Source organism: Helianthus annuus, chromosome 14 (assembly GCF_002127325.2).
Source record: "Helianthus annuus cultivar XRQ/B chromosome 14, HanXRQr2.0-SUNRISE, whole genome shotgun sequence".
Lineage (NCBI taxonomy): Eukaryota > Viridiplantae > Streptophyta > Magnoliopsida > Asterales > Asteraceae > Helianthus > Helianthus annuus.
The window spans coordinates 42,634,912-42,707,000 of NC_035446.2; the positions used below are offsets into that span (position 1 = coordinate 42,634,912).

Genomic DNA, 72,089 nt, shown 5'->3' on the forward strand with positions numbered 1-72,089 from the left:
CCGTTGGACGATGGAGCTAAATTTCTCTATAAATACCACACACACACACACACAAGACTCATACACAAACCAACATCACTCTCTCTCCCTCTTGCCCCCTCCCTCTCGGCCGAACATACCCACCACCATCCATCCATTTTCGAGTTCGTGTCTTGCCATTCCAAGCATATACTAGTGTCGGGTGTCACACCCCGGCCGCGTATAACATGCAACCGCGGCGGAAACGCCGGGGAGTGTTGTTGACAGAATTAATTGTTATACAACCATGGAAATTAAAGTTACATTTTATTTATTGACAAGAGTGTTCCATGGTTTCAAAACAGGAAAATACAAAGTTTATAACATGATTAAACTAGTCTAGCTTCGTTTTTAGTCTCTAAGGCACAGGTCCGCCCTAGTGTCATGATCATCATCCTATGGAATAGCTCCTGAAAACACATGTGAAAGTAGGTACGTCAGCATAAAAATGCCTGTGAGATACATAGTTTTTGTGAAAATGGGATTCATGACTTGAGCTTAAAGAAATGTTTAATAACAGTCAGTCATGAACCTTGTAATTTGTTTTGCTTTGCTTTGTAAACCATTTGAAAAACGATAACATCAAACGATATGTATAGATAAGTGCAAGGTTAAACGAATAACCAAGTAAAATGAGTTGAATAAGATAAGTTGTTTGTGAAAATAATGTCTTGTGAAGAATATGTTATTTATGTAGAATGTAATGTGTCTAAACTGAAATGACTTAGATAACGCCACGATATGTAACATTATACAAACATTTATATATAGGAAGTACCAGCGGCGTATCCACCATGTTTGTATCATATTACATACGCCACGTTACTTAAATCATTTACCCAAACCAATCCACCATGTAAATTGTTCATGTGTAAACCAAATGTCAAGTGTTATTGTAAACCATGTCAAATGTTTATGTTCAAATGTAAACCACCAAATGTGTATGTCAATGTCGACGTGTTTATGTTCAATGTAAATCATGTAATGTGCATCCCAAAATGTATCATGTATGGTAAGCGAAATGTATCAACTTAAACCATATGCACAAAACAAGTCGTTGAAGTAAAACGTGGTTTAAATCAGCGTTATGTTCTGCGGGAAATGCATGCTCTATTGATATTAACATTTATGTGGTATTGTAAACTATGCATACATCCAAGCCTTGAGACTGCGGTGATAAACCCTTAAACAAATTAAAGGTTTATCTAAGTTATGTATATCGAATTCGGTCATTCATTCCAGTCCTATCAAACCCAGGACTTCAGGAATGGGAGTTGTCAATTCCTATGGTACCACTACCTACTAACGAACGGCGTAGCTAATGTTAATGAATGTATTGTCCCATGTTAAACAAACCAAATGTCATAACAAAATGAAGGCATGTGATGTAAACAATTGTACTAAGTATGCTAAGTAAACATACGAAGTAGAAATGTTCATGTAAATCAATGTGCCCATATGCTGAGTAAACATATGCAGCAGAAATGTTCATGTAAATCAATGTGTCCATATGCTGAGTAAACGTATGCAACAGAAATGTTCATGTAAATCAATGTGTCCATATGCTGAGTAAACATATGCAACAGAAATGTTCATGTAAATCAATGTGTCCATATGCTGAGTAAACATATGCAACAGAAATGTAATGTAAATCAATGTACTAAGTACGCACACAATGGGCATACATAGCATAAAATGTAATGAAATCATGTACTATAATGTACTAATGAGCATAGCAGATATACAATGTGAAAACATGGAAAGCATGAAAGTAACAGATAGGCACATGTGTTTCACCCCAAAACAGTTTGGAAAACAGTAAAAGAGGGGTTCTATGTACTCACCTGAGATTGCTTTGTTGTTCTTGTGAAATAACCAGGTAATGCGAGAGGTCACGGAATATCAACGGCACCTAATAGGTAGCTATGTTAATATACCGGACCAAATCGGAAGATCGGATAGTACGCGGGTTCGTAAACCAAACGAGTATGGAGACTCGTGTAATATGGTTCAACAAAGCCTACATACTAAAATGAAACTTAACCTAAGTGCTTACGGTCCATCACGACCCGTTGAGGTAGCTTATGCCACCCTAACGCGTCATTCGCGTAGAACGCGTATGGAACGCCTAACATCGTGGCCACAAGGTATAACCTCGGAAGGTTATAGCTATGGTCACCTAATGTGTTTGGTCGGATCCTAAAGATCGACCAAATGGGTCGGGTTCGAAAGTATAAGCGATGGTTTAGATCACTTACCTTACGACCCTATATAAGCACTATACTAAACGTGACGAGCTAAGCATGTTAGAACATGCTTAACTAAGTTTAGAAAACAGGTTTGACATCAAAACAAACGGCTTTGATGCCCACGAGTAGTTTGGTTACAAAACACGCAAGAATGCGCATTTTGGCCGAAACTACGACTCGTCACTAAGCCTAGATAACGGGGTAATCAGTAGGTATGGTCACTACGGACCATGACCATCGTGATCACGCTCACGTTATGAAGTTCCATGAACTTCGCATCGACCATAAGCTGGTCAATGCAGAAAGTCAACTAAACGTTGACTTTCGGACTCGAAAAGCGAATAAAAGAGCGAAAGAAGACTTACGGAGGGTCCCCGAGTGCAAATCAAGACCAAACAGCTCAGGTATGAAACAATGGTTTCAACTTAGAGCTTTAGGATCTGATTTTGTGATTTTTACACTAAAGGGGGGGGGTATTTATAGGAAAAGTGGAACCGTTAGGATCGTTTTATCGAATATCGAGCCTTGATCACGTGCGTACATGTGTCCAGTGGATAAGTTCAGTGAACTTGACTCTTGGCTCTTCATTGGGTGAAAAGGCATCGCCCTTTGATCGAACGAAAGGCCAGATTCTGCATTAAATGCAAAATCTTTCTGTCAGACATCCCCACGCGGCCCGCCTCACATTTGGGCAAAACTCACGCGGGCCGCCTGGCCCTCTCTGATCTGCACCACTTGCAGAATTTACACATTTGGTCCCTGTTGCGTGTTTAAGCTATTTCCAGCCCTTTTAAGACCTGTAAAGCCATCTTTAAGGCCCTAAAATGATGCCTAAACATTGTGGACATGAAACATGCCCAAAAATATGTCGGATGTCGGTTCGTTTGGCCGTGCGATCGCGATGTTCGCTTAATTACGACGGAATGCGCATAAGCGTGAAAGACGATCCAAATGACGCGACGAATGGATTTTTCTCATGCCAAACACTAAGGCATAATATAAGGATGCTTACATAAATTTTTGGATGTCCGGATGTATTCAGAACGTAAGTTATGCGCGAAAGTGCAAACTTATGCATTTTTTGACACTTTTAGTCCCTGAATGGTCCAAAAGTTTGTTTTAGCATACCAAACCCCTCAAAGCCTATTTCTAAGCTATGTAAAGGATATTTATGGTATGTTTAACTTATGGACATGTTCCGGAATGTCCGTTACAGTTCAAATTGGCATACTTTCGCAGTTTGTCAAGTTTAGTCCCTGTAAGCGAATTAACTTGTTTTTGCTATCCAAAGCCTTCAAAACTTATTTCTAAGTTATGTAAAGGTTATTTAAGGTACGTTGAGTATATGTTGATGTTCCGGAGTATTTGTCGCATTAAACTGAGTACGTTTACGCACTAGTTAACGTATAACTCTCCAGAAAGCGATGTAGAGTTTGAAATTGAACAAAAGTCAAAACACGAAAAATGTAAAACACAATGAAACAAACATTGGGATCAAATAACATTATTTTATTGATAATTGAACTGTTCACAATGATTACAGGCACAGATGTTACAGTCTCCCCTACTTGTGGAAATTTCGTCCCGAAATTTATTTAGAGGAAACTCGTGAAAACAGATGCGGATATTTTGCCTTCATTTGATCTTCACGTTCCCAAGTAAACTCGGGTCCACGCTTAGATTCCCAACGAACCTTGACCAAAGGAATGCGCTTGCGTTTGAGCCACTTGACTTCACGTTCCATGATTTCTACCGGTTTCTCAACAAATTTCAGTGTTTTATCAACACGAATTTCATCAAGCGGTATGTGGAGGTTCTCATCGGCTAAACACCTCTTGAGATTGGATACGTGAAAGGTTGGATGAACATTTCCAAGTTCAGGAGGTAACTCAAGTCTGTAGGCCACCTTACCGATTCTTTCGACGATCTTGAATGGTCCAACGTATCTAGGTGCAAGTTTTCCTTTCTTTCCGAATCTGATCACACCTTTCCAAGGTGAGACCTTAAGTAATACACGATCACCGACTTGAAAATCCAAGGGCTTGCGTTTTAAGTCCGCGTAGTTCTTCTGACGGCTTCTAGCTGTCTGAAGGTTATCACGAACTTTCTTTACCTTATCTGTTGTCTCTAAAATGAGGGCAGGTCCAGTAAGCTGAGCCTCGCCAATCTCATTCCAGCAGACTGGTGAACGACATTTTCGACCATAGAGAGCCTCGAAAGGAGCCATGTTGATGCTGGAGTGATAACTGTTGTTGTAGGAGAATTCAATCAATGGAAGATGTGAATCCCAACTACCACCAAAATCGATCACACAAGCTCTAAGCATATCCTCCAGTGTCTGGATTGTTCTTTCAGATTGACCATCCGTTTGCGGATGATAAGCTGTGCTCAGATTAAGTTGGGACCCCATAGCAGATTGCATGGTTCTCCAAAAGTGAGAAGTGAAACGAGCATCTCTGTCAGAAATGATGTTCAAAGGAACACCATGTCGTGCTACAATTTCATCCACGTAGATTTGAGCAAGTTTGTCAGCCGAAAAATCCTCACGGATTGGCAAGAAATGCGCTGATTTGGTAAGACGATCAACGACTACCCAGATGGCATCGTGACCTTTCTTTGTGCGCGGAAGTTTAGTAATGAGATCCATAGTAATGTTTTCCCATTTCCAAACTGGGATCTCTGGTTGTTCCAATAAGCCAGAAGGACGCTGATGTTCAGCCTTAACCTTAAGACAAGTAAGGCATTTGGATACGTATAAGGCAATGTCTTTCTTCATACCAGGCCACCAATACTGAATACGAAGATCCTTATACATCTTATCTAAGCCAGGATGAATAGAATAACGAGACTTATGGGCTTCATCCATAAGCAAGGTACGAAGATCATCTTGGCTTGGGACCCACAAACGGTCCATGAAATAATATGATCCATTGTCCTTCAGCTCTAAAGCAGGAGTTATGTGATAAGGAAATTCCTTATCCATTAAACCTTGTGAAACACAAGCTTGTTGAGCCTGAGAAATACGTGCTTGGATGTCGGTTTGAATAACAGATTGGACACGTACACAATGAAGCTTAGTACGTTCCTTGCGACTTAATGCATCGGCTACGACATTCGCCTTACCAGGATGGTAGCGAATCTCGCAGTCGTAGTCGTTTAGAAGTTCAACCCAACGTCTTTGCCTCATGTTGAGTTCTTTCTGGTTGAAGATGTGTTGAAGACTCTTGTGGTCAGTGAAAATCACACATTTTGTACCGTACAAATAGTGTCTCCAAATCTTAAGAGCGAAGACAACTGCACCCAACTCAAGATCATGAGTGGTGTAGTTCTTCTCATGTATCTTCAACTGCCTTGATTCGTATGCTATGACTTTGTTTCTTTGCATCAGGACGCAGCCAAGTCCTAATTTAGGTGCGTCGCAATAAACGACGAAATCATCATTGCCCTCAGGCAATGTTAGGACAGGCGCGTCGCAAAGCTTTTGTTTCAAAGTCTGAAACGCTTCCTCTTGTTCGACTCCCCAATCAAATGGCTTGTTCTTCTGAGTTAGAGCAGTTAAAGGGACTGCAATCTTTGAGAAATTTTCTATGAAGCGGCGGTAATAACCCGCTAGACCAAGAAAAGAACGAACTTCAGTAGGGGTAGTAGGTGTATCCCAATCCTTAATCGCACTGATCTTGGAGGGATCTACATGAATACCTTGTTCGTTGACAATATGTCCTAAGAATTGAACCTCTTTAAGCCAGAATTCACACTTGGAGAATTTGTTGAAAAGTTGTTCTTTCTTTAGGAGTTCCAATGTAAGACGAAGATGTTGCTCATGATCAGCTCGCGTCTTAGAATATATCAAAATGTCGTCAATGAAAACGATGATGAACTTATCTAAATAAGGCTTGCAGACCCTATTCATTAAGTCCATGAAAACAGCAGGAGCATTAGTCAAACCGAATGGCATGACTGTGAACTCATAATGTCCATAACGAGTATGGAACGCTGTCTTGGGAATGTCTTCTTCATGTACACGAAGCTGATGATATCCAGATCGTAGATCAATCTTTGAAAAGTAAGATGCGCCTTGTAATTGATCGAAGAGATCATCAATGCGAGGTAGGGGATATCGATTTTTGATGGTAAGCTTGTTAAGCTCACGATAATCGATACACATTCTAAAAGATCCATCCTTCTTCTTTACAAAGAGAACGGGAGCACCCCAGGGTGAAAAGCTAGGACGGATAAAACCTTTGTCGGAGAGTTCCTGCAGCTGTTTAGATAATTCTTGCATCTCTGACGGTGCAAGACGGTATGGAGCTCTGGCAACGGGATTTGCACCAGGTACGAGATCAATACGGAACTCGACTTGGCGTGCTGGAGGTAGACCAGGTAAGTCTCCAGGGAATACTTCGGAATAATCCCGAACGACAGGAATATCTGAAATAGACTTACCCTTGCCCTTATCTGCTGTAACATGTGCTAAAAAGGCTACATAGTGCTTTCGCAGATACTTCCGTGCTTTAAAACAGGACATGAGTTTGAGACCACCAGCAGGCTTCTCACCACGAACCTGCAGGATCTCGCCTGTTGACAGCGGTACACGAACAATCTTCTCAGAACAAACTATCTCTGCGCGATGCTTGGATAACCAATCCATTCCCACAATAACGTCGAAGCTTCCAAGTTGCATTGGCGTGAGGTCAATAGGAAAAATATGGTCGTTAAGGTTCAACTGGCAGTTGCGTAGAACAGAATTAAGAACAATGGGTTCACCACTGGCAACCTCTACTGTCAAAGGTTTACCTAGTTTCGTTCTAGACACGCGAAGCATTGTCTCAAAAGACAATGACACAAAGCTCTTGTCGGCACCCGAATCAAAAAGAACAGATGCTGGCTGATTATTAATAAAGAACGTACCGTTCACCACCTCGTTGTCTGCTTGTGCTTCTTGTGTATTCATGTTGAAGACTCGACCTCGAGCCGGTGCCGGATTCTGGTTTGCATTCTGGTTCTGGTTGACTAGTCTTGGGCACCGATTTCTGTAGTGGGTCAGATCCCCACAATTATAACATGCACCTGGTGGGTAGTTTGGTCGTGCAGCCTGACCCTGTTGCTGAGTAACGTGTTGAGCAGGGTTCTGGACTGCGTGATTCTGAGCAAACCGACAAACATCGGCAAGATGACCCGATTTCCCACAGTTAGTACAAAAACGGCACTGATATTGTGGCTGGTGGTGACTGTTGCATCGATTGCACAAAGGTGCACTTCCTGAATAGGGTTTCTTGGCTGGAGACTGTGCGGCTTGGTTGGGAGCTGCCTGGTTAGCTTGGGCAGTCACAGCAAAATTTTGGGAAGCCTTACGCTTCCTTGACCCCCTTGAGGAACCAGAGTCCTTTCCCTTCTTGTTTTGACCTTTCTTGCTATCTTCCTTGTCAGCCGACTGTTTCTTGCCCTTGTCGCACTTCCTGTGTAGTTTATTCTTTCGGATCTGCGACTCAGTCAACGTCGCCGATAACTCGATTGCCTGACGGAGTGTGGTAGGGTTGCTACCAGTAAGGATATCTTGTACTAAGTCAGGTAGGCCGTCGATGTATCTTTCGATGGCCTTATCGAGTGGGGTAACCATAGTCGGGCAAAGAAGACTCAACTCTTCAAACCTATCAGTGTAAGCCCTGTGCTCACCACTATCTTGCCTCAAAACATCAAATTCCTTCTCCAACGCTCGTTGTTCATGATGAGGACAAAACTCCCTCATCATAAGAGCTCTCAGTTGAGCCCATGTCTGAGCTAGAGCAACTTCTGCACCTTGATCTCTCATAACCCCATTCCACCATGTAAGAGCCCTCTTCTGAAACACGCTCGAAGAAAACTCGACCTTGCGATTATCCGGACACTGCACATGGCGAAAAGTGTTCTCGATGCTCTCGAACCACTGAAGAAGCCCAGTTGCTCCTTCAGAACCACTAAACTTGAGTGGCTTAGCCTGGTTAAAATCCTTGTATTTGCATGTACCATTGTTGTTGTTGGCCTGGTTCCATTGAGCAAAGAGATTCGGAAATTGAGCAGCCATCTGCTGCGCAATAATCTCCGCCAGCTCGGCAGTAGCTATCTGGTTGTCGCGTCGAGGAGGCATTCTAGAAGAGAAAAACATGAAATGAAACGAGTGAGATGATTGGATGAAGAGAATGAGATGAAGCAAAAGCAATCAAAAGCAAAGATGGCGGTTATGCATCGCAAAGTAAATAAGCGACGTGAAATGTCTAGTCAGAGTAAATGGGTCAGGATTAGTGTATCGCGAAGACATGCTCGCCTATAAGTGAACACTCACCCCAAGAGTTCCCAGGTAAGAGTGACTGGTCCGATTATGTGGATTTGTACGAACACTCTAGCCTTAGACAGAAAACCCAGGGTACAGGCATTCACTCTTCCAGTTCGCACGTGTTCACACTATTAACCCAAAACTTTGACGGGATTTTTGAAATCCAAAGAGGTTCAAAACCATATAACAGAGGGTTCAAAACCTTATAACAGAGGGTTCAAAACCTAGTAATCAATCATCCTAGAACAGATGATTAATTTTCAAAGCGGATTCGGAACCGAAGTTCCCGTTGTGGTTATCACTTAAGGATAGGTGATGTGCATGTTTTAAACTCTAAACACAAGATAACTTGTGTTAGGGTCCTAGAAAGTTATAGTCTAGGTCAAAGCATTACTAATAACCTAATTCCCTATAACCAATGGCTCTGATACCAACTCTTCTGTCACACCCCGGCCGCGTATAACATGCAACCGCGGCGGAAACGCCGGGGAGTGTTGTGGACAGAATTAAATTGTTTCATGACCATGGCATACAAGTTGTATTTTATTTATAAACAAAGGTGTTACATTGTCTTGGAAAGAGAGTACGGATATTCAAAACATAATTAAGCTAGTTCAAACTTCATTTTTTTTTAAGGCACAGGTCCGCCCTAGTGTCATGATCATCATCCTATGGAATAGCTCCTGAAAACATATGTGAAAGTAGGTACGTCAGCATAAAAATGCCTGTGAGATACATAGTTTTTGTGAAAATGGGATTCATGACTTGAGCTTAAAGAAATGTTTAATAACAGTCAGTCATGAACCTTGTAATTTGTTTTGCTTTGCTTTGTAAACCATTTGAAAAACGATAACATCAAACGATATGTATAGATAAGTGCAAGGTTAAACGAATAACCAAGTAAAATGAGTTGAATAAGATAAGTTGTTTGTGAAAATAATGTCTTGTGAAGAATATGTTATTTATGTAGAATGTAATGTGTCTAAACTGAAATGACTTAGATAACGCCACGATATGTAACATTATACAAACATTTATATATAGGAAGTACCAGCGGCGTATCCACCATGTTTGTATCATATTACATACGCCACGTTACTTAAATCATTTACCCAAACCAATCCACCATGTAAATTGTTCATGTGTAAACCAAATGTCAAGTGTTATTGTAAACCATGTCAAATGTTTATGTTCAAATGTAAACCACCAAATGTGTATGTCAATGTCGACGTGTTTATGTTCAATGTAAATCATGTAATGTGCATCCCAAAATGTATCATGTATGGTAAGCGAAATGTATCAACTTAAACCATATGCACAAAACAAGTCGTTGAAGTAAAACGTGGTTTAAATCAGCGTTATGTTCTGCGGGAAATGCATGCTCTATTGATATTAACATTTATGTGGTATTGTAAACTATGCATACATCCAAGCCTTGAGACTGCGGCGATAAACCCTTAAACAAATTAAAGGTTTATTTAAGTTATGTATATCGAATTCGGTCATTCCTTCCAGTCCTATCAAACCCAGGACTTCAGGAATGGGAGTTGTCAATTCCTATGGTACCACTACCTACTAACGAACGGCGTAGCTAATGTTAATGAATGTATTGTCCCATGTTAAACAAACCAAATGTCATAACAAAATGAAGGCATGTGATGTAAACAATTGTACTAAGTATGCTAAGTAAACATACGAAGTAGAAATGTTCATGTAAATCAATGTGCCCATATGCTGAGTAAACATATGCAGCAGAAATGTTCATGTAAATCAATGTGTCCATATGCTGAGTAAACGTATGCAACAGAAATGTTCATGTAAATCAATGTGTCCATATGCTGAGTAAACATATGCAACAGAAATGTTCATGTAAATCAATGTGTCCATATGCTGAGTAAACATATGCAACAGAAATGTAATGTAAATCAATGTACTAAGTACGCACACAATGGGCATACATAGCATAAAATGTAATGAAATCATGTACTATAATGTACTAATGAGCATAGCAGATATACAATGTGAAAACATGGAAAGCATGAAAGTAACAGATAGGCACATGTGTTTCACCCCAAAACAGTTTGGAAAACAGTAAAAGAGGGGTTCTATGTACTCACCTGAGATTGCTTTGTTGTTCTTGTGAAATAACCAGGTAATGCGAGAGGTCACGGAATATCAACGGCACCTAATAGGTAGCTATGTTAATATACCGGACCAAATCGGAAGATCGGATAGTACGCGGGTTCGTAAACCAAACGAGTATGGAGACTCGTGTAATATGGTTCAACAAAGCCTACATACTAAAATGAAACTTAACCTAAGTGCTTACGGTCCATCACGACCCGTTGAGGTAGCTTATGCCACCCTAACGCGTCATTCGCGTAGAACGCATATGGAACGCCTAACATCGTGACCACAAGGTATAACCTCGGAAGGTTATAGCTATGGTCACCTAATGTGTTTGGTCGGATCCTAAAGATCGACCAAATGGGTCGGGTTCGAAAGTATAAGCGATGGTTTAGATCACTTACCTTACGACCCTATATAAGCACTATACTAAACGTGACGAGCTAAGCATGTTAGAACATGCTTAACTAAGTTTAGAAAACAGGTTTGACATCAAAACAAACGGCTTTGATGCCCACGAGTAGTTTGGTTACAAAACACGCAAGAATGCGCATTTTGGCCGAAACTACGACTCGTCACTAAGCCTAGATAACGGGGTAATCAGTAGGTATGGTCACTACGGACCATGACCATCGTGATCACGCTCACGTTATGAAGTTCCATGAACTTCGCATCGACCATAAGCTGGTCAATGCAGAAAGTCAACTAAACGTTGACTTTTTTACTCGAAAAGCGAATAAAAGAGCGAAAGAAGACTTACGGAGGGTCCCCGAGTGCAAATCAAGACCAAACAGCTCAGGTATGAAACAATGGTTTTAACTTAGAGCTTTAGGATCTGATTTTGTGATTTTTACACTAAAGGGGGGGTATTTATAGGAAAAGTGGAACCGTTAGGATCGTTTTATCGAATATCGAGCCTTGATCACGTGCGTACATGTGTCCAGTGGATAAGTTCAGTGAACTTGACTCTTGGCTCTTCATTGGGTGAAAAGGCATCGCCCTTTGATCGAACGAAAGGCCAGATTCTGCATTAAATGCAAAATCTTTCTGTCAGACATCCCCACGCGGCCCGCCTCACATTTGGGCAAAACTCACGCGGGCCGCCTGGCCCTCTCTGATCTGCACCACTTGCAGAATTTACACATTTGGTCCCTGTTGCGTGTTTAAGCTATTTCCAGCCCTTTTAAGACCTGTAAAGCCATCTTTAAGGCCCTAAAATGATGCCTAAACATTGTGGACATGAAACATGCCCAAAAATATGTCGGATGTCGGTTCGTTTGGCCGTGCGATCGCGATGTTCGCTTAATTACGACGGAATGCGCATAAGCGTGAAAGACGATCCAAATGACGCGACGAATGGATTTTTCTCATGCCAAACACTAAGGCATAATATAAGGATGCTTACATAAATTTTTGGATGTCCGGATGTATTCAGAACGTAAGTTATGCGCGAAAGTGCAAACTTATGCATTTTTTGACACTTTTAGTCCCTGAATGGTCCAAAAGTTTGTTTTAGCATACCAAACCCCTCAAAGCCTATTTCTAAGCTATGTAAAGGATATTTATGGTATGTTTAACTTATGGACATGTTCCGTAATGTCCGTTACAGTTCAAATTGGCATACTTTCGCAGTTTGTCAAGTTTAGTCCCTGTAAGCGAATTAACTTGTTTTTGCTATCCAAAGCCTTCAAAACTTATTTCTAAGTTATGTAAAGGTTATTTAAGGTACGTTGAGTATATGTTGATGTTTCGGAGTATTTGTCGCATTAAACTGAGTACGTTTACGCACTAGTTAACGTATAACTCTCCAGAAAGCGATGTAGAGTTTGAAATTGAACAAAAGTCAAAACACGAAAAATGTAAAACACAATGAAACAAACATTGGGATCAAATAACATTATTTTATTGATAATTGAACTATTCACAATGATTACAGGCATAGATGTTACATCGGGGATCACGCATAAGGAAGCCGGAAGCAAACGGAAGTTGGAGGACCACGTGCATTTGCTTTTATCCACGTCATTTCCGACTAGATTCTTCCCTAGCCCCGAGCTAGAGGTATAACATTTAAAACTTGTTCTTGAACATATCTAAAGTGGTTAAAAGGATTTTTAACGGTTAAAAGTCGGTAACCCACCTTTTGAATCTAAAAAGTCTACTAATACATGAAAATCGTTGGATAAAAGGTCATGTCTTGTGTAAATGTCGTAGTATTTGAATATGTTGATTGTTGAGGCCCGATCTACGATGTGGTGGCTCTTATCATCGTTTAACCCGACTTTGTTAAGATTCCGAATCTTGACATACACTTGTTTCTTTTGTACAAGGGTTAAAAGGTGAAACTCCACCACACGGGAAACATGAACTTGTGTAAAAGTGTTTTGACATGAAAAATAGTGTTTAAAACGAGCCGATCTACGTATGTACAAGTGGTACATTCGTAGAACCAAGTGTCGAGAAAATCATGTTTTTATATAAGTTGGATAACATGTTTACAAAGGTGATTTTTATAAACTACAAGTGTATGAACACTTGTGAAACGAAAGACCCGACAAAATAACAATTTTTATAAAAATTGTCGGGAAGTTGTAAAGGATGATTTGTTCTAAAAACGGGGTTTTTACAAGACTAAACTATTATATATATAGATCCACTAAATATAACGAGATCTACACAATAGTTTTAGAAAAACTACAAGTTCATGCAATATTGTGATTTTACATACTAGTCTACGAGTTTAATGTGTTGAAACTAGTTTGAAGTATCGGAAATTGATTTGGTTGATTTGAAGAATTGTTGAAATGATTTTGTAAAAGAAAATGATACGCTTGAAAGCGTGGCCACCTCCAGTTACAGGGGAAACTCTGGCGAAATTTTCTAAAAATCTAACACTTAGAATTATTTACAAGTGTTAAACTATTTTGAGATGTTTTCAAACTATATTTCGCCATGACTTTATTTATTAAATAATCGGAGGTGGGATTTTCACAAAAACTAAACGTGATAAATATTTATTCGATAAATATATTTTTCACAACACTGTTTATTGTGAAAATGTATAAATATTATTTTTAGAGTAAAAATAATATTTACTAACTTTGTCGAACCCAAAATGATACCAACGCCTACACGACAAACATATAAGTTACAACGGTAATTACTATTACCACTTAATCGCCAAAACGTAACTTACGCCTTATACGGAAATATTCATAAATGTGGATATTGTCAACGTATTATTTTGGAAAGTATTATGTAAAAAGAAAATATATTATTTTTGAGAAAAATAATTATATTTTGGAATGAGAAATAAAATATATTAAGTGAGACTTAATATTATAAACACGCATGTATTAATTCCCCCATCCTTGGGAAGGAGATTTACTACCAAGTATATACACGGAACGGTTGTCTAACCGTTTCCCGAAAAATTAAACTATAAAGCTAAAGCACGGCCATCCGTCTAATAGAATTAGCACATGTAGGTCGTTGCGCAGCAGTTGGATATTTGGATTACTTGGTATTGTGACGCACTCATTGTGAGTTCATGTCCCCCTTTTCTCTTAACTGTTTTCAGTTTTATAAAATGCGGGGGTGAAATACATGTTACTATGATTATGAATACTTGATACATGGTATGGTTAGCGTAAGGAGGTTTGTTACTCAGATCATGTGAGTGGGTAGGCACAACTTGAGGCCATTAATCCTCGTAGTAGGACCGAGGGACAGGAGCGGTAGATCTATCTGGGTGTAGCGAGCCCAGCCCCAGGTCCAGCATAACGGACCTCGGGGTGACTTAGTGCCCGACGCATAAATCCGCTAGGTTTGAGTCATCCCTACTTGCACTTCACACATATCAATGGCCTTGCAAACCATTGGTGATCTCTTTTTCCTTATTTGCTACATACCAGGTTTTTGATAAAGATAAAGGTTTGTTTACGCACTTTCGCATGAACTCGCTCAACATTATTGTTGATTTTTCAACTTACATGTATTTCAGGGAATTAACGATCTGGCGCGGTATGGCTTGTTTTCCGCTGCATTAGGCCCGAGGTCATCCAGGGTTCGAGGCTTGTGACTCTTTCCTGGACAAGTCACAGTCCTTGAATCATGTTTATGTTAAGTTTGCATTTGTAATGTTTAGACAAGTTATGGTTGTTGGGTGTTAACCCGTTAAGACAATGTTTCATATTTTTGTTATCAATGGATGATCTTGCATATTTTTAATTCATATTGCTTGTTATGATTAAGCTATGGTATTAAGAAGTCACACCAAATTAACCACGCTTCCGCAAAGCCAGGGTGTGACAGCTTGGTATCAGAGCTCTGATCATAGCGAACTAGGATTCCTTCTCGAGTCTAGACTATGATCACTAGGGCTCTCACGAAAACATTTTTCTGCATACCACTTAAGTCCAGATCCAAAACGTTTTTATAAACAAATGTTGAGCATATTTTATTTTGTATTTTTAGGCTCAGTCTGGGAGGCTGAGGCTCGGTCTGGGAGACTGAGGCTCGGTCTGGGAGGCCGAGGCTCGATCTAATGGATCGAGGTAGTTGGCTAGTGGGACTAGGGAGTCAGTCTGGGAGGCTGGGAGAATTTGCTAGTGGGACTAGGGAGTCAGTCTGGGAGGCTGGGAAAGTTGGCTAGTGGGACTAGGAAGGACAGTCTGGGAGGCTGGGAGGCTAGTGGGACTAGGTGGATTATGTGATTATTATTTGGTAGCTTATGTGATTACCTGATTTACTGATTATTTGTGCATACTTGTGATTGTGTTACAGACACATGGATACATCAGGCACCGGAGACTCAGATACCACTAGACCTCTACCCATAGTGTCGGATGACATTGTGTCATCGGAGCGTGAGGTGCATACCTCAGACTACACGAGCACGGATGATGATGACTTCCAGCCGTTCGCTCTACCCGACGGCATTGATGAGCATACTGATGACTCCTTGCCCTTCGCTTTACCCGAGGGTGCCTATGAGCCTATTGATGGCGATCCTGCTGAGTATCTTCCCCTTGTTGTGATTCCAGCTCCGATTCCTCTTGCTTCTTATCCAGCACACGAGCTATTACTAGACGCCGAGGCTGACGGCGACATTGATCTCTACGAGGACGAGCCTTTTGAGGACGAGGATCCTGATGCAGCCCCTTTACCCGCTGGCGGTCTCTTGATGATTGCTGATGCCCTAGCTGGAGACTCGCCCGTCCACTCACCGGTCCCAGACTCCTTTGAGTCTGTGGCTTCTGCTCCGTCTCACGAGGTGAGCATTCAGCATTTTGTTCATGACTCGGACCCTGATCAGGCATCTTCTGCCGCCCCCATTCCGAGCCTTGTATTTGAGCACGACGTTATTGAGGACTCCGATCCCGTTTTTCCTCCAGGATTTGATCCTGACCGCGACATTGAGTATATTCCTATGGACCATCATATGGAGGACCCTATTGATCCCGTCGATCCTATCGATCCCTTTGATCCAGAGTTTGATTTTGACATGGCTTTTGATGACCCGGAGCCTGCCGTAGCCCCAGAGCAGGCAGCTGCTTTCGATCCTGTGCATGAGCATGACTTGGTACATGCTGACGTTCCTATTGAGCCCGTTTTGGCTGACCCGCCTGTTGGCAATCTTCCTGTTGATGATGTCCCATTGTTAGTTGCTGATCATGCTGTTGATCCTTTTGTTGACCCACCTTTGATTGCTGACGTCCCTGTTGACCATCATATTGATCATGTTGATCCTGTCATTGCTCCTTTTGATCCTGTACCCATTGAGCCTGAGCACGCTCTATTTGCAGAGCATATGGATCCACCTGATGAGGAGGCTCAGCACGGTTGGATACCGGCTGACGAGGATGTTCCACCGCTTCCACCACACCACACTGATGCACATCATACTGACTTTTCATTTCAGATCCCACCGTTTGTACCTCCAGCAGGGCCTGGAGAGGGCTCTTCAGCCCACCCCTTTGGGCACATACTAATGCCTATGCCCTTCGTACCTCAGATGACACCTGTTCCATCTTCTGTTCATGTAGCACCATTCGATCCCACCAGCATGCCACTGCTTTGGTCATCTTCCTCACCGATGCCACCCACTGATCCATATCATCCATTCCATATGGGACATACCATTGAGGACGTCTTGATGTCCTTTGTCCATCAGCATGATTCCCATACGCAGCGACTCCAGGAGCTCGAGAGAGCTCAGCTATCTTTTGGTCCATATCTTGGTCAGACATCTTCATCTTTTCAGCCTTTTCGATCATTACCTCCTGACTTTGCTGCCCGACTTTCGACTATGGAGCAGCAGATTGCATCTGTTATTCGCACTCAGCAGGCGATGGAGGAGGACTGGCTTCATTTACGCCGCTTGCTCTACACTCACTTTCCCCCTCCTCCACCCCCATCCGCTTAGAGCTCATCGGTGCCATAGTGGTAGACGATGGTGAGACGACCGCGATTGTGACTGCACAGCCTTTTGGAGACCATCTGACGATACTGATTTTTGTTGATATTGGTTGATGTACTGGATGTATGTGACACTGATGTGATATTGTTTTTGACAGGGGTGATGTAGCCCCTATTTGATTTGTGATTGTATGATACAGTGACGTACTGATACCCTTACCACATTATGGTCTCGATATATATAACAATCGCCGTATTCTCACCATATCTGATTCACTTGATTGCTTATTTATGTTTTGGGACATGGGATGTTGTATGTATGATATTTGCAACATGGGATGTTGGGACATGGGATGTTGTATGTATGATATTTGCAACATGGGATGTTGGGACATGGGATGTTGTATGTATGATATTTGCAACATGGGATGTTGGGACATGGGATGTTGGGACATGGGATGTTGTGTGTGATATATTGATAACATGAGATGTTATATGCTATTACTATTACTATATACGTATGTTTATTATGGCCTAATCGACGTACGCATCTTTAGAAGATGGCACCGAGACGTCAACCGCAGCCGATGCCCACTACTCCTGAAGAACTACAGCAAGTTATTGCTGCCGCCATTGCTCAATATGCTGCCTCGCAAGGAGGACCAAGCGGAAGTAGCTCGAACATCAACGGCAACCAAAATCCTCCTCATGGTAACCCTAAGTCATTAAGACATACCATGGCCTAAATGGATTCCTTTAGCAGATGCTAATGCCGTTCCTATGATGTAATGTATGTGCAGGGTGCACCTACAAACAATTCCTGGACTGTAAGCCCATAAACTTCGACGGCACAGGTGGTGCTGTTGCTTTCGTCCGCTGGGCAGAGAAGACCGAGTCCGTACTTCGCATGAGCAAGTGCGCTGTGGATCAGCAAGTCACTTACATCTCAGGGCTATTTGTGGATGGAGCCCTATCCTGGTGGAATCTACAGGTCCAGACCCTTGGCGAAGCCGCAGCTTACGCACTGACCTGGACTGAGTTGAAAGAGCTTATGCGCAAGAAGTACTGTTCTCGTGCTGAAATCCAGAGGTTAGAGAGCGAATTCTGGCACCTAAAGATGGAAGGTTCCAAGATAGCTGAGTATGTTCAGAGGTTCCACGATTTGTCGCACGTAGTACCCTACATGGTTACACCGGAGTTCAAGAGGATTGAACGCTTCATCTGGGGATTGGCTCCTCAGATAATCAACATGGTGACTTCTTCCAAACCTGCAACCATCACAGAAGCCATTGATCTGAGTGTGGCTCTCACCGAAGAGGTGATTCGGTTGAACAAGTTTGATGGGGTTGAGCCCAAGAAGAAAGAGACTCATGTGGAGTCATCTGGTGGTAATAAGCGAAAGTTTTCAAGTTTTAAGCAGAGCACCGGGATGGTGGTTAAGAAGGGAGAATCGAGTGCGCCAGCTCAGGATTCAGCTGGTGGTAGAAAGAAAGGGAAGGGATACATGGGTGCACACCCCAAGTGCAACTCATGCCAAAAACATCACTCTGGTCGTTGCAGCCTGAGAGTTTGTGAATCATGTGGGAAGACTGGTCATACGAAGGATTTCTGTTGGGCTAATGCTGGCCGGGGAGGCCAAGGAGGAAATGGGAATAGGAACAACCGTGGTGGTGCCGGGAACCGCCCACAAGGAAACCTGGGAGGTGATGGAAACCGTGCCAACAATGCTAACCAAGCAGGCGCCATGGATCGGAACCAGGGAAACCATCAAGTTGGAAACAATGGTGGAAACGGGCAGAGGCCCGGATGTTTCAATTGTGGAGATCAAGGGCATTTCAAGAGGAATTGCCCAGAATTAAACCAGGCACGCGGAAGAGTGTTTAACATGGAAGCCAGGGAAGCGCGCCAGGATCCCAACGTTGTCACTGGTACGTTCCCTGTAAACCAACGCTATGCATCCGTTTTGTTTGATACTGGTGCCGATTATAGCTTCGTATCGCTAGAATTTAGAAACATGCTTGGTTTAGCCGCTAGTAAGTTAGATATTCCATACTCGATCGAATTAGCGAATGGGAAGTTAGTAGAAGCTAACGAGGTGATTCGAGGTTGTGTAATCGAATTGGGAGAGCGTGAGTTCGCTCTAGATCTACTACCCGTCCAGTTGGGAAGCTTCGACGTGGTAGTAGGGATGGATTGGTTATCTAATAACAAAGCAGAGATAGTTTGTCACGAGAAGATTATTCGTATCCCGACCGACGATGGTGAGACCATTGTTGTTCATGGGGAGAAGCGTGAGACACCGTTAAGGATGATTAGCTGCCTGAAAGCAAGGAAGTGTTTGAAGAAAGGATGTGTTGCCTTTCTAGCACACATTGTGGATAAGAAGGCTGCTGAGCCAAAGATCGAAGACATCCCTGTCGTGAGGGAATACCCAGAAGTCTTTCCAGAAGACTTGCCTGGCTTGCCACCTCAAAGGCAAGTGGAGTTTCGCATCGACTTAGTTCCAGGCGCCGCGCCTGTGGCTAAGGCACCTTACAGACTTGCTCCGTCTGAGATGCAAGAACTGTCGACACAACTTCAAGAGTTGTTAGACAAGGGTTTTATCCGACCAAGCTTCTCGCCTTGGGGAGCTCCAGTTTTGTTTGTGAAGAAGAAGGACGGTAGTTTTCGGATGTGTATTGACTACAGAGAGTTGAACAAGCTGACGATCAAGAATAGGTATCCCCTGCCAAGAATCGATGATCTGTTCGACCAGCTTCAAGGTTCAAGCTTCTATTCAAAAATCGATCTTCGATCTGGATACCATCAGTTACGGATACAGGAGGAGAGTATCCCGAAGACAGCTTTCAGAACTCGATATGGACACTACGAGTTTCTCGTTATGCCGTTTGGTTTGACAAACGCACCTGCAGTGTTCATGGATTTGATGAACCGAGTTTGTAAGCCGTACTTGGATAAGTTCGTGATCGTATTCATCGATGACATCCTGATTTATTCGAAGACGAAGGCTGAGCACGAGCAGCATCTTAGAGCCATTCTGGCGCTGCTAAAGAAGGAACAATTGTACGCCAAGTTCTCTAAGTGTGAGTTTTGGCTACGTGAGGTGCAATTCCTTGGGCACGTGGTGAATGGAGATGGAATCCACGTGGATCCCACCAAAATCGAGGCGATCAAAGATTGGGAAACGCCAAAAACGCCAACTGAGATTCGGCAATTCTTGGGTTTGGCTGGCTATTATCGAAGGTTCATCGAGAACTTTTCAAAGATCGCTCAACCATTGACGCTCCTCACGCAGAAGGATAAGAAGTTTGATTGGGGAATCAAACAGGATGAGGCGTTCCAGATATTGAAGGATAAGCTTTGCAACGCGCCAATCTTAGCTCTACCAGAAGGTACTGACGATTTCGTGGTATACTGCGACGCATCGCGTCAAGGATTGGGTTGTGTGTTGATGCAACGTCAAAGGGTTATCGCCTACGCATCACGCCAACTGAAAGTGCACGAAAAGAACTATACCACTCATGATCTGGAGCTAGGCGCAGTGGTTTTTGCCTTGAAGATCTGGAGACACTACCTTTACGGTACGAAGTGTACAATCTTCACAGATCACAAGAGCCTCCAGCATATATTCAACCAGAAGGAGCTGAACATGAGGCAAAGACGATGGGTCGAGTTGTTGAACGATTACGACTGCGAGATCAAGTATCATCCAGGGAAGGCGAATGTGGTCGCTGATGCCCTAAGTCGTAAAGAGAGAATCAAGCCCATAAGGGTTAGGGCTATGGAAATGATAATTCAGACCGACCTCTCCTCGCGCGTTCGTGCAGCACAGAAGGAAGCTCTCAAGGAGGGAAACCTTGAGGCAGAATATCTCCGCGGGATGGAGAAGATGTTGGTGCCAAACAGGGAAGGAACATTGTGTTTTGGGAAAAGGATTTGGGTTCCTCTGTTTGGTGGTTTAAGAGAGGTTATCTTTGAAGAAGCTCACAAGTCACGGTACTCTATCCACCCTGGAGCGGATAAGATGTACCAGGATCTTAAAGATTATTACTGGTGGCCCAGGATGAAGAGTGACGTTGCTATTTACGTGAGCAAATGTTTAACTTGCGCCAAAGTTAAGGCGGAATACCAGAAGCCTTCGGGACTTCTGCAGCAACCAAAAATTCCCCAGTGGAAGTGGGAAGAAATCTCCATGGATTTTATTACGAAGTTGCCAAGGACGCCAAAAGGCCATGACACTATCTGGGTGATAGTGGATCGCTTAACAAAGTCAGCACACTTCTTACCTATCCGTGAGAAGGATAATACAAGCAAATTGGCTGAAATCTACATGAGAGAGATTGTTACACGCCATGGAGTACCTCTCTCGATTATTTCTGATAGAGATGGGAGATTCGTATCGAGGATATGGCAATCCTTCCAAGAAGCTTTTGGCTCAAAGCTGAATATGAGCACAGCTTTTCACCCACAGACCGACGGCCAAAGTGAGCGGACAATTCAGACGTTGGAGGACATGCTGAGAGCATGTGTGATGGATTTAGGCGGTAGCTGGAATAAGCATTTACCCCTGGTTGAGTTTTCCTACAACAACAGCTACCACACCAGTATTGGTGCCGCGCCATTCGAAGCTTTATATGGACGCAAGTGCAGGTCGCCGCTCTGTTGGTCTGACGCAGGTGATAGACAATTGGTAGGTCCCGATGTAGTTCAGGAAACTACAGATAAGATCGCGCAAATCCGAGATCGCATTAGTGCGGCTCGTGACCGTCAGAAGACCTACGCAGATCTGAAAAGGAAACCTCAGGAGTTTGAGGTTGGGGATATGGTTTTGTTGAAGGTATCACCCTGGAAAGGTGTAGCACGATTTGGGAAACGTGGGAAGTTGAATCCACGCTACATTGGTCCTTTCAAGGTTTTGGAAAGAATTGGGACCGTAGCATACAAGTTGGATCTACCTGCCGAACTGAATAATGTTCACGATACATTTCATGTATCCAATCTGAAGAGAAGTCCAACTCAAGTTAACGTTGCCATTCCTACCGACGAAATTCATGTTGATGACACGCTCCACTTCGTTGAAGAACCTATCGAGGTCACGGATTGGAAAGTCAACAAGACCCGCCGGAGCAGTGTCAAGCTCGTCAAAGTTCGTTGGAATGCTAGACATGGTCCTGAGTTCACCTGGGAGCGTGAAGACCAAATGAAGGAGAAATACCCCCACTTATTTCCTGAGAACCCTGCTTCTACAAGCAGAATTTAAAATTTCGGGACGAAATTTATTTAACGGGGGGAGAATGTGACAACCCTCACTAAACCAGGTATCCGTACGACTTAACTAACTATTAATTATTGCCTAATTACTGTGCTTAACTGAGATTTCTGATAAACTGCTACCTGATTGTTGATACTTGTACATATCTGCATCATACTTTGATTTTTCCGTCACTACATTATTTATTTACTGAACATTAGTGACAAACATGATGCACAAAAGCACAGTAGCATTTGAACGGATAACCTATTTGACATGCTGATATAGCCAGCATCAGGCAGACACTGCCTCTAAAGGCCTGATTGAGCCAGAAATATTTTACTACACCCGTAGTGTGTGTAGGAATACAAGGGTTGTATAATTGCGTCTCTAGGAATAAGATACAGAGATTGGATGTGCCAAAAACGTATTTTAAGCACAAAACACAGCACTTTTATCAACACACTAGCTTCTAGCTAATTAATAAAGTGCCAAAACATGAGGAATTATTCCTGACACTTTGCAGAATAAATTGTGTCGCTAAAAATATTATTTACAACGCTTAAAGGATTACTTAAGCACTTTAACGGATTACTATCCGACCGAACAACCGGACTATACCCGGAACATAAAAAAATTGCCAAAAATATTATTAGCCTTTTTCTGAGCCAGTTAGGGTCCCTGATTACCCTAACACCCGCTTTATAACGCATTAAACAACTAACGGGGTTAATCCCTAAAAGTAACCGACTTAAAGTAACTAAACTCTAACTGAACGATCAAGACCCAACCGGATACCCCCCCCTAATGGGATCGGCCAACTAGAAAGGACAAGGGGAGTACAACTTTTTATTATTTTATTTGAGTTCGTGGAGATCTAGAGCTTGAAACCGTTGGACGATGGAGCTAAATTTCTCTATAAATACCACACACACACACACAAGACTCACACACAAACCAACATCACTCTCTCTCCCTCTTGCCCCCTCCCTCTCGGCCGAACATACCCACCACCATCCATCCATTTTCGAGTTCGTGTCTTGCCATTCAAGCATATACTAGTGTCAGGGATCACGCATAAGGAAGCCAGAAGCAAACGGAAGTTGGAGGACCACGTGCATTTGCTTTTATCCACGTCATTTCCGACTAGATTCTTCCCTAGCCCCGAGCTAGAGGTATAACATTTAAAACTTGTTCTTGAACATATCTAAAGTGGTTAAAAGGATTTTTAACGGTTAAAAGTCGGTAACCCACCTTTTGAATCTAAAAAGTCTACTAAAACATGAAAATCGTTGGATAAAAGGTCATGTCTTGTGTAAATGTCGTAGTATTTGAATATGTTGATTGTTGAGGCCCGATCTACGATGTGGTGGCTCTTATCATCGTTTAACCCGACTTTGTTAAGATTCCGAATCTTGACATACACTTGTTTCTTTTGTACAAGGGTTAAAAGGTGAAACTCCACCACACGGGAAACATGAACTTGTGTAAAAGTGTTTTGACATGAAAAATAGTGTTTAAAACGAGCCGATCTACGTATGTACAAGTGGTACATTCGTAGAACCAAGTGTCGAGAAAATCATGTTTTTATATAAGTTGGATAACATGTTTACAAAGGTGATTTTTATAAACTACAAGTGTATGAACACTTGTGAAACGAAAGACCCGACAAAATAACAATTTTTATAAAAATTGTCGGGAAGTTGTAAAGGATGATTTGTTCTAAAAACGGGGTTTTTACAAGACTAAACTATTATATATATAGATCCACTAAATATAACGAGATCTACACAATAGTTTTAGAAAAACTACAAGTTCATGCAATATTGTGATTTTACATACTAGTCTACGAGTTTAATGTGTTGAAACTAGTTTGAAGTATCGGAAATTGATTTGGTTGATTTGAAGAATTGTTGAAATGATTTTGTAAAAGAAAATGATACGCTTGAAAGCGTGGCCACCTCCAGTTACAGGGGAAACTCTGGCGAAATTTTCTAAAAATCTAACACTTAGAATTATTTACAAGTGTTAAACTATTTTGAGATGTTTTCAAACTATATTTCGCCATGACTTTATTTATTAAATAATCGGAGGTGGGATTTTCACAAAAACTAAACGTGATAAATATTTATTCGATAAATATATTTTTCACAACACTGTTTATGATTATTTTGTGAAAATGTATAAATATTATTTTTAGAGTAAAAATAATATTTACTAACTTTGTCGAACCCAAAATGATACCAACGCCTACACGACAAACATATAAGTTACAACGGTAATTACTATTACCACTTAATCGCCAAAACGTAACTTACGCCTTATACGGAAATATTCATAAATGTGGATATTGTCAACGTATTATTTTGGAAAGTATTATGCAAAAAGAAAATATATTATTTTTGAGAAAAATAATTATATTTTGGAATGAGAAATAAAATATATTAAGTGAGACTTAATATTATAAACACGCATGTATTAATTCCCCCATCCTTGGGAAGGAGATTTACTACCAAGTATATACACGGAACGGTTGTCTAACCGTTTCCCGAAAAATTAAACTATAAAGCTAAAGCACGGCCATCCGTCTAATAGAATTAGCACATGTAGGTCGTTGCGCAGCAGTTGGATATTTGGATTACTTGGTATTGTGACGCACTCACTGTGAGTTCATGTCCCCCTTTTCTCTTAACTGTTTTCAGTTTTATAAAATGCGGGGGTGAAATACATGTTACTATGATTATGAATACTTGATACATGGTATGGTTAGCGTAAGGAGGTTTGTTACTCAGATCATGTGAGTGGGTAGGCACAACTTGAGGCCATTAATCCTCGTAGTAGGACCGAGGGACAGGAGCGGTAGATCTATCTGGGTGTAGCTAGCCCAGCCCCAGGTCCAGCATAACGGACCTCGGGGTGACTTAGTGCCCGACGCATAAATCCGCTAGGTTTGAGTCATCCCTACTTGCACTTCACACATATCAATGGCCTTGCAAACCATTGGTGATCTCTTTTTCCTTATTTGCTACATACCAGGTTTTTGATAAAGATAAAGGTTTGTTTACGCACTTTCGCATGAACTCGCTCAACATTATTGTTGATTTTTCAACTTACATGTATTTCAGGGAATTAACGATCTGGCGCGGTATGGCTTGTTTTCCGCTGCATTAGGCCCGAGGTCATCCAGGGTTCGAGGCTTGTGACTCTTTCCTGGACAAGTCACAGTCCTTGAATCATGTTTATGTTAAGTTTGCATTTGTAATGTTTAGACAAGTTATGGTTGTTGGGTGTTAACCCGTTAAGACAATGTTTCATATTTTTGTTATCAATGGATGATCTTGCATATTTTTTAATTCATATAGCTTGTTATGGTACTCCTGCAAAATAATACCAAATTCAAGCTAGACAATCATTAGTATAAGGATCCTTAGGATGATCCATGATCCTGATCCTGAAGCACTTCTGAGGATCACTAATTGTCACAGAAGTAAGGATCACCAAACAGGATAATAATTGAGGATCACAGGTCATTAAGAAATCCTCCCCTAACAGATATAGTAGGGAAGTTACCAATAGCTCCGGGAGAAAAAGTCTTTATGCTAGCAATGACGGATTATTTCTCTAAGTGGGTTGAAGCTGAAGCATTTGTCCAAGTTAGAGACCAAGAAGTAGTATCCTTCATAAAGAGGAATATCCTGACCAGGTTTGGGGTACCAGCTGAAATCATTTGTGATAATGGGTCCCAGTTTATAAGTAAGAGGACTACTGACTTTTGCAAGAGTTGGGGAATCCAAATGATTACGTCTACTCCGGTACATCCTCAAGTAAATGGACAAGCTGAATCCTCAAATAAGATAATTGTCAACAACTTGAAGAAGAGATTAGGGGCCAAGAAAGGAAGATGGGCAGAAGAATTACCCTTTGTTTTGTGGGCTGATAGAACGACGGTAAAAAATGCAACTGGTCTAACCCCGTTTTCCTTAGTATTTGGAGCAGAAGCAATGATCCCGACAGAAATGGTGATACCCACAGCAAGATCCAACCTCCGGAATCCTGAGCAGAATACTGAAGTTCTATGCCAAGAGCTAGATACTATTGATGAGACAAGAAATATAGCACGGCTAAGAATGGCGGCATATCAACAAAGGATATCCAGAACATACAACAAGAATATAAGGATTAGAAGGTTCAAAGTTGGAGATTAGATGTTAAGAAAAGCTTTTCAGAATACTACCAATCCTGCTGATGGAAAGCTGGCTCCGAAATGGGAAGGACCATATGAGATTGAATCAGAATCAGAATCAGGAAAAGGTGCATACCGACTCAAGGATATGGAGTGTCACACCCTGGCCGCGTATAACATGCAACCGCGGCGGAAACGCCGGGGAGTGTTGGGACAGAATTTATTTGTTTCATAACCATGGAAATTAAAGTTACATTTTTATTTATCAAACAAAAGTGTTACAATGTCTTAAACAGGAAACAAAGAGTTCATAACATAATTAAACTAGTCTATCATCATTTTAGTCTCTAAGGCACAGGTCCGCCCTAGTGTCACAATCGTCATCCTAAGCGATAGCTCCTGAAAACACATGTGAAAGTAGGTACGTCAGCATAAAAATGCCTGTGAGATACATAGGTTTTGTGAAAATGGGATTCATGACTTAAGTTTAAAGAAAACGTTTAATAACAGTCAGTCATGAACCTTGTAATTTGTTTTGTTTTGTAAGTCGTATGAAAAACGATAAGCTCAGATGATATGTATAAATAAAGTGTAAGGTTAAATGAGAGTAAAAGTGAGTTTGTATAAGATAAGTTTGTTTGTAAAACTAATGTCTTGTGAAGAATATGTTATTTGTGTAAAACGTAATATGTCTAAGCTGAAATGATTTAGAATACGCTAACATATGTAATATTATACAAGCATTTATATATAGGAAGTACCAGCGGCGTATCCACCATGTTTGCACCATATTACATACGCCACGTTACTCAACCCATTTACCCAAACCAACCACCATGTAAATTATTCATGTATAAACCAATTGTCAAGTATTATTGTGTAAACCATATCGAAACGTCTATGTTCAATGTAAACCACCAAGTATGTATATCAATGTCAAAATGTTTATGTTTAATGTAGATCATGTAATGTGTACCCAAAATATATCTTGTATGGTAAGTGAGATGTATCAACTAAACCATATGTAAAATGCACAAAACAAGGTATTGAAGTAAAACATGGTTTAAATCAACGTTATGTTTTGTGGAACAATGCATGCTATACTGATACAAACATTTATGCGGTATTGTGAAAATGCATACATCCAAGCCTTGAGACTGTGGCGATAAACCCTTAAACAAATTAAAGGTTTATCTAAGTTATGTATATCGAATTCGGTCATTCCTTCCAATCCAAACAAACCCAGGATTTCAGGAACTGGAGTTGTCAATTCCTATGGTACCACTACCTACTAACGAATGGCGTAGCTAATGTTAATGAATGTATTGTTCCATGTTAAACAAACCAAATGTCATACCAAAATGAAGGCATGTGATGTAAACAATTGTACTAAGTATGCACACAATGGGCATAAATAGTAGGAAATGTAATGTGAAATAATGTACTAAGTACGCACCCAATGGGCATACATAGCATGAAATGTAATGTAAAACAATGTACTAAGTACGCACACAATGGGCATACATAGCATGAAATGTAATGTAAAACAATGTACTAAGTACGCACACAATGGGCATATATAGCATGAAATGTAATGAAATCATGTACTATAATGTACTAACGAACATAGCAGGTATATGATGTGAAAACATGGAAAGCATGAAAGTAACAAGTAGGCACATGCGTTTTACCCCAAAACAGTTTGGAAAACAGTAAATGCGGGGTTCAATGTACTCACCTGAGGTTGCTTTGAAGTTCTTGTATAACAACCAAATAATGCTAGAGATCACGGAATATCAAACGGCACCTAATAGGTAGCTATGTTAATATACCGGACCTAAATCGGAGGATCGGATAGTATGCGGGTTCGTAAACCAAACGAGTATGGAGACTCGTGTAATATGGTTTAACAAAGCCTACATACTAAAATGAAACCTAACCTAAGTGCTTGCGACCCATTACGACCCGTTTAGGTAGCTTATGCTACCTTAACGCGTCGTTCGCGTAGAACGCGTTTGGAACGCCTAACATCGTGACCACAAGGTATAACCTCGGAAGGTTACAGCTATGGTCACCTAATGTGTTTGGTCGGATCCTAATGATCGACCAAATGGGTCGGGTTCGAAAGTATAAGCGATGGTTTAGATTGCTTACCTTACGACCCTATATAAGCACTATACTAAAAGTGACGAGCTAAGCATGTTAGAACATGCTTAACTAAGTTTAGAAAACAGGTTTGGCATCAAAACAAACGGCTTTGATGCTCACGAGTAGTTTGGTTACAAAATACACAAGAATTCGCATTTTGGCCGAAACTACGACTCGTCACTGAGCCTAGATAACGTGGTAATCAGTAGGTATAGTCACTATGGACTATAACCATCGTGATCACGCTCACGTTATGAAGTTCCAACGAACTTCGTGTTGACCATAAGCTGGTCAACGCAGAAAGTCAAACAAAGTTTACTTTAGCACTAGAAAGCGATTAAAAGAACGAAAGAACACTTACGAAGGGTCCCCGAAAGCTAAACTTGATCCAGGAGCTCAGGTATGAAGCAATGGCATCAACTTAGAGCTCTTTGATCAGTTTTGTGGGTTTTAACACAAATGGGGGGAGGTATTTATAGGAAAAGTAAAGCCGTTAGGATCGTTTCTTGAATATCGTGCCATGATCTCATCTATACACTTGTCAAGATGTTGTGGTGGCTTATAATGACCTTAACTCTACAGATTGTGAAAGGGCATTGCCCTTTGGAGTGTTTGAAAGGCCAAGTTTTGCAAGGAAAACAAGTTTCTGCATCTGCAGGGGCCACGTGGCCTGCGTCAGCATACAGGCATAACCCAGGCGGGCCGCCTGGCTATGTCTGATCAGTACAAAGTTTCAGAAATGGCAGTTTTAGTCCCTGTTGCATGTTTAAGCCATTTCCGACACTTCTAAGGCCCGTAAAGCCAACTTTAAGGCCCTAAAATGATGCCTAAACATTGTGGACATGAAACATGATCAAAAATATGTCGGATGTTGGTTCGTTTGGCCGTACGATCGCGATGTTCGGTTAATTACGACGGAATGCGCATAAGCGCGAAAAATGATCCAAATTGCGCAACGAATGAATTTTTCTCATGCCAAAAACTAAGGCATAATATAAAGATGCTTACATAAATTTTTGGATGTCCGGATGTATTCAGAACGTAAGTTATGCGCGAAAGTGCAAACTTGTGCACTTTTTGACACTTTTAGCCCCTGAATGATCCAAAAGTTTGTTTTAGCATACCAAACCCCTCAAAGCCTATTTCTAAGCTATGTAAAGGATATTTATGGTATGTTTAACTTATGGACATGTTCTGGAATGTTTGTTACAGTTCAAATTGGCATACTTTCGTAGTTTGTCAAGTTTAGTCCCTGTAAGCGAATTAACTTGTTTTTGCCATACCAAGGCCTTCAAAACTTATTTCTAAGTTATGTAAAGGTTATTTAAGGTATGTTGAGTATATGTTGATGTTCCGGAGTATTTGTCGCATTAAACTGAGTACGTTTACGCACCAGTTTGCGTATAATTCTCCAGAACGTGATGTAGAGTTTAAAATCGAACAAAAGTCAAAACATGAAAAATGTAAAACACAACCAAACAAACATTGGGATCAAATAACATTGTTTTATTGATAATTGAACTGTTCATAATGATTTTGAGCACAAATGTTACATGGAGGGGGATATGCTGCCGAAATCTTGGAATGCTATACACCTTAAGCTTTATTTCAACTGAGTTTAGAATTTAATTTCTAACTCAGGAGGGTATGAATTCTATCTCTTTTAATTGTGTTTGGTTTAATTTATTCTTTGAAACCCAATACTGACTTAAGCATCGGAGGGGTGTTAGCCAAGCTAACACCCACCTTAGTTTTGAAATGTTTTGCAGTATATGCTTCAGGATGTAGCTCCAGGATACACACTCAGGATGCTTCGGAAGATTAGAGGATTGGACCCCTCTCTCACGTATAAGGGATCCTGATCCCTTCACAGGTTTAAAGGTATTCACCTTTCATCCGAATTGGGTTTAAACACCCCGCCTGGAGCGCAAGTTATTCGGGAATAGTTCAAGGTGGCGGGACCAGTCCATGTAAAAGTGGCTGACAATTTCGTTACTATTGGCTATATCCTGAATCCTAAAGGTATATGAGGATTGATCACCCTCTCTCATGAAAGGGTATTTTCATACTCTCTAAGGTTTAAAGGTTTTCACCTTTCTAAATCTTGGAGTTTATACACTCCCGCCTGTAGCGCATGAGAATTTGGGATTATCCCCAGGATACTAAGGATTTATCTCCAGTACATTCTTGGGTTTTACCCCTGTAACGGGAAAAATTGTCTATATAATTGGAACTGATATCCGGAAGATTTCTAAGTATTTGAAGACATTGTACACAAGGGACATTCCTACTGAGGCAACGGTGTAAAGCTCGAAGGATAAGGCTCGGACCTAATACACTAAGTGTCTCAGACAGGGGACATCTTCATTGAAAGAAGGGATTGAAGTTTGAGAATAGGATTATACCCTATTCCTGGTATGATCTTTCCTTTGTAAATGCTAATTTTTGACAATACTATGTTTGACAAAAGGTTAAACATCCTGATTAGGATAACTTGTCGGAATATATCTTCAAAATATACATTTTCGAAATACTTTTCAGGATATTTGATTAAGATATCTGAAGCTGGTACTGGTTTGAAACTTTGATCAAACAAGTATCATCAAAACAGGTTTTAAAAATGGACTATGTTTTAATTTTCTTTAAAGGTGATTGAATTTTTAGAAATTCTATTTTCATAATACATCACTGAGTATATTTTGCAAAACTAAGGTCTGTAATAAGAAAGACAGGAAATGATAGCAAGAAAAATGAAAGATGAAATATTGGAAATAAACGGTACTAGTTGATAACCAAAGGCTTCGTCCTGAAACCTAGGACCCATCCACCTTCGGCTATCAAATTGTTTTAATACGGAAATGAAAATTGTTCATAAAACATAAGATTGTTCAAACAAAAGGAAATAAGTTTTAGGGGGCAATGCCATATGCGTTCGCGGTAATTTCAGCAGCACCCGTCTCAGGATCCGCCTCAACATCCCTCTCAGCATCGTTAGCTTTTTCAGCTATTTTGGAAGATCCTTCGGCAGTAGGTGTGGTAGAAATGCCGCCGAGATTCTTTAACTTCGTTTCCCAGGCACCAACGTCTCAAGAAGGGCATTCAAAACCTAATGTTTTGGCTTCACGGGCCATCTTCAGCCTGGCCTGGAGAAGAGTAGTGACGACGGAACTCTTAAGGCTATCCTGGTAGCTGACCATATCCCGTTCATGTTGCGCGTGGACAGCTTCAAGATCGGCTTGGGCTTGAAGAGTAGCTTTGTTGAGAGCAGTCTGGTGTTCTTGATTCATAGCCTTGAACTTCTCCTCGTAGTGACGAGATTTGGCAGCTGCAATCATGCCTTGATCGGAGATCGTGACTTCTGCTTCCTTCAACTTGGACTCAAGCGTCTTGTTAAGCCCGCAGGATTCTTGATATAGGTGAACCAGGCGTTCAAGACCCTGCGAAAGTAAGAGTACAGGTATTGATTTTGATAAATCTTTATAAATGATATAAGCTACAGGATGTGGTTTGAGAATACTAACCTGGTTAAGAAAGGAAGTCATAAACCCGCTAGCTTCGATGAACCCGTGCTTCTCATAGGGAAAAGTGTCAGAGATGACGGGGGAATCGGGCTCTTTCCTTTTACGAGAACTGGAACTCCGGGGCTTGGTAGTTGACGAAGGTTTGGTGATGACAATGGCTTTGGAACCACTGGGTTTGGATGAGGCTGTGGCCTTAGGATTGGGTTCCTTCTTGATCTGAACCTGGTCAGAATAGCTGTCCAACTCGTCGAGATCAAAGACTTCCGGGATCTTAGCCGGTGCTGCATAAAGGAAAAAGTTTTACATTATTATTACTCTTCATTCTATTATACTATTGTTTTGGTCAAAAATCAGACAATGATAATGCAACCAAACTCTCTGTTACGGGGTATGATGCTTGAATTGGTAAACAACAATGAGGATCACTCAGGAATGAATTGCACAAGTGACACAAAGATTTATACGAGGAAAAAGCCCTTGATCAATGAATGATCTCCGGCACAAAAAACCTCGGGTGATGGAAACTACCGATCACCAACTCAAATTAAACAATAATTCTTTTACAACTTCGGATGATAGCGAGCTAGGTACAAGGATCACTATTGTGTATCGTGTAGAAATGTATGAAAATTGCTAAATGTTTCGCCGTGAGCTGATGAGTGCAGTTGTACGAGTGTGTATAGCCAAAAAATAGCCAAGTGTTCTAAAAAATAGCTCGCTATCCCCTTTAAAAATAGAAAATATCTAGCCTAACTAACTGTCCGCATTTCGTGCCTTCTCCCCACGTTCTCCATAACGTTCACAATGGTCAAGCACGTGCAGAATTGAAGGGAATATGCTCCAGGAATATCGCCATGACCAAGTCCACACCGGTACTCCTGCAATACAACACCGAATTCAAAGTGAACAATCATTAGTATAAGGATCCTTAGGATGATCCATAATCCTGATCCTGAAGCACTTCTGAGGATCACTAATTGTCACAGAAGTAAGGATCACCAAACAGGATAACACTTGAGGATCACAGGTCATTAAGAAATCCTCCCCTAACAACTATACTAACTAACTATTCTAAAAGTAGTCCTTACCAGACATTTCAGATGACGAGTATTGACTGGAACTTGGGATGTGTGTGGTGAAACTCCTACCTATTGCAGGTAATCGATAAACAGTATTGATTCTTTTCTCTGATTCAGCGGTAGGGGGAGCTACTTCCTTGAAGTTTACTGCATAAGAATCAAAAAGAAGGATATTAGCAAAGGATAAAAATCTAGGGGTACATAAGAACATTTATGACCCTACCGGTGGTTAACCACTCCACCGGAAGGCTGGCACCCTCAGCAATGGAGACTCGTTTGACGAAAAAGAACTTGTGTTGCCATCCGTCCTCATTTTTAGTAGCTTTAAGAATAAGGGGTTTGTTGGAAGTCGAAAAAAGCAAAAATCGGCTAGAACCGTGAGACCGGAGGCGATAAGAGATTGGCAGGTCCTCGATACAACGGTCGGGACAGTGAAGGTTTTTGATTTGCTTAAGTACGATTAATACTCTCCAAACCATGGGCATGTTTTGAGCAAAAGAGATGCCGGTGGTCCGAAAGAATTGCATCATGAACTCGGGAAAGGGGTATCGAAGACCCAGTGAAAAAGGGTATGCTGGAAAGCAAATCCAATCTGTGGAAGAAACATCCGATCGAATTGACCGATCGAATGGTCTAAAGACTGTGTTATCAGGAAAAGCACCGGAAGCTCTCAAAGCCGCAATGTCTGCATTATCAAAGGCACAGACTTCTTTCTCGGGATTTTTCAGAAGATTCTGTTGGGTAAAAGTCTCGGATGATTCACCGGTTTGGGAATGAGTCCCGGTGGCCATGGCAGATGAAAGAAAAATTGATAAAAGATGAACAAGAAGTAGGGGATTACCTGGAGACTCTGTTGAAGATATCTGCTTTTCAAACAAGAAGAGAGAACATATAGGGGCATTATGGATCTCCATCGAGTTAAAAGCGCGTTGGAGGTTATGATGTGATTTTGACCGTCGTCTAGGTTTAATTGCTTTAATTTATGAGATAAAATTTTTAAAATATATCCGTTGGATTGGTATACCAACATATATATTTGGGGACAATTGTTATAGGTCATTTTCTGAGCGTACATATCTTGATCAATATCCTGCTTCTAATTGTTTATTTGTGACCAGGATACTGGACGGGGATATTGCTAACATCCTGGGCGATATCCTGAGGTTGATTGAATTAACCACGTGCAGGTTAAAAGCTGGGGTTTGCTAACGGTCAGATGGACTTCTTCTCCTTGAGACTCAGACAAAACAGTTGGGAGAAAGACGTTGAAGCCGGAAGATGTGGATTACAACATTCACATGTGGAATATTCGCCGGATCCCGGAATAATAGGATAGTTGGTTGCTTTCTTTTTACTATAAACAGATTGATCGGATCAGATTAAGTCAGATACACTCTTTCACACACTTTGCTCTCTAGTCTCTAGCAATCATTACACACGAACACTTGTACTCAAATCTCATTGTAACACTTAGTTGATCCGTATCATATCCTGCACTGTATCTTGAAGTTTGAAGCAATAAGAAGAACAAGGCAGCTGCGATTGTCAGCTCCCGAGGTTTTATGCCGGCGATCTAGATTGATCAAGGGCTTTCCTCGTACATCACGTGTCAACCTTTACTTTTCTGCTCATTGTTTGATCACAGATACAGCTCTATCGTGAGCCGTATCCTGAATACTGTTTTTCTAAACAACTTAACCAACACATTTTCAACACACTTTTTAGCACACTACCTCACTTAACTAATTTGATCACTTAATTTCTTCGGTAATTTTTTACCAATACAGCATTTTCGTAATTATCAGTAACTATCAAAATTACTCTACAAATGATCCTGTAGAGTAATTTTGATTTTTTGTATAGTAATTTTGTAAAATGTTCTTGTAGGGTAATTATCAAAATACTCTACAAGTGCATCAAAATTACTCTATCAAATTTACTTTACAAGTGAATCAAATTTACCCTGCAAGTTTATCAAACAACATACAATTCAAAATTACTCTACAAATGATCCTGTAGGGTAATTTTAATCTTGTAGAGTAATTTTGTAAAATGATCATGTAGAGTAATTTTGATCTTGTAGAGTAATTTTGTTAGCATTTAGTTATGAGGTTTAGCTTTATGGTTTAGTTAATTTTTAGCTTTTAGTTTGTGTGTGTGTGTGGGGGGGGGGGGTAGTGTAATTTTGATAATTACACTACAAGATCAAAATTATTCTAGAAGAACATTTTACAAAATTACTCTATAAGATCAAAATTAATCTACAATATCATTTGTAGAGTAATTTTGATAATTACCCTACAAGCAGATAATTATAAAAATGTCACCGTGTGCTTTTTGCTTTTTCATGCTATTTGTACGTTTAGTACGTTAACTTTATTTGTACAGTAACTTTCCCCTTAGCAATAACCATTGATTTCAAATATCTAAATTGGTGTGATGATTCCACATATGTCATAGTTTCTTCTTCGATTATGATTATACAATGAATCCTTATAGAATATTTTCTCTCTTTTAAAATATGGTATTATTATTAACAACTGAAAGAAATATTAGATTTTAAGGGTAAAGACTTCAACAGTCAAATTAGCCATAACTGAACGACATGAATGACTCGATCATGTAACGCATTTTAGCAAAATTTGTGTTTATACCATTTCGCTACATTCCCAATGTTATGCAATCATTATTCTTCCATATGAATGATGTTAGTGCATTGATTTCCTCCTTGGGGAATAGTTTATCAGAACAAAGAAAATCGCTTTGATGTACTGTGTATAGATTAAGTGCATATATATAGGGAGGGATAAAGTGGTGATAAAAAGTACCCCTCTCCTAAAGATATATAGGATATTTATACACACAAATTCATTTGATTTCATGTGTCACTCACATGATGTGCAATTTGGGGGATACCAACATACTGCAATGCATCTTAGATGGGATGGCTGATATATAAATATTGTTGGATTAAGTAAAGTGTTATATGCCGGTAGGTGGAGGGATATTAATTGTATTTACTGCCAATACAACATGTGGACGAGCAAATCCATACACATTGCGTCACATGCAGGCGTACAGATTTGCTCGTGTTTCATTTTATACTCACTTGGCACTGCGCAATCGTTCAGCACTTTGTCACATGTCATTTCTTGTGGTGATCACTAGTTGTGTCCTAATAATATCAAGTAAACTTTCGTTTTGCTCCCTATGGTTTGGTCACTGTAACGATTTTGCCCCAAACCTTTATAAATAGTCATTTTACTCCCGGATGTTATGATTTTATCTACAGTTTGCTCCAAGGCTCTAACTCACTTAAAACATTCAGTTGAAAGTAAAGGTATTTCAGTAACTTTATATCTGAGTATTTAATTACCTACTACTAATTCCTAAAAGAGTTAACTAATAAAAATAAAAAGATAAAATCATTGCTATTTATTCATATATGTAGAGACACATATCAAACATCACCCAATTTATCATCAATCACCTCTCACCTTCAAACATCACCCACAACCACCATTAGCACCACCATTACCGCCACCATAATCCGCCGCCGCCGCCACCACCACCACAACTCTCTCTCTCACACACACACACACTCTTACCACCACAATAATCCGTCGCCGCCACCATTACCGCCACCATCAACGTCTCTGTCTCTTTACATCTAACACCGCCGTTCAGATCTGGCCGCCGCTGCAAATCAGGCCGCCGCTGCAAACAAAGTGTTTGACTATGATGCCCTTCACCTCAGTACCACCAATCTCGTTTTTTGTGAGGTTTTTTGTTCATATCTGCAATTAGAGATCTGTTGCCGCTATACATGAAATTAGGGTTCAGACAGGGAAGAGTCTGGGTCATTGTTCCAGTATGGTTCAAGGTATTGGTGGTTTGTAAGGTAGGTGGTGGTTGATGGTGATTGGGGTGATGGTGATTGGGGTGATGGTGAATGGTGATAGTGATGTCGGGTGAGGTGGTGATTGAAAGAGGTTGAGGGTGTGAAAGATTTGTTGGAGATTAGAGGTGACGGCGACCAGGGTTTTGTTATATGCAGAGAGAGTGTAGAGAGAAGAGAGAGTTCAAAGAGAGAGAAGTTTTGTTGTATTTATTATATATAATATAATCTTTTATTTGTAGTGTTACTAAAATACCCTTAGTTATATACTTGAAGTTACCAAAATGCCCTTTCAGATAATAGATAATTTGGATAGAGTTAGAGACAGGGAGCAAAATGGAAAAATCATAGCAAACTATTAGAGTAAAATGGCTATTTTTATAGGTTTGGGGTACAACCGTTAAAGTGACCAAACTACAGGGAACAAAACAGAAGTTTACTCTAATATCAACATTAGATGTTTAAGAATGAGCTTCATGTGTCTCAGTTCATCCACATACGATCCAGACCATCGTTACTTGCATAGTTTAGGTTTGTTAAATAGAAAAAGTAAACCTAAAATCGAAATTTACAAACTATGAATGTTTTTAGAGTTGGATTAAATCTCTTTCTTTTAGATGATAGCCAAAACAATTTGTTTTGTTATGAATTATTATTCCATTAATAGATCTATTTTGTCTTGTTTTAGATTAGGGAAAATGGTAACCCAAATAAGGTAACCTCCACATAGCGGTAGCTTTACCTTTTAACTTTATACCGTTGAAGTGTTTATATATCGCTAAGGGCATGTGTAGTCATAAAGCCCTCAAAGGGGCGTTATGCGCCATGTGGCATGCCACGTCAGCAAAGGGGCTTTATGGGGCTTTATGCAATTTGGGGCCGTAGTCATAAAGCCCCTGTGTAATCATTACTCAATTAATTTAATTTTCTATTTTTTAAATAATTTATAAGTTTTATAAAATAAAAAAACATTTCATTAAATAAAAAACACTACATTAAAAATTAAAAAAAAAAGTTACACTAAAAAAAAAAATTACACCTAAAAAATAAATTTATTCTTCGGTGTCATCTTCGTTCTCTCCTTCCTCTTCGTTTTCTCCAGCATCTAAACCTACGTCTTCAAAGTTCCCGTCTTCGAATTCCTCCCCCACTTCTTCCTCGGAATCTTCGTCGTGATCATTGTTTGATCGAATTGGGCGAATCGCCCAAGCATGCTCAACCAAATCCGCCTTCAACGTGTTATGTATTTCTCTAGATCGCAGTAGTTGAGCATTTGCGAGTCTCTCTTCCGTTGTCGCTTGGGGTAGTTCGACCAAATCTTCGGGAATATAGTTTTGGCATATCGCTTTTCCATCATCCTCAATGATCATATTATGCAAAATGATGCAAGCATACATGGCCATTCGTATTTTATCCTTATGCCACATGCGACAAGGATTCCTGATAAAATGCCATCGTTGCTGTAGAACCCCAAAACACCTCTCGATGTCCTTTCTCGAAGACTCTTGTAATTTTTTAAAATACTTCCTTTTTTCATCGAAAGTTTCAGAAAACGTTTTAACAATAATCGAATACTCGGGGTAGATACCATCGCCCAAGTAGTAGCCATGCTCGTAATCGTTCCCGTTTGCATTGAAACCGGCCTTTGGTATAGTTCCAGAAATGTAGCCCTCGATTAATGGTGAAGCCTCTAACGTATTAATATCGTTAAAACACCCGGCTACACCAAAGAAGGCCGACCAAACCCAAAGGTCGTATGACGCAACACCTTGTAATACCAAAGTTGGCCCTTTTTGATCACCCCGCGTATGTTGACCTCGCCATGCGGTTGGACAATTATACCAACGCCATTGACGACAATCCAAGCTACCAATCATGCCGGGTATTCCATGCTTTTCTAGATGCACCTCATATATTTTTTGAAGGTCGTTCCAAGTGGGGTTTCTCAAATAACGTTTTCCATATAACTGGCATATTCCTAAAATATAATTTAAAAGTTACGAAAAAATAAATGTATAAAAGTAAATAAATAAAAGACAATTAAAAAATTACCATAGCAAAAATGTTCCAAGGTATCTCGGGTTGTTTTCTCCGCCATCTTCAAATAGTCGTCGTTGATGTCGTACGTGTTTCCGTATGCTAATACGCGTAAGGCGGATGTGACCTTTTGAATTGAGGTGAAGCCTAGATATCCTCGTGCGTCCATTCTTTGCTTAAAGAAATCGTACGTATTTTCCAAGTCATTGTTAATGCGCAAAAATAACCTTTGGCTCATCCGAAAACGTCGTCTAAAAACATTCGGTCCGTGAACCGGTGCCGCGTCAAAATAGTCTTTCATCAAACGCTCGTTCGCGGCTTCACGATCTCGCAAGATATAGGTGCGTCGCAAGATGGGTCGTGGAGGGGGAGGTGGCCGAATGTGCTCAAATGTTTGTAGCACAAAAGTACATGCACTCGTAACCGCTTCTTCCTCGGCCGCGTCTTCGTCGGGCGAAAAATATCTTCGGTAAATTTCGGTGAAAGACTCTTCCGACGGGGAACCCATTTTTTATAAAGTGAGACTAGTTTTTTTAAAAATATATAGAGAATGAGAAGGAGAATGGTTTGAGTTGTAAAAAAAGTGGAAGAATATGAGGTTATTTATGGTGTTAAAAATAAAAAAAAATTGATTTTTTTTTTTAATATATGACCGTTTGATAACGGTCAAAATTTAAAATAATTCAATTCCTCGCGCCGCGATAAACATAACGCTGTTTTTTTTTTTTTGGTTCATAGCGCCCCTGGGGGCGGTGTGCTAGGCGCCATATCGGCGCTATGGCTTGGTCTCGCGCCCCAGTACGTATAGTCTAAAGTCGACTAAATTGTTTCAACGGCTAAGCCGGTAATTGGTCTAGGTTGTGGTTTTCTAGATAGAATTAAGATTTTCACTAAAACCAGCTAAACCAGACTGTGAACACCTGTTGTTTAAAGTTAAAAATATATAAAAATCACATGTCGAAAGCAAATTCCAAGTTTCGAACCATCAATGGTTCGTTATTACACTCTTCAAACAACCCAAAATCTTAATGTAACATACAACAATCGACATGCTCAGATAGAGACTAAACTTCTTAAAAGAAACGACAATTGATAGCAAACCTGAATTATTAGCCCCGATCTGAATGAACAGGTGCGGTTTACATCAACTTATGGATGGTTTTCATATCAATTGCTTCAGGGAGTGTACCCTTTTTAACATGATCCCACCACTTGAACAAGAAGTTGTCAACCACTAACCTGAACCATGGAGACAACTTCAAGCCCTCCTCGCCCGCATCTGCCTTCCTTAGCAACTCTTTCAGCTGTTCTTGGTTCACATACTTGATATCCGCCACTTCATCTGGGTTTGGGTTCACAGCAACGTCTCGCACAATGAAGAGTAGGTAGTCAACTGAAAATGTATGTCAGAACGTTAGTTGGTTTTCGATCTTGGAAAGTGTTTCGGGGTCAAATCAACCCATACAACTATAGAGTAAAGTCCCGTACAAATAACTTTAACGTACTAAACGTACGAATAGCATGAAAAGGACAAAAACACGCGGTGGCATTTTTGTAATTATCTGCTTGTAGGGTAATTATCAAAATTACTTTACAAATGATACTGTAGAGTAATTTTAATCTTGTAAAGTAATTTTGTAAAATGTTCTAGTAATTTTGATCTTGTCATATCTAACCTATTTAATAAAAGGTTCATGTTCGGGTTGACATGTTTGATTTAATGGGTTGTGAGAGTTGGCATGTTTAACCTGTTTAACTAAACAAGTCAACCCACCAGCCCGTTTTAACACATTACTACTTGATTACAACACCTTTAACTCGTTTAGATAAATGGTCTAAGGGCCGTGTTCGGATTACTCAATCTAAAGTGTACACAGATTAGGGTTGATGTCTTCTTTGACACAATAACTATACGGGCGGGTTCAACGATCAACTCGACACAATTCACACCCGTAATTTGGCACATCTAAAAGTAGTCCTAATGAATTACTATAATAGACGGGAAAAATAACTCAATCTAAAGAAATATGGTAAGAAAGATGATTACGTTCATGTTCTCCCCACTTTCCATCAGATGGAGCCTTGTAGAGCATGCGACTCAAAGGAGTAAACTGATCAACCGGAACGTCTTCAGCAGGGATGCCGAGTTCATCCAACAGCTTCCTCTGTGCAGCATTTCTCACACCTGAATCCAAACAAATCAGCATGCATCTCTATTTCCATTCCTATAAAAATTCAAAATATGTAGTAGGTAGATGATTATGGAACTTTTGGCAATACCAAGACAGTTTTCAGGAATAAGCTCGGATTCTCGGTAGAGTGGATGGCTGCAACAGGTGTTGGTCCATACCAAAGGGAATGTCACCTTGGTTGCAGACCGTTGCTGCAAGTACACCACCACGTGCAACAAAGTTTAGTCATGAAAACAAAAAAAGAATTTACACAAAAAAAAAAAAAAAAAGAGTAAAGTAATCTACCTGAAGGAGTAACTCGTATTTTGAATTGAACAGAAATACGCTGAATGCTCTGTGCAGCATGTTACCTTTTTCAATCTTCTCCCATAAGTGGCCTGCAAATTCACGAAAGAAAAAAGTTTACATCGAAACGTAAACCAACTTGTATTTATACTGGCACGTATATAAAGATAAGCACGTAAAACTCGAGGAAATAAAAATGACATTTTACAAAGTTTTTAAAACGTTGAGGGGCTGTAAATGTTAATGTTGAAAGTTAAGAGGTTTACTCGGAAAACAATAAAAAAACCATTAAGTGACAAAATAGTCACTATTCATTAGTCTGTTAGAAATTAATATATACAATATACAATATATAGAATATTAGGGGTGTTTATGAACTGTTGAAACCTAATGAACTGTCAAAACTGAAGCAGTTTGGAGTTCAAAAAGGGCCCAAACACCAAAACCAAACCGTTAAGTGGCCGAGCCAGTCAACGAAGACGATTTGGTTTGTCGTGTTCCAAAATGTAGTTACCGGTTTGGCCAATAAATTCCGGCAAAACACCCGAACCGGACAATGAAATCCTCTAATGAATATGTAATAGTGATAATGTGATACGATTTGCAGATAGTGGGTTTAGTGTTAGTGGGACAGCAACTTTGTCTTTTGTTTTATTTATATTTGTTTGATGTGTCAGATTAGGTAGCTTTTTAATTATGAAAATTGGTATTTAGAGTAGGATGAGCTCGCTACCAACCGGTAACAAAAATATCGGTACCGAAAATCCCAAAAAACGGCGGTACTGAGAAAACCCGGACGATTCGGTACCGGTACTGACCAGCATTTGAAGGTAAAATTCGATAAATACAAATGCTAAATGTCAGTACCGATTAATCAAGTCGGTTCGGGAAATTCAGTACCGGTTCCGAACCGGTACCATTTGCTCATCCCTAATTTAGAGTTTGTAATTGCAGAGTGCCCTTCTCGTACTGGGTTGTTTCTGTTTTTATTTCTAGTAGTCAAATCATCCAATTTGGGTATCTATCATAATGCCACAAATAATTGGCAAAAATCTTATAGAAATCTATTACTGTATTGACATTGCAAGCATACAAAAGAACCCGCAATTACCATTTTTACATAAGTTAACAAATAAACAAATAGGGGGAGCTCCATAATGCAATAAAACATAAGTGCTTCTTACATGTATCGTAAAATTCACCCTATTAGCATTCAATGTACGAATCCATATTTGTTATCCAATGATGGGTTATAAAGAAAATTATTTCATATTTGTTTTAAAATTGTATGGAATCTTAAGTTGAGATAATTCTTACATATTTGGTTGTCTTATGTTCATAATGGATAGAAATTTACATCTTCACATTAATGTATTATTCACCATGTTATTCAAGTTTAGAAAGAAATATTAAACATTTAATAGAAGAAGCATTTCTTACAAAAATATATATATATGTGTGTGTATATTACTATTACTATATACATATATATCCTAATATTGAGCAAGTTTCTGTATATTATTTAATTCCCTAGCTTAGATAAGGTCCAGGCATTAAAGTGTCAACATTTTCAGTTTGTTCATAAAATAGAACAACATAGATACATAATCATTCTTACAGTTGTATTTGGTATCATGCCCAACCACGTTGTCGTTCTCATCCAGCAATATGCATCTGCAAAAAATTAAGATACCAAAAACTGTAATGGTCTCATTAAAGAACGTATATCAAATCTAAGATCTAGTAAATTGTAACTCAAATGAAAACATTGAACTTGAACTTTTATATGAAGATGTCCCGGACTCCTGTCATTGTGTATGTAACAAGTTTTATTTCCAACTTATGTTTACAAAAATCCTGATGACATCCCTTCAACATTTATGAGTCTAGATATATTCATTTAAAGTGTCTTGGAGCCTTTGGCAGAGAACCAAGATACCAATTTAGGAGCACATAAACAAAGACAAAATAATTTCTGTAGAAAAAAATACCAGCTTTCACATAAAGAGGGAAATCCCTCACTGTTGTTGATTAAATCAATCAGGACCCTTTGAAACACAAGGGAATTGACGGGGCCCCAAAACAAAAAACTTAACATACGTGTGTTATCTTTTTATATGTAAATCAAGACAAGACTTGATATTAAATAAATATTCATAACTTCTCAGGGCCCTTGGAAACACAAGGGAATTGACGGGGCCCACACAAGCGATTAGTTCAAAACACAAAACTTAACATATGTGTGTTATCTTTTCATATGTAAATCAAGACAAGACTTAATATTAAATAAATATTCATAACTTCATATGTGATATAACAGGATCAAGATCCTATCGTCAACAAACATCTTTATAACTTCATTAGTTGCTGTTTGCTCATTGAACGGCTCATAATAACTTTATTTTGTGAGAATTTTATTACATGAACCATCTATTCATTCAAATTCTTTGTACAAAACCACAATTGGCATGAGCACATATATGTATTTAAATTTATTTGCCCGTTGTCAATCACTATCGGAGAAGCTATAGTGTGCACTCTAATTACTAACGAGCAACACAATATTGACTGATTCAAAAAAAAAAATATGTATACAATGAAATCAACCCTCTGAGAGAGCCTCTTCTTGATCCGTCAACCAAATTACTTAATTATATCTAAAATATTTATGAATCCGACCTCCCATCCAAAGTAACTCATATCAACTATCATCTGAGTTCTGACACATCTGCAGATCCGCTACAGATGTCTCCGGTTAAACGGTTACCTAATCAACTCTAACTAACTTCAAAAAACACAAAATCCGTTGAAGCTATATCGGAATCAATCAACATAAACTCTTTTAAAACCATTAGCCTCTCAACCAAACGACGAGACGATCAACTAAATGACGGTTACCTAATCAACTCTAACTAACTTCAAAAAACACAAAATCCGTAAAACACCTAATTGATTAAACGAAAACAGATCCGATCAATCGGTGCAAAGTTGATGAAACAAAGACCTAAACAATTCACGATCATCAATCAACATCAGAAACTCATGATCATAAATCCACGCTAACTAAAATTGAAACGGAAAAATAAAAAAAAAATAAAAAAAAAAAACCTAATCGAGTAATCGAAAAAAAAATTCGGAAAACCGATTGAAGTTAAACAGAAACTTACTCATCGTCAAACATGAGGCGTCTCTGGACGGCGTCCATGCCGGAATCGTCCCCCATGGCGGCGGTTACGGTGGCGTAAGAGCGGGAGGAGGTTTGAGGAGGGTTTAGGAGGATAAATGAAGAGCGACGCAGAGTGAGTGTGGAGGCGATGGTTTTTATGGGGGGAAATTTTAACATTTTGTGGAGTTAGGGTCACATTCTTTGAGACATGATATTTATTTATTTATTTATTTTATTACATGACAATGCTGACCATGTTAAGACTATATATATCTCATGTGGGAGTATTATATTTATATGGCTGTTATGTGTGACACATAAACCCCCTTTGGTTAGAGTTATATCTTTGTTCGTTGGAGCCATTAGGCTGAAAGGTGTGGAAGGGACTTTATCAACACCACGTTAACGGTACGTCACACAGAGGCTTTATCAACGCCACGTTAACACACGTCAACGGCACGTCATATTCTTTGAGACGTGATGTTTATTTATTTTATTATTACATGACAATGCTGACTATATATCGCATTTGGGAGTATTATTATATGGCTGTTATGTGTGACACATACACCCCCTTTGGTTATATGTTTGTTTCTAAGAGTTAGACCTTTGTTGGAGCCATTAGAAATGTAAGGAAGTTATGGCGGAAAGCAGTTGTGGTCTGTTATTTATCGAGGAGGAGACTTTTATTTGGGTCAAGAGCAGAGCTTCAGGTGCCGTGATGGATTAGAATAGTTGGTTAGATTTCAATATTTTTGTATGACTATTTGTTTTATGTTTTGAAACTTTGTTTTTCAGCCTCTGGCTGGTCACTATATTTATATATAGTGGTCGTTCAAAAAAAATATATATATAGTGTAGCGTCACATGGTCGCCTAAGATGATCCACACAAGTTACAAATGTATTTAGGCATAAGCAAATATCGTAACCGTCATTGCCTTATAAAACTTCTTTTAAGAAAGGGAGCAAGCAATTAGTTAATTTTATTTAATAATTGATTGCTCTCTTTTTCTAGAAATAATTTTTTGTGTTAATCTTGCGTCGGATAATGGTCGTGAGATCTAACACTTATAACAAGACTAACAATATGTTTCCTGTCTCATATTATAGACACTAGTGATAAAAAACGTCGCCTCGTTGCGGCGAACTTCTTTTGTTATTTAGTATGTGTTTATATGTGTTTGAAATCATTACGAGCGCGTTGCATACGGAAGCACTGACAAAAATAAAAATAAAATATAGAAAAAAACACTAAAAAATAACCGAAAGAAAATCAACTAAAAAAGTTGTATGGTAATGATGTTGTTCGGTAGAAGCCCGTAGTCAGAGATGAGCAAATAGTAATGGGTACTGGTACCGAATTTCCTGAACCGAAAGATCCTAAGTACCAATTCGGTACTGACGTTTGGCGTTCCTAGTACCGGTTCGCTACCGGTTTTTACCTTCATATACCGATATCGTAACCGGTATTTTCGGCACCAATACCGATTCGGTATCAGTTGGCACCGAGCTCATCCCTATCCCTGAAGCTAAAAAAAGTTGTACGATATCGTAACCGGTATTTTCGGCACCAATACCGATTCGGTATCAATTAACACCGAGCTAATCCCTACCCCTGAAACTAAAAAAAAGTTGTACGATACTGTTGGTGTTCGTACGGTACCGGTGATCAGGGATGAGCAAATGGTACTGGGTAGCAGTACCAAATTTCTCGAACTAAAAGATTATCAAACTCAATCCGGTACCGACTTTTGGCGTTTTATGTACCAGGCTGGTGCTGGTTTTACCTTCATGTACTAATAACGAACCGGTATTTTCGATGTAAGTACTGGTTAACACCAAGCTTATCAGACGTAAAAAGTAAAAGAGATAACAATTATTATAATATTAAGATAATAAAAGTATAAAAAAAACTAATATAGTATTTTATTATACTGTAGTTTACTGTTCCTTTGCTTCATTTATTAATATATAGGACAATATATAGGACAATTACAACTTTTTGTGAAAAAATTGGCTTAACTACAACAAAACTTATATGAGTCACCAAGTATATCAATGTATCTACGTATACAAGTGATTATACATATCATTTATCTACGTATATAAGTAATTATACATTATACATTTACTATTACTACGTATAAGTCACTAATTATATCATTTATCTACGGATACAAGTATTTATACATTTACTATTACTACTAGTACTAAGTCGTACTTTTAATCATGTAGGTTATATTTATTAGATAAAAAACAAAAGGAATGTAAAGATCTTAATTATATTATTATAACTGATTCTAAGTTTTGGAGTCAAGTCTTCTTATTCACATTATAACTGATTCTAAGTTTTGGATTCAAGTCTTCTTATTCACAATTAGAAAACAAGACATTATTTCTTTCAAGTCCAATTTTATTCTATTATTATATTTTATTTTATACATATCAATTTAAACTCTCGATGAATATTAAAACCAATTTTTCAAGTTATTATATTAATCTTTTTAATTTCCATTTTAACTTTTTATTTATACTTTAAAAAATATACATTTTTAACTCACTTAGTTTAATTTTCTTTCGATAACTCGCGTTTTTAATTTGTTAAAATTTAAATATGTGATTGTGTTTAATATGTTTTTATCGGTACATCTATATAAACTTTGTCAATTTAAACTCTCGGTGAATAGTAAAATCAAAATTTCATGTTATTACATTTACTTCTTTTTAATTTCTATTTTCACCTTTTATTTATACTTAGAAAAAAAATACATTTTTAACTTATTTAGTTTATTTAGTTTGATTTTCTTTCGATAACTAGCATGTTTATTTTTATTAAAATTTGAATATGTAATTGTGTTTAATATGTTTTTATCAGCGCTTCTATTAAACTTTGTTGAAAAAGAGTTTTAATCAAAATAGTACGGTGACAAACCAAACCGAACCGAACCGGTTCCGGCGTCGGCACGGGGATTGTCTATCATTATCGTAATATCGATATTGGGCACACGTATTGTGACATTTGTGCCATTTCGACCATCGTACAAATACGAATCCAATGAAATCTTGTGTTTCCTTATTGGGATTTGTATAAATACATGAGACAATTGCACATGTCAATTCTTGTTCGATTTCAAGCTTTAAATCACTTTCTGGAAAGTTATACGCAAATTGATGCGTAAACGTAATCAGTTTAACGCGACAAACACTCTGGAACAGTGACATAGGCTTAACATACCTTAAATAACCTTTACATAACTTAGAAATAAGTTTTAAAGGGTTTGATGTGTCGAAAACAAGTTTTTCGATCACAGGGACTATTTACGACAAACTGCGAAAGTATGCCGATTCGTATAGAAAAAAACATTTCGAAACTTTATTATAAGCTAAACATACCCTAAATATCCTTTACATAGCTCAGAAATAAGCTTTGAGGGTTCATTATGCGAAAAAGTGCTTATTTGATCAATAGGGACTAAAAGCGTCAAAAAGTGCATAAGTTTGCATTTACGCGCATATCTTACGTTCTGAACATATTCGGACATCCGAAAAATTTTTGTAATTGTAACACCCCAGTGTTTCGAAATTCAAAGTCAAAGTCAAGATTGAAGTCAAAGGAGGAAAAGATCGTTAATAGCAATCTGTCTCTCCTTGCTCAATCCCTGTTTGACTTCTTTGACTGTAGTTAATCTATTTTATGTTTTACGTTAGTTGTATTATGTGGAGTAATTAATTACAATCTAAGTAATCGAAGTATATTTCTCAATACGAACCGCTTTACGACTGTGAATAATAGGAAGTAACAATGCGATAAAGTTAATTAAACGCAAATAGAACTAATCTAATCATCATCGCGCTCGCAAACTCGAATATACGCATTTTAGGTTACTGTTATACGTGTGTGTGCCTTATGTGTTACTTGTGCATGTTTCTTTATGTTATGTGTGGTAATCAATCGAATCGCAATCGCAAACCGAATACGAAATAGGGACACTTGTATGTTGATATAATAGTTGGGATTAAAAGTAATTTGAATAGGAAACTCTATCGCACTCACATCGCTTGCAATCGAAATCAAAATATCAAAAATCATCGCGCCGAACACTCAAATCAGGCAGCTGATCGATCAGGTTACTAGCCGATCGAACAGCCAGCCGATCGAACTGCTGTCCGATCGGACAGGTTGACCGATCGTGCTGCCTGACCGATCGGCCAGCCTTAATAGGTCAGCCTTTACCTCTTTGGCATCCTATAAATACCCCTGTCATTGTCAAACTTTCTACTTTTGGAAACCTCTGTCCGACCAGCACGCTCAGCTCACTTTTTCTCAGATTTATCTCGATTCCGGTAAGATTTCGTCCTAAATCTTGTACTTTCTTGATCTACACGCACTCCTACGCCTTTCTATCTTTTAATTCTTAACTTTTAACCGTGAAATCATCAAGATTCAAGTGTTCTAGGATGATGTCATCGTGGTATTCTTGAAGAACTTCATGTTTTGGCCTCAATCCATCAAGAATAACTTGGATCTAACTGATTTTCACATAAACAAACAAAGATCCTTCACAGATCTAAACATAATCACGGTAAAAGGGATTGAAAGATGGTTTTCCAACTTTGTTTCAACTCTTTTACACTCAATACCTCCAAAACCGATAGAAACGGAGCTTGTGCCGACTTACTAACCATTTCGGTGGTTGCGTGACTCAAGATCCGGAATCTATCGACGAGGTTCACCGATTTCGGGTTAAACGTTAAACACCGCCTCGAACCGTTCACCAACCGGATTTGGGTGATTCCTGTCCGAACAGGAGAACCAAGTAAAGACGAGGTTTCTGTTGTTTGACTCGTTGTCAAAATACCTCGATAAAACGACAAACAATCAGAACAACCAAGTGTTAGACGAACAGGCCGACCAGGTCAGGGTGCTGACCGATCGGATTGCTGTCCGAACGGACAGCCAGCCGATCAGACAGTCAGCCGATCGACTGGCCAGCCGATCGGCTAGCACATGGTCCCACACTTAATCAATTTGTTTAAAGTTGGGTATCGAACGAACGGCTAACCGATCGGACTACCGTCCGATTGGATTACTCTTCGGATCATGAGATACTTGACTTCAACACTTAATCGACTTTTCAACATGTTCGATGCACGGAAATGCCACCCGATCGAACTACTGTCCGATCGAGTGCCTTCTGTTGAGAACTTGTTTACACTAAGGTACCTAGCCGATCGGGTCGCCGACCGATCGAACGATCGTCCGATCGACCGACCTGAAAGGCAAAGATACTTCAAGGTTTTCAAATGCTACAACGAAAACTTCAAAAGTCAAACCATCATACACAAACACATCCTTCTCAAAGGAAGAGACAATCCACTCGAACAGCCATCCAATCGGACCCCCGTCCGACCGGACAACTGTCCGAACGGACTGTCAACCACACGGCCAGCCGTCCGATCGGACTACCGTCCGATCGACCAGCTGTCCGATCCATCGACACTTGTTTCCGTTTTACGCATTGCTTATCGTTATACTATCGAACTATTCAGGCTAACCTTACTCTCAAGCGCTCCCTTCAATCCATCAACCGCTGTGAGTATACTCGATCCCTTTTTGCTTTATGCACTTTTGGGTGTTACATACGTTACTTATACGAAATCACATCGAACACACTACACAATATTTTAAACGCTAATCGTTACCGCATGTTATACGTGACTTAATGAATGCTTCTTGTTATGTTTACACATGGAATGCTGTCTACATGCCTTAACGACGATAGTACTATAGTTTGGACTCAGTACCCGTTCAGCATTTTAGTTAGTTTTATTTTTCTAGTAATTTATCTTATGAAACGTTTTTAATAAATCATGACGAATAGGATTGTAAATAAATAAAAATACAACTTAAATAAAGAATCTTGGAAATCCCGACACTCTATCACAAGTCCAAAAACCTTCTCTTCTACCCATTCCATTTGGGAGTGAAAAGGCCACATTATAAAGAGTTTTGCTTGAGGACAAGCAATGATTCAAGTGTGGGGGTATTTGATGTACACAAAATGCAACATATAAATTACATCAATTGTGGCACAAAACTACCCCTTTTTTAGTACTAATGTTGGAAAAAGTGTGCTTTTGTCTTACTTTTGTATTTTCAGGATTAAATGAGCTCAAATGAACAAAAGAAGCAAAAATACAGCTAAATCTAACATAAATACAAGAAAAGGAACAAACGTGGCATGCCCGACCTCCCGACAGCACCTTCCCAAAGCAAAACAAGAAGACAGAAGACTGAACAGCACGGGGGCGTGCCCAAGTGTCAGCAGAAAAGACACAGTGGTAGAAGCTTCTACTGCCCACCACGGGGCTGTGCTCAGCGGACATGGGGGCGTGGTCAACTGTTGCAGACGCATTTAATGAAATTGCGAATTGCAATTAATGAAGAGAGAGACTTGGATAGACACCACGGGGCCGTGCCCAAGCTTCTGTTCAGCCTATAAATAGGAGTGCTTGGAGCTCTTGCAACTCATCCCTTGGCACACCACCTCTCTCACACTTCACCCATGTCACACCCCAACCGATGGCGGAATCATCAGGGCATGGCACTGAGCAAAACAGATTGTCCAGAAGTTTCCATAACAATTATTATCACTATTCAATTTATATAATACGTCCCATACCGTACCTCAAATAGCAAACAAATTATTATAGATAACATCAAGTCAAATATTCTGTTCCGACAACTCAGATTTTAAATATAAAAAAATTGTTCAAATGCTTCTAGAGACTCGATCTGCAAGATCTACAGACAACTATGCTCTAGACGCTTATTCTAAGCTCGCCTTCCTAGCAGATAAGCATCCTAATTGCCTGCCACATACGTTAAAATAAAGTCAATACATAAAATGTAAAGGTGAGCATACAAGTTTGATAATAGCATAATAGAGTTCGAAATAGTTTACGCATAACCAGCACGTACACAGAGGAAAACGAAGCATGTTAATTATCGACATGGATCTATCGATACCAATGACTGCGGGTTGACTGCCTGAGGCAATTCGCAATACATGATTACCACCGTAATCCATGCAAGTAATTGTCCTTAACAACCCCCGTGTGAACGGGTGCTGAGTCCAAACTATAGTACTATCGTCGTTAAGGCAGGTAGACAGCATTCCACGTGTAAACATAACAACAAGCATTCATTTAGTCACGTAATACATGCGGTAACGGTTAGCGTTTTAAATGATTGAGTAGTGTGTTCGATGTGATTTCGTATAAGTAACGTATGTAACACCCAAAAGTGCTAAAATCAAAAAGGGATCGAGTATACTCACAGCGGTTGATGGATTGAAGGGAGCGCTTGAGAGTAGGGTTAGCCTGAATAGTTCGATAGCATAACGATGAGTAACGCGTAAAACGAATACAAGTGTTGATGGGTCGAACAGCCTGGTCGATCGAACGGTAGGTTCGATCGGACGGGCTGTTCGTTCGGTTTGACAGTCCGTTCAGACAGCCTGTTCGGTCGGCCGGTGGGCTCGATCGGTTGGACTGTTCGAGTGGATTGTTTCTTCCTTTGTGTAGGATATGTTTGTGTATGATGGCTTGTCCTTTTAAAGTTTTCGTTGTAGTATTCGAGAACATTGAAGTGTCCTTACCTTTCAGGTCGATCGATCGAACGGGTCGTTCGATTGCTTAGGTACTTCAGTAATAAGTCCTCAGTAGGATGTCACCTGATCGGACGGCATGTTCGATCGGGTGGCACTCCAATACGTCGAACGAGTTGAAAATCGATTAAATGTTGAAGCATAGTATCTCATGATCCAAAGAGTAATTCAAATCAAACCGTACTTCGATCGAACAGCACTTCGTTCAATACTAGACTTCATGAAATTGTTAAAGTGTGGGACCATGTGCTAGCCGATCGGCTGACATGTCTGATCGGTTGGGCTGTTCGTTCGAACTGCCTGTCCGATCGGTCAGCATCCTGACCTGGTCGGCCTGTTCATCTAACACTTGGTTGTTCTGATTGCTTGACGTTATATCGAGGTATTTTGACAGCGAGCTGAACCATGGAACCTTCGTTCTTACTTGTTTCCCCTGCTCGGACAGGAATCACCCAAGTCCGGCCGGTGAACTGTTCGGAACGGTAGTTTGACGTTTAACCCGAAATCGGTGAACCTCGTGGATAGAATCCCGAATCTCCAACCGCACAACTACTAGAGTGATTAGTGAGTGGGTTCAAGCTCCGTTTCTACCGGTTTGAAGGCATTGAGTGTAAAAGAGTTGAAAGAAAGTTGGAAAATCCATCTTTCAATCTTTTCCACCGTGAATATGTTTAGATCTGTGGTAGATCTTTGTTTGTTTATGTGGAAATCGGTTAGATCCAAGCTATTCTTGGTGGATTGAGGCCAAAACATAAAGTTCTTCAAGAACACCATGATGACATCATCCTAGAATGCTTGAATCTTGATAGTTTCACGGTTAAAAGTTAAGATTTGAAAGATAGAAAGGTGTAGAAATGTGTATAGATCAAGAAAGTACAAGATTTAGGATGAAATCTTACCCGGACTGAAAGAAATCTGAGGAAAGGTGAAGAGCAAGAGCTGGTCGGTCAGAGAGTTTACAAAAGTGGAAAGAATGACAATGACAGGGCTATTTATCGACTTCCCAAAGAGGAAAGGACTGGCCGATCGGCCAGGCATCCCGATCGGACAGCCTGCTCGATCGGACAGTCCGTCCGATCGGCTGGGCTGTTCGATCGGCTAGGAGCCTGATCGATCAACAGCCTGTTTCGAGCGTTCGGTGCGACGATTTCTGATATTTCGATTTCGATCAAAGACGATACGAATACGATAGAGTTTCCGATTCAATTTACTTTTAATCCCAACCGCTATATCTACATACAAGCATCTATATTTCACACTATCTTTCCGCCACCATTTATCATGATTCGATTTCGATTGAGTTTCGAATTCCGATTCGATTGATCGCCACACATAACATAAAGTAAACACGCACAGGTAACACATAAGGCACACACACACGTATAATAACCCAAAGTTGCATAATTCGAGTTTCGAGTTCGATGATGATTCGATTAGCTTGATTATTGATTGATTGACTTATCGCATTGTTACTTCCTATTATTCACAGTCGCAAATCGTTTCGCGTCGATAAACATTCGATTACTTTGATTAATAACACTTACTCCACATAATACAACTAACAGAAACACCAACATAGAATAGACAAACTATAGTCAAAGAAGTCAATCTTGACTTTAACTTTGACTTTGACATTCGGTAACACGGGGTGTTACAACCCACCACCCACCACCATCACAACACCATTATCCACCACCATCATCCATTGTCCATCATAGAGTGTGTGAGTCGTCTCAGGATCCAAGATTGATCGTAAGAGTTCTTGACAATCAAAGGCCATGTTTGCCTAAGTCTCTTACATCACTTGGTGAAGACAAGTGTTTAGTGTAATACTTTTTATTTTTAATCTATTGCACTTTTTAATTGGTTTTGTATTAATGACTTTAATTACCAGTTTCTTATGTTGAAGGTGATTCTTCCTTATCGTTTGTCCGTGGTGTCTTGGCATTATTTTACTGTCTATATAAAATAAAAGATTTTCACCATTCATATCTCCACGGTCTATATGGATGTATGTTGGCTACTTGGTCAGGGGTTAAGGGAACGGTTTGGTAAGAGTCTTGCCATTGTTCAGTGTATAGATCCTGCAAAGGACCTGGGTCAAATTTAGTAGGACCTCCTTCAATACCCAACGGTATTGGATGGCGGGGGTCCAAACTCTTTAATCCCCTCATAAGTTAAACTACTATTAAAACTTTAACCCGGCTACTTAAGACTGTATCCCTGCTGACTCAGACTACTTAGCCGAGGGTAACGTCGCCTTCAAAAGTGGGGCCTACCACATTATGCATTAATAACTTAATTAATTATCTTTCAATAATCCGACCCTTTAGGATTGTATCCTTGTTGACTCAAACTACTGGGTTGAGGGTAACGTCACCTTCAAAAGAGGAGCCTACTACAATAACTAAGATAATCTCTTAAACAAGTGCAAACGTGCGAAAATAATCAAAGGTTATACTACACACGAGTCGGATCCAAGTGATTCATCTTGTCTATCTGTTTTTACTTTTATTTTCTTTTTCAGCATTTTAGTTAGTTTTATTTTTCTAGTTTAAAAATCTTTTTCTAACATTTTGAGTTGATTAGACGTTGAGAATAAACCGGTACTAAAAGCTCTTGTGTCCTTGGACGACCTCGGTATCTTACCAACAATATACTACGTCCACGATGGGTGCACTTGCCCATATGTGTGTTTAGTGTTAGTGAATATTGTGACAACTGGTAAAAATAAGGGTAATTCTGTACAACTTAAACACTTGATTTAACGCTTAATTATATTCATTACGATTTAATTATTTCATGATTAGGTCGTACAAAGACTAGCAATCATAGGGCATGGTTATATATGTCAAACAACAATAATACAATCGCCATGTCGCGAGAAAACCGCAAACTATGTCCTAATATGTTGGCAAAATGTTGAAAACACTATTCACCTAAACACATTATTCATGCCAACAAGTTTCGAAAACTGTCGGAACGAGCGACGAAGGGCATGAACGCACTAGGTATACGAAATACAAATAAAAACCCCTAACTAGGGGCACCAAATGAAAAAGCATATAAACTTTCAAAAAAAATGTATATTTATAAGGTGTTCGTTCTGCGCCAAACTATAACAAAATAAAATATCTGTGACACAAAAAAAAATCAGCATTTTAATGTCCGTAGGGATACGTAAATAATATATTACATCTTAAATAAGCTTGAGGATATCAATGGGATATCCTAAATATTAACTCCCGGTGCTACGCCGCAACTTTTACACATTGTCCAAGTTCGAAGCCGATAGGCGAATAAATTATATTCCTACCATCCAATCTCCTAAACTAAAAGGCTAGCAAACTAGTTAGCGATATCTCGGCGTCATAAACGCCTTAAATAAACGCCATAGCATCGATGGTAAAATAGAACCATCGCTCCCGGTATGATATAACACCTTTTATATAACACCCGATATTGAACCGACGGATAAACCAGTGTCATTTTTACCATCTAAAACCTATACCCACTAAACTAGTTAAGACTAGTTAACACCCTAATCTATCGTTAATATGTGAATTATTCAAGACACACACTAATTGCTTAAATATATCAACACATATTATAAGTGCACATGTTTAAATGAAAAAAATAAATAAAAAAATCCATCCACCATACTCTAGCATTCTCGGCTAACCTCCACTTGACTTGAATGGATTTTGTATGATTATAAGGCATGGTTTAGAGATTTTGTAAGACTTGAAACTTGCAAGTTATAACCTACCATTCTATCATCCATACCTTCAAAAAAAAAAAAAAAAATCAAAACATCTCTCAACTCCTTCCCCTTGTCACGGTTCCCACACCTCACACTAGACCACCCCTTTTCAATCTTTGAACACCCTAATTCAAGCCTTCCTAGCACATTTCAAGACAATCTAAAGAGGTTCAAGCCATAAGGGACCACTTTAGAGCTTTACACCTTTATCATCTTCATCCTAGAGATTATTTACATTTGCAAAGTTGTATGACACTTCTTACCATTTTTTTTAGCTTCTTTTATTATGTAGATTTATAAAGTACAAAGTGTTCATCTTGAACTTCAACAAAACAAAGCTTAAAAACTCTAATCACCACTTAAAAAGTCTATAATAATTATATATTATGTGTGAGTTATGTTGTTATGTGCTAGATGATGTTTTACATATGTATATCTTGTTAAAGTAGGTTATTTACATGAATGATCATGCATGTTTAAGAAAAAAAATAAAGATATAAACATTTTGATGTTTAAATCTAACCAAGGTCATCAATCCTATGATCCATAAACTTTACTACAATCTAAAAACAAGTTACAACATATATGTGATTTTTGTAGAAATTAAAGACCGTGATTTTTACTAAGATTATGTTAAAAAGTGGTCTTAACAAGTAGTTAAAAAGGAAGAACAACATGGGGGTTCTTAAGAAATAATATGTTTTTTTTAGATCTTGTTAATATGATCTAAAAATGATAGCATATATTTTAAAAAGTGTGTTTAAAAATATATAAAAAGTTCATGGAAACGAGGATGTTAAAAGTAGGATTATTCATGCAAAGTGATGGAATGGAACTTGTTTGGATTGATCATGATTAAGGGTGCTAAACATGCTTATAAACGTGTTTTAAAAACGTGGGAAAACGCCATAGTTTAGGGGAAATTATGGCAAAATTTTCTAAAATATTAGTCGCGATTAAAATGGGATTAACGGGGTGATTAACATGGTTAATCGCGATTAGTAAACTTAATTATGATTAACGACCCTAATCATGATTATAGAAACCCTAATGATAATGGTTAAGCATTTACCATACAAGAGTTTACTTAAATACTTGAAAGTATTTTTAATAAGTAAAAGGGTGAAAAGTTAAATGTATAACAATAAATATAATTTTTGTAAAAATTATATATATTTAAAAAAAACCAAAGATTGGCATATAATGTGTGTATATTATGTGTATGTAGTAGTGGTAGGAAGAATACATACCAAATATAAAAATACACTACACTTGGAAAATACACCAAACTTATACACATGAGGCTCCATGTATATTGTGGTTAAAACAAATAAACGGACAACGAAACGCGGATGAACGGACACCAAACAAATCGAATTTTAACAATAAGTAGTAACAAGACAATATATATATATATATATATATATATATATATATATTTGAACCGACGCAAAATATATATAATAAACGCTCTATCGAACAAGGGGCGTTGTCATCGGTAAAGGCTATCCTAGCGTCTCGATCCGGAGCGTGAAATAATCGGACAACACTTTATGCTTCGTCGGCAAAACGAATAATTCCGACACAAAAGTTATATGAACCGAACATTATGACAAGTCTTAAAAAAATATTTTAGACACTTGACATATAATACCGACAACGAAAAACCGGAAAGTTTAACAATAAAAATAACACTAAGTGTGATTATAAAAGTTACTAGCATAATTAATAAAAGATTACTAAAAATGCATGAACATAAATATTGGGCTAAAACAATTAATGTTGGGCTAAAATAACATAAATATTGGGCTAGGCTCAATACCTTAAAAACATGGCAAAGGCCCATTCCATAAACACTGAATAAGCCCACTTACAAAAATAATATGGGCTAGGCCCAAATACAATAATAACATGGGTTAGGCCATGGGCTAGGCCCGATGACAAAATGTGTGAACTAAGCTCAATAACACAAAAGGTGGGATAGGCCCAATGTAAAATACATGTATATTTTTATAAATATATATTGTACAAGTACGTTATAAATATGGTATACCTACACGTATAATATGGTATACCTACGCGTATAATACGGTATACCTACACGTATAAATACGGTATACGTACACGTATAAAGCGCAAAAATACAAGTATACATACGGTATATGTATATGTATAAAAGACTCTAGTACATGATGATATACTCACATACACTTGTTGAAGTGTACTCTCTCACTAATGTCGTACACATACGACAACGTATTTCGACGTTAAAAATAAATATTTTCAACGCTTTTATCAATTAAAGAATTACACTTATATTTGTATAACAAATATAAAGTCTCGAATCAAAGTACACCAGGAACAAATGCCAACGTATTATTAAACTACACAAGTGTTCCAAAAACGAAATGAAAATAACAAACATTCAAGATGAACAACGAGTACAAAGTCTAAGAAAGACCGACGTGTCTAATGAGTAGAACCCTTGTAGGTTGACTCGCGTTTACGGAACACGTTGCTAGAATATCTCTCTCAGGAACGCAAAACAGTGAGTTCATGTCCCCCTTTTCTCTTAACTATTTTCGGATTTATAACTCTCGGGGGTGAAATACATGTTACATATGTTTCAATGGTATGATTTGGCTATGAAATGAACTATTAGATCATGTGAGCATTGGCTGAAACTGAAATGCCAATAACTCTCATAAGAATCATGGACAAAGGTTAGATCTAATGGGTACGGCCGAGCCCCACTCATGGTCCATTTGTGACTACTTGGAGTGCTTTTGTGTCCCAGTCGAGGTGATTCGACAACAGTCAAGGTGATTTGACACAGTCAAGGTGACTTGACACAGTTAAGGTGATGTGACACAGTCGAGGGGATTCGACACAGTCGAGGGGATTCGACACTTATAATAGCCCACTCGGGTTGGTTACTCCCTATGTCTTCACATATATTAATGTCCTTGCAAAACATTAATTGAACTGTTCATACACGCTTTACATACCTATTTTCAAAGGAATCTCTCAAATGTTTACAAGTTTATTGGAACTCATACAAAACGCATGAACTCGCTCAACTTTTGTTGATGTTTTCAAAATTACATGTATTTCAGGAAACAAGATGGATCTTGGGCGCGGGTGTTGTTTTCAAGGTGTAAATTTCAAGTTTAGATGTCATCCACTTTAGTTTGTTTGTAACTTAACTGGAGGTCATGTTGATTGAAACTTAAATGACTTGTGATTGTAATGTTTTGAACTTTTGAATGGATGAACATCATATTAATCATATAGTTGTTTGTTATAATTGAATGCAATGAAAACTGATCAAGTCACACACACACGCTTTCGCAAAAGTCAGGGTGTGACAGGTTGGTATCAGAGCTTCGATTGTAGTGAACTAGGATTCCTTCTCGAGTCTAGTCTACAATCACTAGGATTCTCTCACGAAAACATTTTTACAACAAACAAAAAGATTTTAATTTGCATTTACGAAAGCGCCAAGATTCATGAATCAAACATTTACAAAGGAAAGACAAAAGCAGGGACATTAGTAGGGAGGAGAATACCCTAACTAAAGTGCCACGTGAGGTATAGTCTACGTGAGATAGACTTGCCAAAGACAAAACGACACCCGAAACAACAAACGAGAGGTATATGTGATATGTTGCATTTATTTGCTTGTATATACTAAACATTATTATTCATTGATATATATGCATATACATGTACGGAATAATTATTGACGGGAACGAGATCCCTTCAACTTCGAATCCTATTATTATTCTTGACTCGCACAATGAGACTATCGACCTCGCATTTATTGCGGAGCTTATGGCTGATGTAGTTACCAAACGAGACCCTGAGCTTGATTCCGTAGAAGATGGCTGTTCTCCCCTCTCGAATGCGAAGGTGCCTGACTACGGCAGTGACGGCGAGGCGGAGGAGGTAACCTTGGACAACAACCTTATCAGTGAGACGAGGTCCCTATGGCTTTTACGAAACATGATTGACGACACTCTTGTCCAGACAAGGAAGATGATGTACTCATCTTGAAGGTGCCCCTCCAACTACTATTGTTAGGAACTCTCTTTATTCCTACTTCGTCTAAGCATTGTGCCATTTCGCGCGTAACGACAACGGACGTTGGCGCGTGGACCATTATAACGGCCTTTCCATGTTGAAGGTATGAAGACAGTAGTGTCCCTTCTCTGACTGATCGGCTGCTTTGAACGAGAGAAAAATTAGGGTGACCATGCAAGACAATTTATTATTACGGGGGCCCACATAATAACAACTTGTAGTGCATGGAAATCCTGGTGGGCTTTGCGGGTCAAGCAAATGATCACTATCTATTTGAAATTCCTAAGTTGTTCCAAATCTTCATCTAGTAGAACACTAACCGAAATAGTTACTCTAAAACTCTATAAAGTAGGAAGTCTGTCTTTGCCTACTTCATGCCTAACACTCCAACCTGTAATATGAGTCGTTTGGGACCCGGTATCTAAGCAGGTGAAAATGGCTAACACTCAGAAAAGACTCTCCTCATCCTTCACCTCACATGCACCCTATCACCCACTACCTATATCGCCACCACCAACACCCCTACCAGTAACCCTACACTCTCTATCCCGTAGCACCCCATCATTTGAGTAGTGCATTCACGCCTTGGAAAACCGCTCTACGGTTGCTACAAGGCACAATTCGGTTCCGAGGAAGAAGCCACGTACCCTCACGACCTTATCTCTGCGTTTTCACTATCAGCCCTATACGTGGTAGTAATGCACAACCCCCCCCCCCACCCCACCTTTTGGGAAGTATGCCCGTTTTGTAAAAAAAAAAAAAAAAAAAAAAAAAAAAACTAAAGACCTAAGAGGACCAATGTAGAAGGAAAATAACTACTACTTTCGTATTATGGAACTTCTATGACCGATGTGATGTAACCTCGAGTCCATTTTGTTTTTCATATGTTAAAAACAATGTATCAAGTTGTCGAACATATATGGAAGCTCAGTGGTTGTTTTCTTATTTATACCTTTTGATAATATATGCATGTGATGTTAGATGATTACATGTTTGCTTGTGGTGATGATTGTCAATATACATATATACCTCACAGATAATTATTTGGTGAATGTTGTCTAACCTACCCAAAACTTCTTGCTAGAAGAAAATGCCGCCCAGACGTGACACAGACACTAACACGTTACCAAGGACAGAAGCCGAGCTTCAGGAACGCATATCACAGGCAATTGCACAGCATGAGGCCAACCGCTCAGAACACAGCGGTGGCACTTTCGGAAATAACCCTCCAACTGGTAATGTTAAATCACCTAAGACAAATTACAAATCTTTTGGATATTTCCAATTGTGTTTTGCCAATGCTCACTCGTGAATTGCGTTACATGTGTTACAGGCTGTACTTATAAGCAATTTCTGGATTGCAAACCCCTAAACTTTGATGGCACGGGAGGTGCCATCGCTTTTGTTCGCTGGGTTGAAAAGACCGATTCCGTGCTAAGAATGAGAAAATGTGCACCTGAACAGAGAGTCACTTTTATTTCTGGGCTGTTTTTGGATGGTGCACTCTCCTGGTGGAACCTCCAAGTTCAAACTCTTGGCGAAACTGCTGCATATGCGCTCAGTTGGGATGAGCTTAAGGAATTAATGCGCAAGAAATACTGTTCAAGAGCTGAAATCCAGAAACTGGAAACTGAGTTCTGGAATCTGAAGATGGATGGACCAAAGGTTGCCGAGTATATTCAGCGTTTTCATGATTTATCAAGGGTCGTTCCTTATCTTGTCGAGCCGGAATTCAAGAGAATCGAAAGGTTTATTTGGGGACTTGCGCCTCAAATCCTGAGCATGGTTACTGCCTCAAAGCCTCCAACTACCGCAGAGGCTATCGATTTGAGCGTTACCCTTACTGAAGAAGCTCTTCGTATGGGAAAGTTTTCGAAATCCGAGATAAACAAGAAAGATACTCATGTGGAGTCTTCAGGCGACAACAAAAGAAAGTTTTCAAATCTAAAGAAAGGCACTCAAGTAATTCATGACCACTCAAATGCAAACAAAAGAAGGGAAGCAAACCGCCGCGTGGCATGAAAGCTTATGGAGCCACCAATAAGGCCAGAGGAAAGGTTTATCTGGGGACTAAGCCGAGATGTGACGAATGCAAGTTTCACCATGAAGGTCGATGCGTAAGACCTAAGTGTGACAGATGTGGAAAAGAGGGACACAACAAGGAGGCCTGTTGGGCAAGATATCCCAACCAAGGAGGATATGATAACTACAACCTAGGCGGAAACGATAATGGTAGAGTTCCAGGTTGTTTCAACTGTGGTGACATGGGGCACTTTAGAAAAGATTGCCCTGAGAAGAACCAAGCTAGGAGGAGTCTTCGCGATTGGAGCTCGTGAGCGCGCCAAGACCCGAATGTTGTGACGGGTACGTTCCCTATTAACCAACACTATGCATCCATTCTATGTGATACTGGCACCGACCTTAGTTTTGTATCAGTAGAATTTAAGAATACACTTGGCCTAGTTTCAAGTAAGCTAGACGTCCCATATCCTATAGAACTGGTAAATGGAAAGTTAGTTAAAGCAAATGAGGTGATTAAGGGTTGTACTTTGGAACTTGGAGAGCAGGAATTTCCTACTGAACTCCTACCGGTTGATTTGGGAAGTTATGTTGTTGTAGTCAGCATGGATTGGCTATCCAAGAATAGAGTTGAAGTTGTTGGTCATGAGAAAATCATTTTCATTCCTTTTGCGAATGATGAAACACTTATAGTACACGGCCTTCATGCAGTTGATGCAAGGACGCTGGGCCCCATAAGGCGATGGATTGCGACATCCCACAATGGTCATAAAGGCGTAGAAATGCCTTCGAAAGGGGTGCACAGCCTTCCTTGCTCATGTTGTCGATAAGGAGACCAAGGAGCCGAAGCTAGAAGACAACCCTGTTGTGAACGAATTTCCAGAAGTCTTTCCCGAAGACTTGCTTGGGCTACCTCCACAGCAACGAATGGAGTTTCGGATAGACCTAGTACCAGGAGCGGCACCAGTGGCGAAGGCACCTTATCAATTAGCTTGTCCGAGATGCAAGAACTATCGACTCAACTGAAAGAGTCGCTAGACAAGAGAATTTATCAAGCCGAGCTTTTCACCCTGGGGAGCTCCAGTGTTGTTTGTCAAGAAGAAGGACGACAGTTTTCGTATGTGCTTAGACTACAGGGAGTTAAAGAAGCTAACCAATCAAGAATCGTTACCCCTTACCGAGAATTGATGACTTGTTCGACCAATTTTAAAGTTCTAGCTACTACTCCAAGATCGACTTGAGGTCGGGATATCATCAACTGTTGAATGATTACGACTGTGAGATTAAGTATCACCTGGACAAGGCAAGCGTTGTAGTAGACGCCTTGAGCCGTAGGGAGTGCGCAAAACCACTAAGGATGCGAGCCTTGGAGATGACCATACAGACGAATTCCGTTACTCGGATTCGTGAGGCTGAGCAAGAGACGCTCAAACCAGAGCACCTACAAGCTGAAGCATTACGTGGAATGGGAGCGCAATCATTGCCCAAGGAAGATAACATTGTACTCCCTGTAGCGAATTTGGGTTCCATCCTTTGGCGACCTACGGACGATTATTTTGGATGAAGCACACAAGTCAAGGTACTCTATACATCCGGGTTGGGATAAGATGTACCAAGACTTAAAAGAATTTTATTGGTGGCCTAAGCTTAAAAGCGACATTGCTACTTATGTTGGGAAATGCCTTACATGCGCCAAGGTTAAGGCGGAATATCAAAAGCCTTCAGGTTTGCTACAACAACCTGAAATTCCTGTATGAAAATGGGAAAAAATCTCGATGGGCTTCATTACTAAGTTACCCCGAACCTCAAGAGGCCATGACATGATTTGGGTAATTGTAGATCGACTTACAAAGTCCGCACATTTCCTACCGATCAGTGAAAAGATAGCACTAAGAAATTGGCTGAAATATATCTCAAGGAAATTGTGGCACGACATGGAGTGCTTGTTTCTATTATATCGGACCGAGATGGTCGGTTCGTGTCAAGAATATGGCAATCATTCCAAAAGGCCTTTGGATCTCAACTGAATCTTAGTACGGCCTTTCACCCTCAGACGGACGACCAGAGTGAGAGAACGATACAGACTTTGGAAGACATGTTACGTGCTTATGTGATGGCCTTGGTGGAAGTTGGGATACTCACTTGCCCTTAGTGGGGTTCTCATACAATAATAGTTATCACACTAGCATCCAAGCCGCCCCGTTTGAGGCTTTATATGGACGGAAATGTCGGTCACCGCTATGTTGGGCGGAGATCGGAGACAAGTAACTCATTGGTCCGGAATTAGTTCAGGAAACTACGGAAATGTTTTTTTTCAGATACGAAACCGTATCAAGGCGGCTCGTGACAGACAAAAGAGCTACGCCGAAAAATGACACAAACCATTATCCTTCGAGGTCAGAGACAAGGTTTTGTTGAAAGTCTCGTCTTGGAAGGGCGTAGCCAGGTTCGGTAAGCATGGGAAGTTGAACTCACGTTATATTGGACCTTTCGAGATATTAGAGAAAATTGGAATGGTGGCATACAATTTGAAGCTGCCAAGAGACGGTTGTCATCCCAGCGGACGAGATATACGTTTACAAAAAAAACTCTAATTTACCAAAAAAAAACCTGATGAGATTACGGACTGGAAAGTCCATAAAAACACGGAGGAGTCATAGGAAGTTGGTTAAAGTTCGCTGAAACTCGCGTCACCGTCCCTAGTATACGTGGGAACGTGAGGATCAAATAAAATCCATGTAAGACTCCCTTGCAACCGGTAACACGACTTGAATTTCGTGACGAAATTCTTCTAACGGGGGGAGAATGTGACAACTGGTAAAAATAAGGGTAATTCTGTACAACTTAAACACTTGATTTAACGCTTAATTATATTCATTACGATTTAATTATTTCATGATTAGGTCGTACAAAGACTAGCAATCATAGGGCATGGTTATATATGTCAAACAACAATAATACAATCGCCATGTCGCGAGAAAACCGCAAACTATGTCCTAATATGTTGGCAAAATGTTGAAAACACTATTCACCTAAACACATTATTCATGCCAACAAGTTTCGAAAACTGTCGGAACGAGCGACGAAGGGCATGAACGCACTAGGTATACGAAATACAAATAAAAACCCCTAACTAGGGGCACCAAATGATAAAGCATATAAACTTTCAAAAAAAATGTATATTTATAAGGTGTTCGTTCTGCGCCAAACTATAACAAAATAAAATATCTGCGACACAAAAAAAATCAGCATTTTAATGTCCGTAGGACTCGTAAATAATATATTACATCTTAAATAAGCTTGAGGATATCAATGGGATATCCTAAATATTAACTCCCGGTGCTACGCCGCAACTTTTACACATTGTCCAAGTTCGAGCCGATAGGCGAATAAATTATATTCCTACCATCCAATCTCCTAAACTAAAAGGCTAGCAAACTAGTTAGCGATATCTCGGCGTCATAAACGCCTTAAATAAACGCCATAGCATCGATGGTAAAATAGAACCATCGCTCCCGGTATGATATAACACCTTTTATATAACACCCGATATTGAACCGACGGATAAACCAGTGTCATTTTTACCATCTAAAACCTATACCCACTAAACTAGTTAAGACTAGTTAACACCCTAATCTATCGTTAATATGTGAATTATTCAAGACACACACTAATTGCTTAAATATCTCAACACATATTATAAGTGCACATGTTTAAATGAAAAAAAAAATAAAAAAATCCATCCACCATACTCTAGCATTCTCGGCTAACCTCCACTTGACTTGAATGGATTTTGTATGATTATAAGGCATGGTTTAGAGATTTTGTAAGACTTGAAACTTGCAAGTTATAACCTACCATTCTATCATCCATACCTTCAAAAAAAAAAAAAAAAAAAAATCAAAACATCTCTCAACTCCTTCCCCTTGTCACGGTTCCCACACCTCACACTAGACCACCCCTTTTCAATCTTTGAACACCCTAATTCAAGCCTTCCTAGCACATTTCAAGACAATCTAAAGAGGTTCAAGCCATAAGGGACCACTTTAGAGCTTTACACCTTTATCATCTTCATCCTAGAGATTATTTACATTTGCAAAGTTGTAAGACACTTCTTACCATTTTTTTAGCTTCTTTTATTATGTAGATTTATAAAGTACAAAGTGTTCATCTTGAACTTCAACAAAACAAAGCTTAAAAACTCTAATCACCACTTAAAAAGTCTATAATAATTATATATTATGTGTGAGTTATGTTGTTATGTGCTAGATGATGTTTTACATATGTATATCTTGTTAAAGTAGGTTATTTACATGAATGATCATGCATGTTTAAGAACAAAAATAAAGATATAAACATTTTGATGTTTAAATCTAACCAAGGTCATCAATCCTATGATCCATAAACTTTACTACAATCTAAAAACAAGTTACAACATATATGTGATTTTTGTAGAAATTAAAGACCGTGATTTTTACTAAGATTATGTTAAAAAGTGGTCTTAACAAGTAGTTAAAAAGGAAGAACAACATGGGGGTTCTTAAGAAATAATATGTTTTTTTTAGATCTTGTTAATATGATCTAAAAATGATAGCATATATTTTAAAAAGTGTGTTTAAAAATATATAAAAAGTTCATGGAAACGAGGATGTTAAAAGTAGGATTATTCATGCAAAGTGATGGAATGGAACTTGTTTGGATTGATCATGATTAAGGGTGCTAAACATGCTTATAAACGTGTTTTAAAAACGTGGGAAAACGCCATAGTTTAGGGGAAATTATGGCAAAATTTTCTAAAATATTAGTCGCGATTAAAATGGGATTAACGGGGCGATTAACATGGTTAATCGCGATTAGTAAACTTAATTATGATTAACGACCCTAATCATGATTATAGAAACCCTAATGATAATGGTTAAGCATTTACCATACAAGAGTTTACTTAAATACTTGAAAGTATTTTTAATAAGTAAAAGGGTGAAAAGTTAAATGTATAACAATAAATATAATTTTTGTAAAAATTATATATATTTAAAAAAAACCAAAGATTGGCATATAATGTGTGTATATTATGTGTATGTAGTAGTGGTAGGAAGAATACATACCAAATATAAAAATACACTACACTTGGAAAATACACCAAACTTATACACATGAGGCTCCATGTATATTGTGGTTAAAACAAATAAACGGACAACGAAACGCGGATGAACGGACACCAAACAAATCGAATTTTAACAATAAGTAGTAACAAGACAATATATATATATATATATATATATATATATTTGAACCGACGCAAAATATATATAATAAACGCTCTATCGAACAAAGGGCGTTGTCATCGGTAAAGGCTATCCTAGCGTCTCGATCCGGAGCGTGAAATAATCGGACAACACTTTATGCTTCGTCGGCAAAACGAGTAATTCCGACACAAAAGTTATATGAACCGAACATTATAACAAGTCTTAAAAAAATATTTTAGACACTTGACATATAATACCGACAACGAAAAACCGGAAAGTTTAACAATAAAAATAACACTAAGTGTGATTATAAAAGTTACTAGCATAATTAGTAAAAGATTACTAAAAATGCATGAACATAAATATTGGGCTAAAACAATTAATGTTGGGCTAAAATAACATAAATATTGGGCTAGGCTCAATACCTTAAAAACATGGCAAAGGCCCATTCCATAAACACTGAATAAGCCCACTTACAAAAATAATATGGGCTAGGCCCAAATACAATAATAACATGGGTTAGGCCATGGGCTAGGCCCGATGACAAAATGTGTGAACTAAGCTCAATAACACAAAAGGTGGGATAGGCCCAATGTAAAATACATGTATATTTTTATAAATATATATTGTACAAGTACGTTATAAATATGGTATACCTACACGTATAATATGGTATACCTACGCGTATAATACGGTATACCTACACGTATAAATACGGTATACGTACACGTATAAAGCGCAAAAATACAAGTATACATACGGTATATGTATATGTATAAAAGACTCTAGTACATGATGATATACTCACATACACTCGTTGAAGTGTACTCTCTCACTAATGTCGTACACATACGACAACATATTTCGACGTTAAAAATAAATATTTTCAACGCTTTTATCAATTAAAGAATTACACTTATATTTGTGTAACAAATATAAAGTCTCGAATCAAAGTACACCAGGAACAAATGCCAACGTATTATTAAACTACACAAGTGTTCCAAAAACGAAATGAAAATAACAAACATTCAAGATGAACAACGAGTACAAAGTCTAAGAAAGACCGACGTGTCTAATGAGTAGAACCCTTGTAGGTTGACTCGCGTTTACGGAACACGTTGCTAGAATATCTCTCTCAGGAACGCAAAACAGTGAGTTCATGTCCCCCTTTTCTCTTAACTATTTTCGGATTTATAACTCTCGGGGGTGAAATACATGTTACATATGTTTCAATGGTATGATTTGTCTATGAAATGAACTATTAGATCATGTGAGCATAGGCTGAAACTGAAATGCCAATAACTCTCATAAGAATCATGGACAAAGGTTAGATCTAATGGGTACGGCCGAGCCCCACTCATGGTCCATTTGTGACTACTTGGAGTGCTTTTGTGTCCCAGTCGAGGTGATTCGACAACAGTCAAGGTGATTTGACACAGTCAAGGTGACTTGACACAGTTAAGGTGATGTGACACAGTCGAGGGGATTCGACACAGTCGAGGGGATTCGACACTTATAATAGCCCACTCGGGTTGGTTACTCCCTATGTCTTCACATATATTAATGTCCTTGCAAAACATTAATTGAACTGTTCATAGACGCTTTACATACCTATTTTCAAAGGAATCTCTCAAATGTTTACAAGTTTATTGGAACTCATACAAAACGCATGAACTCGCTCAACTTTTGTTGATGTTTTCAAAATTACATGTATTTCAGGAAACAAGATGGATCTTGGGCGCGGGTGTTGTTTTCAAGGTGTAAATTTCAAGTTTAGATGTCATCCACTTTAGTTTGTTTGTAACTTAACTGGAGGTCATGTTGATTGAAACTTAAATGACTTGTGATTGTAATGTTTTGAACTTTTGAATGGATGAACATCATATTAATCATATAGTTGTTTGTTATAATTGAATGCAATGAAAACTGATCAAGTCACACACACACGCTTTCGCAAAAGTCAGGGTGTGACAGGTTGGTATCAGAGCTTCGATTGTAGTGAACTAGGATTCCTTCTCGAGTCTAGTCTACAATCACTAGGATTCTCTCACGAAAACATTTTTACAACAAACAAAAAGATTTTTCATTGCATTTACGAAAGCGCCAAGATCCATGAATCAAACATTTACAAAGGAAAGACAAAAGCAGGGACATTAGTAGGGAGGAGAATACCCTAACTAAAGTGCCATGTGAGGTATAGTCTACGTGAGATAGACTTGCCAAAGACAAAACGACACCCGAAACAACAAACGAGAGGTATATGTGATATGTTGCATTTATTTGCTTGTATATACTAAACATTATTATTCATTGATATATATGCATATACATGTACGGAATAATTATTGACGGGAACGAGATCCCTTCAACTTCGAATCCTATTATTATTCTTGACTCGCACAATGAGACTATCGACCTCGCATTTATTGCGGAGCTTATGGCTGATGTAGTTACCAAACGAGACCCTGAGCTTGATTCCGTAGAAGATGGCTGTTCTCCCCTCTCGAATGCGAAGGTGCCTGACTACGGCAGTGATGGCGAGGCGGAGGAGGTAACCTTGGACAACAACCTTATCAGTGAGACGAGGTCCCTATGGCTTTTACGAAACATGATTGACGACACTCTTGTCCAGACAAGGAAGATGATGTACTCATCTTGAAGGTGCCCCTCCAACTACTATTGTTAGGAACACTCTTTATTCCTACTTCGTCTAAGCATTGTGCCATTTCGCGCGTAACGACAACGGACGTTGGCGCGTGGACCATTATAACGGCCTTTCCATGTTGAAGGTATGAAGACAGTAGTGTCCCTTCTCTGACTGATCGGCTGCTTTGAACGAGAGAAAAATTAGGGTGACCATGCAAGACAATTTATTATTACGGGGGCCCACGTAATAACAACTTGTAGTGCATGGAAATCCTGGTGGGCTTTGCGGGTCAAGCAAATGATCACTATCTATTTGAAATTCCTAAGTTGTTCCAAATCTTCATCTAGTAGAACACTAACCGAAATAGTTACTCTAAAACTCTATAAAGTAGGAAGTCTGTCTTTGCCTACTTCATGCCTAACACTCCAACCTGTAATATGAGTCGTTTGGGACCCGGTATCTAAGCAGGTGAAAATGGCTAACACTCAGAAAAGACTCTCCTCATCCTTCACCTCACATGCACCCTATCACCCACTACCTATATCGCCACCACCAACACCCCTACCAGTAACCCTACACTCTCTATCCCGTAGCACCCCATCATTTGAGTAGTGCATTCACGCCTTGGAAAACCGCTCTACGGTTGCTACAAACCGCTAAACACGGGGCCGTGTCCAGCTTCTGTTTCCGTCTTTATTTTTATTTTCTGGTCCCGAGACTCTGTTGTGGTCTGTTGAGTGATTCTTATGGATCAATACTCAGGAGGCTACAACTACACCTATGAGGAGGATGATTATAGGGGAGACTATTGCACTAATTGTGGAAACCCACACTCGGTACAATATTGTAACCTATTTCAACCATCCAATTCATACAACTATTATGAGGAGCCCAGGTACGACCCATCGACTTCATACACATCCTATGAAGACCAAAGGTATGAACCTTCTCCCTCATACTCATATTTTGATGAACCAAGGTATGAACCTTCATACTCATACTTTGAGGAATCAAGATATGAGCCACCACCTTCATACTCTTATTATGAGGAGCCATGGCGTGAACAACCCACCTCATATGAGTACTATAAAGAACAAAATTACGACCCTTATCCATCATATACTTACAATGAGGAACAATGGTATGAACCATCTACTTCATATGAGTATTATGAGGAACCAAGGATCGAACAACCGGATTCAAGCTTTGAGGATCCCGATCCTTTCTCTATCACCGAAGTAGCCGATATGATAATAGAAAAACTTAAAACTATCGAGCGATACATAAAAGAATCTCGCGCAAGGGAAGAGGAGTCCCGCGCAAGAGAAGAATTAAATAAAAAAACGATAGTTGAAGAATTAAAAATGGAAGAACAAATAAGTGAAAAACCGACACATGAGTTAAACAACGAAAAAGGTGAGGACAATAGTGTTAAAATTCAAGAAGAGTCTAATTTTGAAGAAATTAATCTCTTGTCACCTTCTTTTGAAAATCATTGTTTAGTACCCACTCATGCTAAGTTTTTAAAAGAGTTAAACACTAACACTAAAATTGAAGAAATAGTAAGTGTTAAGTTAACTAATGATCAAACTTCGCTAATAAAAGAAGACCCTTTTGAAATTAACATTACACCGGTTCCATGTTTCTTTCAAAATTCCTTTATTAGTAATATCACCATTGATAAAGATCTTTGTGTTAACATAATGCCTAACTACATTTTCGAAAAATTAAGTATTAGTGATTTTTCTCCACTTCAAATACCCATTTTTCTATCCG

The 72,089-nt window shown here is 39.2% G+C and overlaps 2 protein-coding genes across 2 annotated transcripts; both read right to left on the reverse strand.

The window, feature by feature from the left end:
• Positions 1-38,161: 38,161 nt before the first annotated feature.
• On the reverse strand, positions 38,162-39,752 carry LOC118486428. The gene is made up of 2 exons (XM_035982860.1): positions 39,257-39,752; positions 38,162-39,182 (listed from the first exon to the last, which is right to left on the reverse strand). Exons 1-2 carry the CDS (start codon positions 39,747-39,749, stop codon positions 38,257-38,259), a joined length of 1,419 nt encoding a protein of 472 aa, XP_035838753.1. The 5' UTR covers positions 39,750-39,752; the 3' UTR covers positions 38,162-38,256.
• Positions 39,753-40,164: 412 nt separating this feature from the next.
• LOC110935510 (isopentenyl-diphosphate Delta-isomerase I) lies at positions 40,165-45,163 on the reverse strand. Its single transcript, XM_022177890.2, has 6 exons — positions 44,886-45,163; positions 43,337-43,392; positions 41,719-41,810; positions 41,522-41,624; positions 41,289-41,426; positions 40,165-40,634 (listed from the first exon to the last, which is right to left on the reverse strand). The coding sequence occupies exons 1-6, from the start codon at positions 45,059-45,061 to the stop codon at positions 40,381-40,383; spliced, it is 819 nt and encodes a 272-aa protein (XP_022033582.1). The 5' UTR covers positions 45,062-45,163; the 3' UTR covers positions 40,165-40,380.
• Positions 45,164-72,089: the final 26,926 nt, after the last annotated feature.

Bases quoted from the DNA above. Each gene is read 5' to 3' on its own strand.
- LOC110935510 (XM_022177890.2), bottom strand. From the start codon at position 45,061: ATGTTAAAATTTCCCCCCATAAAAACCATCGCCTCCACACTCACTCTG. The intron at 41,625-41,718 runs GTAGATTACTTT...GTGTACTTGCAG, and splicing joins AATACGAGTTACTCCTTCAG to CAACGGTCTGCAACCAAGGT. The intron at 40,635-41,288 runs GTAATCATCTTT...ATACATTTTCAG, and splicing joins AAAGTGGGGAGAACATGAAC to TTGACTACCTACTCTTCATT.
- LOC118486428 (XM_035982860.1), bottom strand. From the start codon at position 39,749: ATGGGTTCCCCGTCGGAAGAGTCTTTCACCGAAATTTACCGAAGATAT. The intron at 39,183-39,256 runs GTAATTTTTTAA...ATTATATTTTAG, and splicing joins CTTGGAACATTTTTGCTATG to GAATATGCCAGTTATATGGA.